Source organism: Bubalus kerabau, chromosome 5 (genome assembly GCF_029407905.1).
Source record: "Bubalus kerabau isolate K-KA32 ecotype Philippines breed swamp buffalo chromosome 5, PCC_UOA_SB_1v2, whole genome shotgun sequence".
NCBI lineage: Eukaryota > Metazoa > Chordata > Mammalia > Artiodactyla > Bovidae > Bubalus > Bubalus kerabau.
In genome coordinates this window covers 25,339,351-25,411,439 of record NC_073628.1, presented here as the reverse complement: position 1 = coordinate 25,411,439, position 72,089 = coordinate 25,339,351, and the positions used below count along the sequence as shown (strand labels likewise).

General features: G+C 39.1%; 3 protein-coding genes and 1 pseudogene across 3 annotated transcripts; all 4 read left to right on the top strand.

Annotated features, from left to right (window-relative positions):
• The first annotated feature begins 19,215 nt into the window (after window positions 1-19,215).
• On the top strand, window positions 19,216-20,178 carry LOC129653784 (olfactory receptor 150-like). The gene has a single exon (XM_055583472.1). It carries the CDS (start codon window positions 19,243-19,245, stop codon window positions 20,176-20,178), a length of 936 nt encoding a protein of 311 aa, XP_055439447.1. The 5' UTR covers window positions 19,216-19,242.
• Window positions 20,179-30,244: 10,066 nt separating this feature from the next.
• LOC129654192 (putative olfactory receptor 8G2) lies at window positions 30,245-33,999 on the top strand (annotated as a pseudogene).
• A 13,605-nt stretch (window positions 34,000-47,604) lies between these two features.
• On the top strand, window positions 47,605-49,351 carry LOC129653783 (putative olfactory receptor 8G2). The gene is made up of 2 exons (XM_055583471.1): window positions 47,605-47,628; window positions 48,262-49,351. Exon 2 carries the CDS (start codon window positions 48,268-48,270, stop codon window positions 49,201-49,203), a length of 936 nt encoding a protein of 311 aa, XP_055439446.1. The 5' UTR covers window positions 47,605-47,628; window positions 48,262-48,267; the 3' UTR covers window positions 49,204-49,351.
• Window positions 49,352-61,637: 12,286 nt separating this feature from the next.
• LOC129653782 (putative olfactory receptor 8G3) lies at window positions 61,638-62,573 on the top strand. The gene has a single exon (XM_055583470.1). The coding sequence runs from the start codon at window positions 61,638-61,640 to the stop codon at window positions 62,571-62,573; it is 936 nt and encodes a 311-aa protein (XP_055439445.1).
• Window positions 62,574-72,089: the final 9,516 nt, after the last annotated feature.

Genomic DNA, 72,089 nt, shown 5'->3' with positions numbered 1-72,089 from the left:
AGAATCTCAGATAAAACAAACAAACAAACAAACAAAAAACCCAGCCTTCCTGGCTAGCCCAATTTACATAGGGCAGAGTCAGGGAGAGGAGAAAAAAACACATGAAAAGAGAAACCAAATTTGGGCCCGGGTCTCTCTTCTCTTTGTGTCTTTTGGGTCGGCCTGCTCTCCTGCTTCAAGGATGTATTTTCGTTTGCTTGCCAAATAAAACTGAGCTGTAACACTCGTCCATCCGTCGCTTCAAATTTTTGCTGTGGCGAGGCAGAAGCGAGGAAATTACAAACTCCCTCGACATCTATGGTGCCATGACTTGGATTTAACCTGGCTCGGATTTAACTTGGAAACAACCTTGGCTCGGCCCCCATGAGGCAGAGGCCAAGTACAGCAGAAGCCCAACTGAGCAAAAACTCCCGTGGTAGAAGCTGAACGTGAAGAAAACCCAGCACATAGGAGGTGACAAGAAGCCCAGTGTGCTGGAAACCAGGACAGCAAAAACAAACTCCACAGAAAGCTCAGGCAGCTCAGTCTCAGATTCCAGAAGACCTCTGGTTGGGGTAGGAAGTCCTCACTCCTATGACTGGAAGGATATATGGCTAACAAAATCTTAAATCTTAATTCCTTTACAATCTCTTGTTTCTTGTTTCCTCAAACCCCCTGTGAACAGGCAAGCAGCCGTGGGTGTCCCTGGGTGTTCTGAAGGCTCTACTATCTGCTGTGCCTTAGTAGGTGTTGCCCAAGCAGGTGGGGGTTCTTCAGTCCTTAATATCCTTTGTGTCAAGGACCAGGCCAATGAAAACTGTGAGCACAGGTCAGGTATTTAGCAGATTTTTCAGCAGGTTATGATGGAGATTCCTTGGCACGTTTTTCCTCCTGTCCTTTAGCTCCTTTCTCCATCTATGCCACTGCTTACAAAGTATTGGGCAGGTCATCATCTTTCCATTTTTGAAAGTTGTTCTTGAAACTGTTTACCTAAGATTAAGACTCAAACCCACACGGCAGGCACTCTGTGCTATGCTTAGTCTCTCAGTCACGTCTGACTGGGACTTGAGCCCGGCCAAAACCCATAATGCCTGGTTTTAGGTCCTAATGAAGGTCAGGCTTTTGATGTCTCATTGCAAAAAAATTCATTGAGAGACACAGCGACAGCGATAGATAAGTTTGTTTGGATTTGTTTGGATTTAGAGATAAGCACACTCCAAGAGTGTGGGCCATCACAGAGGAGAGTGTGGCATCCATGGAATGTGGTGTGGTTAGTTTTTCCTTGCTGGCTGATTTCATATGCTAATGAGTAGGGGGATCATTCCAACAATTTGGAATGATTGGAATTCCAACAATTCCAACCCACTCCTCTGTCTTTTGACAGTGACTTAAAACTGTCCTCTTGCCTGGAAAATTCCATGGACTGAGAGGCTCCTCAGAGCCTGGTAGGCTACAGTCCATGGGGTCGCAAAGAGTCGGACATGACTGAGCAACTTCACTAAAACTGTCCTAGTACCTCTGGGTTGTGTCATTTAGCTTGCAGACTGAGGATCAAAGTTTAGTTGGATTTGACTTGTCATCTTGGACTCATTTGATTTTAATCAATTTATGTTACTCCCTTGGGCTATGTCATTCTTTCAAAAGTTGGGCCTGCCCCCTTCCCTCCTGTTTCATGCTCTTTTCCTGAGCCCCGTCTGGGCCCACAATGTTGCCTCTACATTCTTCTGGAGTGACAACCAGAAATTAGCTGGCCCTTGGGAGGGAAATACTATATAATATCCAATCCCTCTAGATATTAAGTCCTTCATCTTCTATGTTCCCTACTATATGTGTAACAACAGCCTATCTCGGTGAACACACTAGGGTGGGTGACAGGCACACAGTGCCTGCTAGAAGTCCATCTGTTGGCCTCCCTTCAAGGGGAGTTGGGCTTCCAGGGATAACGTTTGACCCTTTGGGAGTTAGCCTTGCAGTCCGCTTGGGCCCAAACCCATACCACCCTTCTCTTAAATTTACAAGCATACCCCTGGATCAAATCTCCACTCCACTATTGTGGAACATCTGGTTTGTTGCCTCTTGTCAATTTGTTATTAAGCCACTTATTAACTCCTACAACCAGGACCCTGGCCCCTTATAGGCAACACTGCTCCACCCCACTTATTATTAAAATACTCTTAATGTTCCTAACAGGACCAGATAACCCACTCTTTTGTCATTACTTCTGCTATTACCTAAAGTGGGTCTATGACACTGAAATGTTTACCACTGGAAACACCCTAAACTGCTCTTATGGAGGACTAGAGGAGGAAATCAGTGACTTACATTTTCTCAGAGCAATAAGAGGATAAGGCTTATGGCTCTTTCACCAGGTTCCCAGTCTCAGGGCATAAGCTAGGATTGCTTTACATCATGATATCTATGATGTAAACTTCTCTTGTGGCTGGAGAATTCCATGGACTGTATAGTCCATGGGGTCGCAAAGAGTCAGACAAGACTGAGTGATTTTCAGTTCACTTCACATCTATTCCCATCTGTGGTAGACAAACCAACAATGAGTTAAGATTACAACCCCTTCATCCTACCCAGCATTTATCACGCTGGAGACCTTGGGGATGCCCAACTCCAGTCTGGGAGTCCCAGGAGGTTGATCTGCCTTGACCTGCCTATGGATCTGGCCCTTGGAAGCTTGTCACGCCTCAACCTGCTAGGGAATCTGCCAGTCCAGGGGTCCCAGGAGGCCAACCTGCCTCAACCTGCCCGGGGATTCAATCTCCAGAAGGCTGTCATGCCTCAGCTTGCCTGGGAATCTGCACCATGACCCTGGTACACCTGGCTCTCAGATTGCAACAGTACTGGGTAGGATAAGCTTCAAAAAAACTCACCCCTAAGGAAGTCCACCCATGGAAATAGAAGGAGGCCTATTAGTTTTTTTCTTTTTTTTCCCTTCCTGTCATGACTGTCTTTCAGATGGGAAATAATCAATCCACTTCCCAACAGATGCCCTTGAGATGCATCCTTGATAACCAGAAGCTGTTCAATCCTCTAACTCTAAGGAGAAGTTACTTAAAATCCTTTTGTGTCACTACATGGCCATGGTATCCTCTGGGGGACAAGGAACGCTAGCCTGAGGATGGGAGTTTAAATTGCAGTACCATCCTGCAGCTAGACTTATTCTGCAAAAGACAAGGGAAATGGACAGAGCTCTCCTATGTCCAAATCTTCTTCCAGCCAAGAGATATGAAGGAACTCTGTTTTAAGTATGGGATTGTCATATGCCCTAAAAGTGAGCCTACTAGGCAAATGGTGTTAGGCACAGACAACATAGAGAAGGAAGCCGCCTGTGAAGGCTCACGTCCCATGGCTCCTGATACCACGTCCCTGGTACTCCTTCCTTGTATCCTAACGTGCCCCCATATCCAGGAGCACCTCTTCCACAAAAGCCAACTCAAGTATGTCCCTTAGCTGAAACTGGAGGAGAATTTGGACCAACCGGGTCCATAAGCCCTTCTCTCTTTTAGAACTAAGACAGATCAAACAAGACCTGGGAAGCTATACAGATGACCCAGGCAAATATATAGGTACATTCCAACACATTACCTTGGCCTTTGACTTGACATGGAAGGACATTATGGTCATATTTAGTCAAACTTTATCTGACCCTGAGCATGCTAGGGTCTTAAAGGAAACTCAAAGGTATGCTACGGGACTTCACATGTCAAGCAATAAATATGCAGTGGGGGAAACTGCGGTCCCCTCCTCAGATCCTAACTGAAATTATAATGACGCTGAGCACATCTGGGAAAGGGATCATTTTCTGATCTCTGTAAAGGCAGGACTAAAAGCAGCCCAGCAAAAAGTAATCAGCTACACCTGGGTCTCAGCAGTAACTCAGAGCCCAATGAGAACCCCATTGCCTTTCTGGAAAGGCTAAAAGAGACCCTCCAAAAGTTTACCAATCTGGACTTAGACTCTTATGAGGGACAGATGATTTTAAAGGACAAATTCCTGTCCCAGTGTGCATCAGACATCAGGATAAAGTTACAACAGCTACAGCACCAGGATGCTGCTGCCTCTTTAGATGAGACGGCCCAGATAGCAGCCCAGTTATACCTTTTATAACAGAGAACAGGAGAGGGAGGCCAAGGCCCAGGAAAGGGAGAAAAGAAAAGACAAGGCATGCTTAGATGATGGCCGCCCTCCTGGGAATCCCTATGGCAAACCCTGAGAGTCCTTAAAGGACAAGGCATGAGGCAAATGACTAATCTGTAGATAGGTGGGACATTGGGCCAAAGAGTGTCCAAACCAAGCCAATTCTCCTAAAACGACTTGCTACAAATGCCATCAACTGGGACATTGGGAGGCACTTTGCCCTGGGGACCCAAGAGCCTCAAGGTCAAGAGCCAAGCCTTCCCTCAGGATGGTTCAACAGGACTGAAGCAGCCTGTTCCAGCCAGCCCGCCTGTCACAGATAACCATCACGGGGCTGGAGGCAAGGGTACAACTGGATATGGCAGGTAGGTCTGAGAATTTCTTGGTTAACCCAGGGGCTATGTACTCTGTCGTGACCTCCTACTCCGGAGCTTTCTCCTTCCAAACCTGTACCATTTTGGGTGTTACAGGAAAAACAGTTACAAAAAGCTTCACCTGAGCACTTTGCTGCTGGGATGGACAAATATTTCCCCACCAGTTTCTGATGGTCCCTGAGGGTCCTACTCCCTTATATTGGGAAAAGATCTTTCCCTGCCTTTGAAATCTTGCAGCTATTGCGGTCCTGATAGAAGATGCTTTAAAACTCTCTTTTTGGGGCAAACTAACTATTTTTACCAGCCACCAAGTGAAACAACTCCTGAATGGGAAAGGTCATTTATGAGTGTCTGATCAAAGAATCCTCAGATATCAAGTACTGCTGATGGAAAGTCCAGGCTTCATTATATCCCCTTGTGAGGTTCTTAACCCAGCTACTCTCTTGCCTAGCCCTGAGGACTCTTTCCCCTTTCACTCTTGTCTAAAAACCTTGGACCGCTGGACAAAACCCTGAGAAAGGTTGTCAGAAGATCCTCTGACCAGTCCTGAGGAAATCTGGTACACTAATGGAAGCAGCTTTGTCATGGATGGAAAAAGAAGAGCCGGATATGTAGTAGTCTCATATTTTGAGACCATAGAGGCTAAACCTTTGCCACCAGGTACTTCAGCTCAATTAGCTGAGCTCATAGCCCTGACTCGAGCTTTAGAGCTGGGAAAAGGAAAAAGAGTAGCCATTTACACTGACTCCAAGTATGTCTTTCTGTTGCTACATGCACATGCTACTATTTGGAAAGAAAGAGGCCACTTGACCACCCAAGGGTCCCCAATCAAATATGATGATCAAATCCTTAGGCTCTTGGATGCAGTCCATCTGCCCACTGAGGTTTCAATCTCCCACTGTAAAGGATACCAAAAAGGGAGCACGGAAGTGGCATGAGGGAACCAAGCAGCCGATCAGGCAGCTAAGAGAGCAGCATTACAGAACAATGACCCAATACGGGTTGCCACCTTAGTTACACAGACTAATTTGCCAAAACTCCTTCATATACTGAAGGTGAGACTCTTAAAGCTAAGAGTAAGGGCTTTCAAGAGGATCATATGGGGTGGTGCCAAAAGGAGGGCCTCCTTTTTCTGCCTGGGAACCTCCGATGGAAGTTGGTTAACTCCTTACATGCCACCACTCATTTAAGGGAGAAGGCCCTCCAAAGATTACTAAAAAGGTCCTTCAGAGGAACAGGCCTCCAAACAACTATAAGGCAAGTGATCTCCTCTTGTCCCACTTGCCAATTAAACAACCCCCGAGAAGCTCAAAGACCCTAGCTGCCTCAGCCCATCCAATGACATGGGACCTACCCAGGAGAGGACTGGCAGATGGACTTCACCCAGATGCCAGTTTCTCAAGGGTATAAATACCTATTAGTCATGATAGATACATTCACAGGATGGATTGAAGGTTTTCCCACCCAGACTGAAAAGGAAGGAGTTGGTAAAAAAAAAAAACTGCTCCATTAAATCATTCCGAGATTTGGTCTGCCCAAGTCATTACAAAGTGACAATGGGACATCATTTACTTCTAAGGTCACTCAAGGGGTATTTAAAACATTGGGTGCTACTTATTATCTCCACTGTGCCCGGAGGCCTCAGTCTTCAGGAAAAGTAGAAAGAGCCAACCAATTCTTAAAATCAGAGATAAAAAGATAATCCAGGAGACCTCCATGTGATGGAAGAAAGCTTTAGTAATAGCTCTCCTCCATACCCATATTGCCCCTAAGGAACAGGTTGGTCTTAGTCCTTTGTTTTTGTCAATGACCTCTTCCTAGATCCAGAGGCTCAGACCCTCTGGTGTTATACCATGGCCATTGGGCAATTCCAACAGCATATACACTGTGGGTATCAACCAGAACCCAGAAGATTCTAAAGAGCCACCACTATATGCTCCAGGGACTCAATTCCTAATTAAAGTCTGGAAAGATGGGTCCCTAAAGGTTCAACTCCAGCCCTCATGGAACGGCCCCTACCCTGTATACTTTCTACCTCCACAGCACTCAAGGTACCAGGACATGACTCCTGGATTCACTACTCATGGGTCAAGTTGTAGAAGAAAACAGAAGAGGACTCTCAATACACCTGTCAGCCCTGGGAGATCTCAGATACATATTCAGGGCTACAAATGAGTGCCATTCTAATGAACACCCCCAAAATTAAGTTTCTGGGGATATGATTTCTCAGGATAGCTCTAAAAAGCAAACACAGCTGGCTAGGGGTAGTACTCCAAAATAGACAGGAGATAGATCTCCTGATCCCTGAACAACGAGGGACTTGAGCCATCTTGAACGAGACTTGTTGTTTCTGGGTAAATACCTCCAGCCAAGTTAAGTCTCACAGTCCTCAAGAAAAACATTCAGATTCTACTGGATCTCAAAGAACAAGCTGGAGAGTTTTCAGGGTGGCTACAATCTCTCTTTGGGGGATCCTTTTCTTGGTGAGGGGGATTTGGGGTTGGCTGTTGTCCCTACTAATCCCTGTTATCGCCATATTGATGCTGCTTATGATTGCTCTATGTATTGCAGTCCATGGGGTCGTGAAGAGTCGGACACGACTGAGCGGCTTTACTTTCACTTTTCACTTTCATGCATTGGAGAAGGAAATGGCAACCCACTCCAGTGTTCTTGCCTGGGGAATCCCAGGGATGGGGGAGCCTGGTGGGCTGCCGTCTATGGGGTTGCACAGAGTCGGACATGACTGAAGTGACCTAGCAGCAGCAGCAGCAGCAGCCAGAAGGGCTATTTGTCTAACCCATTTTGTCTCTGCCCAGGTCAACAAGCTACAACATGCAGTGCCAGTTCAACAAGGATATATAAAGCTACACCTGACCAAGGAAAATATCACTCACCCTTAGATGAACACTGCTATAAGGACTCTGAGGCTTGAGATTAGCAAGAGGAGGAGGTCCAATGCCCCTCGCCATCCCAGTTCAGTAGGAAGTAGCCAGAGAGACCTCAACACCCCTATTCCCAAAGAATTGGGCCTCCCATCTCTTGAGGGGAGAAAGTTAGGTAGTTAGAATAGGAAAAAAGAGTCCATAATGGTGGTGGCTAAAAGACAAAGAAAGGAAAAAGTCCATGAAAATAGAACAAAGGTAGGTCTGAAGACTGGAGTTAGAACCTCAGGTAAAACAAACAGCCCTTCTGGCTGCTGCTGCTGCTAAGTCTCTTCAGTTGTGTCTGACTCTGTGCGACCCCAAAGATGGCAGCCCACCAGGCTAATCCGTCCATAGGATTTTCCAGGCAAGAGTACTGGAGTTGGGTGCCATTGCCTTTAGGGCAGGCTCAGGAGGAGGAGAAAAAAACATATAAAAAGAGAAGACAAATTTGAGCCTGGGGCCTCTTTTCTCTTCGTATCTTTTGGATCGGCCTGCCCTCATGCCTCTAGGATGTATTTTCCCTTCCTTGCCAAATAAAACTGATCTGTAACACTGGTCCATCCGTCAGTTCAAATTTTTGCTGTCGTGAGACATAACCAAGGAAATTACAAACTCCCCTGACAAAACAAACTTTTTAATATATGTATAATAATTTGCATTGCCTGGCTGCATCTAAATATCCAGTCTCTATTTTCCTCTTCAGTCCAAAATTACCAAGCTATTTGCTACTTCTCCAAAAGAAAATGCTATCAAAATTTGATGTCTTTGGAGATGTTGTTCCAAGTCTTTGAAATGCAATTCATTTCTATTTCATCTGCTAACGTTCCTCTGCAAAAAGTCTGACCTGATTCCCACAAGATGACTTGTTTCCTTTGTTCTCTAACTTTAGATTATATATACCCTAATGTTACACAGGTTACATTATATTGTGTCCTCTAAGCTCCTTGGACACTGTGGCTATATTTCTGATTTCTGTGTATAATTCGTATGTGCTGGGTTCACAGAAGGAATTCAACAATTGAGGGAAGAAGAATTGCACCCACATGATCAAATTCTATAGATGTTGACATGAAACAGTGTATTTCAAAATTTTCACATGGTTATATTAAAATTCAGTTCAGTCACTCAGTTGGGTTCAACTATTGTGATGCCATGGACTGCAGCATGCCAGGCTTTCCTGTCCATCACCAACTCCCAGAGTTTACTCAAACTCATGTCCATTGAGCCAGTGATGCCATCCAACAATCTCATCCTCTGTCATCGCCTTCTCCTCTTGCCTTCAATCTTTCCCAGAATTAGGGTCTTTTCAAATGAGTCAGCTCTTCACATCCGGTGGCCAAAGTATTGGAGTTTCAGCTTCAACATCAGTCCTTCCAATGAACACTCAGGACTGATTTCCCTCAGGATAGACTGGTTGGATCTCCTTGCAGTCAAAGGGACTTTCAAGAGTCTTCTCCAACACTACCATTCAAAACCATCAATTTTTCAGCTCTCAGCTTTGTTTATAGTCCAACTCTCACATCCATACATGACTACTAAAAAAACTATAGCCTTGACTAGATGGACCTCTGTTGGCAAAGTAATGTCTCTGCTTTTTAATATGCTGTATAGGTTGGTCATAAATTTCCTTCAAAGGAGTAAGTGTCTTTTAATTTCATGGCTGCAGTAACCATCTGCAGTGATTTTGGAGCCCTAAAAATAAAGTCTGACACTGTTTCCACTGTTTCCCCATCTATTTGCCATGAAGTGATGGGATCAGATGCCATGACTTTAGTTTTCTGAATGTTGAGCTTTAAGCCAACTTTTTCACTCTCCTCTTTGACTTTCATCAAGCGGCTCTTTAGTTCTTCTTCACTTTCTGCCATAAGGGTGGTGTCATCTGCATATCTGAGGTGACTGATATTCCTCCCGCCAATCTTGATTCCAGCTTGTGCTTCATCCAGCCCAGAATTTCTCATGATTTACTCTGCATACAAGTTAAATAAGCACAGTGACAATAAAAATATACAGCTTTGATGCACTCCTTTCCCAATTTGGAACCAGTCTGTTGTTCCATGTCCAGTTCTAACTGTTGCTTCCTGACCTGCATACAAATTTCTCAAGAGGCAGGTCAGGTGGTCTGGTATTCCCATCTCTTTCAGAATTTTCCACAGTTTGTTGTGATCCACAAGTCAAAGGCTTTGGCATGGTCAATAAAGCAGAAATAGATGTTTTTCTGGAACTCTCTTGCTTGTTTGATGATCCAGTGGATGTTGGCAATGTGATCTCTGATTCCTCTGCCTTTTCTAAAACCAGCTTGAACATCTGGAATTTCACAGTTCATGTATTGCTGAAGCCAGTGTAAAACGGAGTAGAATAAGAAGTACCAGAAAATATGATCATTTCAAATATATAATGAAATACCTTAAAGTTCACACAAGATGAAACCAAACTAAGAAGCATAGATGTTTAACATTCACTTTTTATTTTATTTATTTATTTATTTTACTTTACAATATTGTATTGGTTTTGCCATACATCAACATGTTGATGTATGACAAAACATTCACTTTTAAATATAGCAATGTGATATTATGATACTGTTTTACATCTAGTCTGTTTCAGTTCAGTTCAGTTCAGTTGCTCAGTTGTATCTGACTCTTTGCAACCCCATGAACCACAGCACACCAGGTCTCCCTGTCCATCACCAACTCCCAGATTCCACCCAAACCCATGTCCATTGAGTCAGTGATTTAAATAATTAAACTACATATTAACAAGCTCTATATTAACTCTGCTGCTTTTGGTAAGTAATCTTTATCAACTCATCTACAGGTAAACTTTATTGATTCATTCAATAAGTGTTTTTTGAATATCAATTCTATATCCTGCATAGTGATAGGAGTTGGGCTGATGATTCAGATAAGACATTGATTCTGCCCCAAAGTTTATTGCAATGACACATAAATACACAGGATTTTAAGAGAGTACTGAAGAGAGATATTTATTGAAAAATGGGCAAGATGTCAAGAAAAACTTCCAATGTGGAAAGAAACATTAAATGGAATGTTAAGCAGAGAAATAAGAATTAGTCCTGAAATCAAAATAGTTAAGGGATTAAGGGAACAGAATTAACAAAAGCACAGAGCTATAGATAAAATAGCTTAGTTTATTCATGGGATAAACATATTGGCTTAAAACATTTTTCCATCCTCTGAAAAAACAATTTTATAATATAAATCATGATAAATATATTCGTATACAGTTGACTCAAAAAAACACAGGTTTGAACTGCTTATGTTGGCTTATATGCAGTTTTTTTTTTTTTCCTTTCCTTCCAGTAATAACTTACTAAGGTACTATATGACCTGAGGCTGGTTTATGAGAATGGCAGACTGATTGTAAAGTCACACCTGGATTTTTCAACTTCTCGTGAGTCAGTATCCCTAACCTCTGCCATTGTGCAAGGGTCAACTATACTTTTGTCCAGTGAGTCAAATGTTGAATGCATGTGGCAAAGAGTATAGAGCAGGAATGCTGGAAAATTCCCCATGTACAAATGTAACAAAACCACTTAGAAGCACAAAACAGGAACCATCAGTCAGTCCATTGCATCTAGGCAAGAAGACATTTTAGTTTCATATGCTGTATCAGAACTCCCCCACATTTTCCCCACTTCACTGTCAAGACGAATATAACTTGCCCTTGCAACTGACCTTCTGGGTCCAAGACTATCACCTGAGTGGTTACCATTTTCAGGCAAATGCTTAGATACTTGAGGCCATAAATGACACATTCATAGCACAGTGGACATACCTTCCTTATTATTTTTATGGTTTTACATTTGATGACTCATTTCATCAATTTCTCCCTCTTCTACTGAACCAGCACTATCTAATAGAATTTTTGGAAATAAGCCTGATGTTCAATATTTGCCTTCTCCAATACAGTAACCATTGGCTATGTGTGACTATTGAGTAATTAAAATAACATAAAAAAATGAATTTTAAATTTGGTGTACTTTAGTTATATTTTGAATGGCTCACAAGAATAGTGGCTACCATGTTGGGGAGCTCAGAAGAGCAGTAGACAGCAATCCTTTTATATTTAATTTGCTCACCATTATAATCTCAGCCCCAAATTATTTATAATGTCTTCATAAAACTTGCTATTCAGTTTTCCCATAGATAAAGTGAGAATAATTCCAGTATATATAAAACAAAGGAGGATAAAGCAGAAGAGTACTTAAAATGCTATTTGACACAAAGTAAGTGATATGGGCTTCCCGGGTAGCTCAGCTGGTGAAGAATATGCCTGCAATGCAAGAGATCCTAGTTTGATTCCTGGGTCAGGAAGTTCCCCTGTAAAAGGGATAGCTACCTACTCCAGTATTATTGAGCTTCCCTTGTGGCTCAGATGGTAAAGAATCCATCTGCAACGTGGGAGACCTGGGTTTGATCCCTGGGTTGGGAAGATCCTATAGAGGGGGGCATGGCAACCCACTCCAGTATTCTTGCATGGAGAATCCTCATGGACAGTGGAGCCTTGGGGCTACATTCCATGGGGAAGCAAAGAGCTGGACACAACTGAGTGACGAAGCACAGCACAAGTGCTATATAATTGTTTGCTATATATATATATGCATTAATTTCTATTGTTCAGTTCAGTTCAGTTCAGTCACTCAGTCGTGTCCGACTCTTTGTGACCCCATGAATCACAGCACGCCAGGCCTCCCTGTCCATCACTAACTCCCGGAGTTCACTCAAACTCATGTCCATCGAATCAGTGATTCCATCCAGCCATCTCATCCTCTGTCGTCCCCTTCTCCTCCTGCCCCCAAACCCTCCCAGCATCAGAGTCTTTTCCAATGAGTTAACTCTTCGCACCAGGTGGCCAAAGTACTGGAGTTTCAGCTTTAGCATCATTCCTTCCAAAGAAATCCCAGGGCTGATCTCCTTCAGAATGGACTGGTCGGATCTCCTTGCAGTCCAAGGGACTCTCAAGAGTCTTCCACAACACCACAGTTCAAAAGCATCAATTCTTTGGTGCTCAGCTTTCTTCACAGTCCAACTCTCACATCCATACATGACCACAGGAAAAACCATAGCCTTGACTAGATGGACCTTTGTTGGCAAAGTAATGTCTCTGCTTTTGAATATACTCTCTAGGTTGGTCATAACTTTCCTTCCAAGGAGTAAGCGTCTTTTAATTTCATGGCTGCAGTCACCATCTGCAGTGATTTTGGAGCCCCCCAAAATAAAGTCTGACACTGATTCCACTGTTTCCCCATCTATTGTAGACATATTTAAAAACATGCTGTTTGTATCTCTGAGTTTTTGTCCTAACACTTACTATGGTGTGTTGCATGTCTGCTGAATGAATAAATTATTGACTTTTAAAATAAATGTAATATATCAAATACAATTATTTTATGAATGAACTGAACTACAACTTACTATCCTGATAAGCATGGGAAAATTAATTAATATTTCTGTGTCTCAGCTTCTTAGCTTTTTAAGTATTACATTTTTATTAGGTTTAATTATATCAAATTTCTACCTGATTCAACCTAATATTCAGGGTTTCCCTGGTGGCTCAAATGGTAAAGAATCTGTCTACACTGCAGGAGACCTGGGTTCAATCCCTGGGTCAGAAAGATCCCCTGGAGAAGGGAATGGCTATCCACTCCAGTATTCTTGCCTGGAGATTCCATGGACAGAGTCTGTCAGCCTATAGTCCATGGGGTCTCAAAGAATTGGAAATGACTGAACAATTAACACTTCACTTTTCAACCTAATATTATCTGCCACACAGAGCTATAATGAGAATTGAATGAGTTAGCAAATGTAACAAGATTAATATTAAATGTAGTGCACAGTAAGCACTCAGTAAATTCTGGCTATAAATAGTGGACTTCAGTTCGGTTTAGATCAGTCGCTTAGTCATTTCCAAGTCTTTGCAACCCCATGGACTGCAGCATGTCAGGCTTCCCTGTCCATGACCAACTCCTGGAGTTTACTCAAACTCATGTCCATTGAGTCGGTGATGCCATCCAACCATCTCACCTATGTCGTCCCCTCCTCCTCCTGCCTTCAATCTTTTCCAGCGTCAGGGTCTTTTCAAATGAGTCAGTTCTTCGCATCAGGTGGCCAAAGTATTGGAGTTTCAGCTTCAATATCAGTCCTTCTAATGAATATTCAGGACTGATTTACTTTAGGATGGACTGGTTGGATCTTCTTGCAGTCCAAGGGACTCTCAAGAATCTTCTCCAACACCACAGTTCAAAAGTATCAATTCTTCAGCACTCAGCTTTCTTTATAGTTCAAATTTCACATTCCTTCATGACTACTGGAAAAACCATAGCCTTGACTAGATGGACCTCTGTTGGCAAAGTAATGTCTCTGCTTTTTAATATGCTGTCTAGGTTGGTCATAAATTTCCTTCAAAGGAGTAAGCGTCTTTTAATTTCATGGCTACAGTCACCATCTGCAGTGATTTTGGAGCCCCCCCAAATAAACTCTGTCACTGTTTCCACTGTTTCCCCATCTATTTGCCATGAAGTGATGGGACCAGATGCCATGATCTTAGTTTTCTGGATGTTGAGCTTTAAGTCAACTTTTTCACTCTCCTCTTTCACTTTCATCAAGAAGTTCTTTAGTTCTTCTTCACTTTCTGCCATAAGGGTGGTGTCATCTGCGTATCTGAGGTTATTGTTATTTCTCTCGCCAATCTTGATTCTAGCTTGCGCTTCATCCAGCTCAGAGTTTCTCATGATGTATTCTGCATATAAGTTAAATAAGCACAATAACAATAAAAATATACAGCTTTGATGTACTCCTTTCCCAATTTGGAACCAGTCTGTTGTTCCATGTCCAGTTCTAACTGTTACTTCCTGCCCTGCATACAGATTTCTCAAGAGGCAGGTCAGGTGATCTGGTATTCCCATCTTTTTCAGAATTTTCCATAGTTGATTGTGATCCACACAGTCACAGGCTTTTGACATAGTCAATAAATCAGAAATAGATATGTTTCTGGAACTCTCTTGCTTTTACAATCATCCAATGGATGTTGGCATTTTGATCTCTGGTTCCTCTGCTTTTTCTAAAACTTGTTTGTACATCTGGAAGTTCATGGTTCATGTACTGTTGAAGCCTGTCTTGGAGAATTTTGAGCATTACTTTACAAGCGTGTGAGATGAGTGCAATTGTGCAGTAATTTGAGCATTCTTTGGCGTTGCCTTTCTTTGGGATTGAAATGAAAACTGACCTTTTCCAGTCCTGTGGCCACTGTTGAGTTTTCCAAATTTGCTGGCATATTGAGTGCAGCACTTTCACAGCATCATCTTTCAGGATTTGAAATAGCTCCACTGGAATTCCATCACCTCCACTAGCTTTGTTTGTAGTGATGCTTCCTAAGGCCCACTTGACTTCATATTCTAGGATATCTGGCTCTAGGTGAATGATCACACCATCGTGATTATCTGGGTCATGAAGTTCTTTTTTGTATAGTTCTTCTGTGTATTCTTGCCACCTCTTCTTGATATTTCCTGCTTCTGTTAGGTCTATACCATTTCTGTCCTTTATCGAGCCCATCTTTGCATGAAATATTCCCTTGGTATCTCTAATTTTCTTGAAGAGATCTCTAGTGTTTCCCATTCTATTGTTTTTCCTCTATTTCTTTGCACTGTTTACTAGGAAGGCTTTCTTATCTGTCCTTGCTCTTCTTTGGAACTCTGCATTCAAATGGGTATATCTTTCCTTTTCTCCTTTACTTCACTTCTCTTCTTTTCACAGCTATTTGTAAGGACTTCTCAGACAACCATTTTGCTTCTTTGCATAGTGGACTTATGTACATAAAAATAAAGTGTTTGAAAACTACATAGAGCACCTACAACTAATGGCTGACACATTACCTACTACTGTGCTAATGAGGCATTTACTACTAATAATAGATACAATTACGTATTTCCTCAAACCTCAAGTAAACAGAAAAATATTGAATTCATGGCTTCAAATATTTCAGAAATTATATTCATATAGGAAGTTGTTTTCAAAGACTGCCTAAAGCAATGTCTGCAGTCTTTAATTTCTAGCCGTTAAACTAATGACTGTTCACTGTCTCAACACTGAGAATATTATACACAAGGGAGCTAATGATATGATCAACAACGAATGAAAAAGGCAGATTTTAATTGCTGCTATACTCCAATAGCTCATCCCTGATGAAAGAAAATCTTGAGGGAGTTTCCAATAGCTTCCAACATGTTTTTGATATTATTAATACATCTTATATATTGAATCCTTAGTTGAAAGGATGTCACTTTGGATGTCACTTTGTCAAATCTTGAAGGAGTTTCCAATAACTTCCAACATGTTTTTGATATTATTAATACCTTTTATATATTGAAACCTTACATAAAAGGATGTCACTTTGTCAAGTGTCTCTGGTAGAATTATGAGGAAGCTACAATAAGGAGTCATGACTCTTGATTCATAGTATCCCTATGAACAACTCAGGAATCAAGATTTGAATTTGGACACCGAGTACAAGAGAGCATAGGAACTTTTATCTTGAACAGCTCCTATCTTCATCATTGAGATTTCCCTTAGAGAGTACTTGTTCTAAAGCAGACATACATCCCAGTCTAAGGTTTCCAAGAAAAGGGTGAGTATCTGAACTCCATCTGTTCCAGAATTTTTAAATCTGAGAATACTAAAGGAGTCTAACCTCTTCACATCATTACAGAGATTTCCTGAATATGGTTAATATCTAAAAATGGTTGCTCATTTCTTAATGCCTCTGAAGGCAGACACTGTCTTTTTCATAATTCAACCTATATTATATTCAGACCCACTTAATGGTTAGACAGCCTTGCTATTGAAACAGGTATCGTATGGGCTGCAGCTCTGTCCTTTAAGGTAACATACAATAAATCTAATTCCAATTCATGTTATTAGTTGTGTAGTTACTTGGAGTAGATTATTTTTATCCAAATATTGTTGTCTTGGATAATTACAATTTGAAATTCACCATCATAAAGTATAGCCCCCAGAAATAAGCACAATTCATCAGATGTATTTCTTTTTTCTTGTGTGATTATCACTCCCTTAAATTTGGATGTTATGTTCTTTTTAATGAATTTATTGGCAGTTTGAAGCATTTTCTCTTGATCCAGATATTTTGAACACAGATTCGTTAGGCCAGTGCTTCCCAATTTTGAATGTTTTTGAGGACCTGGCTTATTCCCACTTATATCCTTCCAGATTCAGTTTTTTTTTTTTTTTTTTTTTTGAAGCTTTCACTGACCCCTGCCCTGGGTTAGCACCATAGTCACCGTGTTCTGGAGGATCTGTTCAATCATGTATCACATTGTCTAGTCTGCCCCCTCCGCTCTCTCTAGACTGTAAAACTCTGAAGAGTAGGGATTCTATCTTATTTGTCTCTATATCCTAAATGTCCACAGCAAATTGTATTTACAGGCTATTAAATTCTTTCTAATATCAAAGGCTATCAGATCCACAGGCTAATAGTATCTTCTAGAATCATTATCATGAGAAAAGTGTCTGTTATTCTTCTCTATGTTAACATCATCTACAAATTTCATAATGATTTCTTTTATGGTATTATCAGAGTTATTAGTAGAATATTTTTTCAGTATAAGACTAAGTATACAGTACCATGGAATAATTCTCAAAATAATATCTCAAAGTGCAAGTTCCACTTTTTAAAAATATAAATTTGTATTTAAAAAGGTAAACAGTTTTATCTGCTGTTATCACTAAATTCTAGAAAAATAGCTTTAAAAAAAAAAATCACAATTTGCAGTGTCCTGCTAGCTAAAGACTAAGAGGACCTTACTCTGAAATAAAAATTTTCATAATCAGGACTGAAATTTAGGCCTATGAATGAAAAATGTCAATAACAAGAGGGTGGCAGAAAATAAATGTTCATATCATGATTATAGTTTTTTCAGCTCTTATGATCTTTGCATCTAGCATATGATTTATGCATGCTTTGATTTTGAGATAGTATATCCAGAAGATATCAGTATTGGGTCAAACCCTTAATTACCATTACCAGTTTTATTTCTTATGACTATGTCATGTTTTTAATCTGTACTATTAGGAGATCACTATATTGAACATTTTTTTTTCTTTTTTTAAAAATTTTATTTTATTTTTTAACTTTACAATATTGTGTTGGTTTTGCCATATATCAACATGAATCCGCCACAGGTATACACGTGTTCCTCATCCTGAATCCTCCTCCCTCCTCCCTCCCTGTACCATCCCTCTGTGTCGTCCCAGTGCACCAGCCCCAAGCATCCAGTATCGTGCATCAAACCTGGACTGGCAACTTGTTTCATATATGATATTATACATGTTTCAATGCCATTCTCCCAAATCATCCCACCCTCTCCCTCTCCCACAGAGTCCAAAAGACTGTTCTATACATCAGTGTCTCTTTTGCGGTCTCATATACAGGGTTACTGTTACCATCTATTGAAAATTTATATATTGAAAAACCACATTTATATTGAAAAACCACAATCAAGGCTAACAAATTAATTGTCTCTGAATTGTTAATAGCTTCTTCATCTATTTAGTGGGAATAATACACTCATAAGGTTGCTGGGACACCATTTATAAAAGGCCTTGGACAGCATATGGTATGCTCTGAATAAATAGTCATCATTTTTGGTACACCAATAATCTCTGATGATATCTCTTGGGTCTCTTTATTTTGAAGTCATCGCACTCTGCTGGGCATGGAATCATTAGCTTTCTTCCAAACCCATATCCCAGAGATGGAAAAATACAAATATTCTTTCTGCTTTGGTCTATGGGGGAGTGCTGTGGTTTGAAGGTGAGTTTGAAGGTGAGTACAAAGACACCAAAACCACACCCATACTGTTGTTGTAGCCTAAAGATCATGCAAGATCCACATTCTGCAGCCCTGATTTCCCAGAACCTAAGCCCAGGATCATAACAGGTCATACAAAGTACTTAGCACATGGTGAATATTCCGTAAGAGATTTTTAGGATGAATGAATTTAGGCTTTAATATTTCACAGTTCTGAATTCTCCTCATTAAGAAACTCACCTTTCCTGGATGTGGAGTTCATGTTTAATGATAGACTTATTGTTAGCCATCCAGTTGCTTTTTAGAGCTACTCTATCCGTATTTTTGAAAAGGTGACCATAGTGAAGGTATTCACTGCAAAGGATCAGTTATTGATACACTGCTGTCAGTACTTTATATTAATTTTTCCACTTACAGTAGTTACTGTAAATGGTTGCTCTGATATGACAAAGAGATAGAGATAGAAGGGCAGATATGAGTAGCTAAAAGAAGAGATGGAAAGTGAGACAGAAAGGCCTTATTTTGTATCCTTGATCATGTACTTTTTATATGCCTAACTGTGGGAAAATATCTAACCACTATATTAGTTATCCAGCATGTAAAATAGGCATACTAGTATTTTCTCTGTAGAAGAGTTGAGAGGAATGAAAACAAATCATTGAAAGTTCTTATAATAAAGTTAACAGAAAATTTCTTTGGCTGTATAGGGACTGGGCAATACTGAGACCCACTGGGAGAGTGCTTTGATTTGATACCATAGAACAAACAAAGGAACATTCCATCTTATATTTGTTAATATTTACATGTCCTATGTTACTGAGATGCACTTTGACCACTAATGTAGATTAGGAATAGACAGAGAACTGGAGCTATCTGCTTGAGAAGTCTTGGTTTTTATATTACACATTATTGTGTTATAAGACAATAAATATCCACTTCAATTGTTCATTTCTTCCATAAATTCCCAGAGGAAAATGGCAGCAGGAAATCACTCCTCAGTGACTGAGTTCATCCTTGCTGGGTTAACAGAGCATCCAGGACTCCAGCTGCCCCTTTTCCTCCTCTTCCTAGGAATCTATGTGGTCACGGTGGTGGGAAACCTGGTCATGATCATACTGATTGGGCTCAGTTCTCACCTGCACACCCCCATGTACTATTTCCTCTGCAGCTTGTCCTTCATTGACCTCTGTCAGTCCACTGTCATTACCCCCAAAATGCTGGTGAGCTTTGTGACAGAGAAGAATACTATCTCCTACCCAGCATGTATGATTCAACTCTTCTTCTTCCTTGTTTTTGTTATATCAGAAAGTCATATGTTGGCTGTAATGGCATATGATCGCTATGTTGCCATCTGTAACCCCTTGCTTTACAATGTCACCATGTCTTATCAGCTCTGTTCTTGCATGGTAGTTGGGGTTTATATCATGGGCTTGACTGGTGCCACAGCTCACACAGGCTGCATGCTAAGAGTGTTTTTCTGTGAGGCTGATGTGATCAACCATTACTTCTGTGATCTTTTTCCTCTACTGGAGCTCTCCTGTTCCAGTACTTATATCAATGAGGTGGTAGTTTTGTGTTTCAGTGCATTTAATATCCTCATCCCAATCCTGACCATCCTCAGCTCCTACATCTTCATCATCTTCAACATCCTCCAAATTCACTCCAAGGAGAGCAGATCCAAATCCTTCAGCACATGCAGCTCCCACATTGCAGCTGTTGCTATCTTCTATGGATCTGCAGCGTTCATGTACCTGCAGCCTTCATCAGTCAGCAGCATGGATCATGGGAAAGTGTCCTCTGTGTTTTACACCATTATTGTGCCCATGCTGAATCCCCTGATCTACAGCCTGAGGAATAAAGATGTCAAAATTGCCTTCAATAAAATCCTTGAAAAAAGAAATTTCCTGTGAAAATGAATGTTTTGCCTTGGCAAAAATTTATAATTTCCTGAGAAAGTTTGGTAAGAAAACAGTCCAGACACAGGAATGTGTGTCCACAAGTAATTAGATGGTTTCTACTATTAATTCTTGATTTTTGGGGATGAAAGTGGCAGGGAGAGGACTGGAGTCATAGTGTTATCATATGGAGAGCAGCACTGTTTGAGGCTGTGCCAGTGTCCACATGTCCATAAAACTCTGTATTACATCTAAACATTAATACAGTATTCAAAGGCCTTCGTGTGGATTATTACAAGCATGCAATATGGAACTTTTTTTAGCCAAGACTTATTCATTTAAAAAAATTTTTTTTTAATTTTAAATTTTTATTTTTTTGGCCGCCTTGCGTGACTTGCAGTATCTTAGTTCCCCCAACCAAGAAGTAAACTTGGGTCCACAACTTTGAAAATGCTGAGTCCTAACTGCCAGGGAAATTCAAAATTTATTTATCTTAATTCAAGGAATAAATCCATCTAATCAGTATCCTTTGATTTTCTCAATATGTTGTGTCCCTATTGCTGTTTACTAGTAAGACAAATGTCTCTGGAAGTGTGATCTCTATAATAAACAATGTTTAACCATTTGGAATCTATAAAATTCAATCTTTAATTCTTAATTTGTGCACAGAAATGTATTAGGAGGTACAAGGGCATATGATGGGTGATAAGACATAATTCCTATGTCATAGGACGCACATATGCTCAACACTATAGTGGACGAGATTGACAGTAATAAACAGCACTGAAGAATTATGTTTATTTTGACATATCTTTATGCAGCATTCCTTACTCCACAGTTCTGAGATCATTCTTCTACTTCCATTTTCCTGACAGTCCTGTACTCATTTTCTCTTCTCTCTAAAAAACATATCTTTTTGTACCATTCACATTATAGAATCTTAAGATTTAGAAGTTACATTCTTTTATTATTACAACCTTATGGACCATTTATTCACATATAAGTTTACAATTGAAAAAATATTTTCTGATTAAGTACCCGGCTATCATGGAAAAGAAACTGAATTATTTTGAGGAAAGCAATAAATTCCCTCTTTACCCTTTGACTCAGTATGAGCTGTTATACCTGGTAAAAATCCCTGGTGTCTTAGATGGTAAAGAGTCTGCCTGCCAATGAGAGATGCAGGTTCAATCCCTGGGTCTGGAAGATCCCCTGGAGGAGGAAATGGCAACCCACTCCAGTATTCTTGCCTGGAAAAGTCCATGGACAGAGGAGCAAAGTGGGGTACAGTCCATCGGGTGACAAAGAGTCAGACATGACTGAATGACTAACACTTTTTTTCTTTTCAAACTGTATTTTAAACATCATTTGTCTCATCTAAAAATGTTAAAGCAGTGTTTTCTTTGAAATTACCTTGCCTTCAAACATTCAATAGTAACACTCCTGTGAGATATCACCCTTTATCTTATCTTATAAAACCTAAATTCATAATGTGTGAGGCAAGGTTATGACTCTCTTTGAGAATTAGAGGAAAATTTCTTTTTGACTTACTATGTACTAATCATTCTGAAAGTTCATACTCCACTTTTTAATCCATAAAAACTCTGTGTATACATGTATATCTATCCATATGTGTACATATGTGTATATATATGTCTATGTTTATGTGTAATTGATATGAATATTATAATTCTAAACCAATCTGAATTTTTACTGCTAGGATATGCTTTATAAGGCTTATGTGTGTAATAATTATTTTATTACTCTATGGATTAAACAAACAATATTGAATAAATTTTTTCATATGGATGGCTGAAAGATAGGAATGAATATTTCTGAGAATTTTTGTTTGTTTCTGAGCATTCATTTGTGTATTTCTGCTGCTTAATGCTCAGTCATGTCTGACTCTCTGTGACCCCATGGACTGTAGCCTATCTGGCTCGTCTGTCCACGGGATTCTGCAGTCAAGAATACTGGAGTGGATTGCCATTTCCTCTCCAGGGGATCTTTCTGACTCAGGAATCGAAACTGCATCTCATATATCTCCTGCCTTGGCAGACAGATTCTCTAGCATTACCACTACCTGGGAAGCTCCATTTGTGTATTAAAACTATCAAAAAGATTAAAGAAAGATAAAACATGTCTGTATTTACTCTAGTGATATGAGAACTGATAGTAGATATGGATTAAAATATTGGAATAGATAGCAGACAGATTCCAAAGTGTAGATGAAACTTTACTACAAAAATGAGAGGTAAAGGACTTTGAAAAAGAACTACTACAAATGAGACAAAAATTAACAAATATATAGGAATTTTTAGATACCAGTACAGAGGGCACACTGTTTTAATAATGGAAAATAACATGATACAATAAATATATTCTAACACTAGGCACTATGATAACCTTGGATAAAGCTCTCGTACAGAGTGTGTCTTTCATTAATTTTCATACAAGCACATATTAATTTCTAAAAATTACACAGTTCCTTATGTACAATTAGCATTTCAAAATGTCACAGAAGTGAATTTCAGAAAATTACTTTATATCTTCTGCTTTAGTCACGGTTAGGTGTTACTGTGCATTACACACACAGAAGTACATACATACCATGGTACATAATCCTGAAAGTGACACAGGACAGGTTCAGTGGCTCACTGGGGACATAAGCTGCTTTTCAATTGCTGCTCTGCTACAACATCTGGCTTCCATACATTGTTTGGTCTCAGAGAGTAGTTCCAGATTCATCCTTCATTTCTACCTCTCAGCCATCAGAACTAAAGATAGGGAAGGAGAGAGAATGTCCCCTAACTTGAAGACAACCACCTGGAAGTGACAGACCTCACCTCCTCTTATTTCCCTTCGGTGTGACCCAGCCATATGGTCCAAGGTGGCTGTAAGAGGGGCTAAGAAATACCATATCTATGTAGCCACCTGCCCAACTAAGAATTGGGGCATTTATTATTGAGGAAGAGAGGGTAAATTAGGAATAACTAAATCTCTTCCACTCTTTTGAGTATTTGTATTTAGTCCTAGACAGCTGCATGTTCTCTCTAGAGTTAACATTTGAATTTGGCTTTGGATCTAAAAGAATAATAATATGAACTGTGATTAAAATTATATGTATAATATGCAAAATATATTAATATTTCATAACTATTAGGATCTGCCAGAAGGCTGTTTGTCCTGCTGGGTGGGATAGTTTCTGTAATATCTCAACAATGTGGTTTATTCCTATCACTTCATTCTTGCTGCTTTCCTGTCTTGATATAGCTTCTTGACTCCATACTCCTTTTCTAGTTTTACACACATTTCAGTTATAAACACCTTTCAAGAACAAATGCAAGTTTTTAATTCTCCATGCGTTTCTGACCACTCCACACTATTATCAAGCACGTTTTTGGCTCCTCACACATACTGTAATAATGATGTCTTTTATGATACTGCTTATCATTAGAGAATGTTTGTGTGTATTCTATCAAAGTTATCAGAATGTTGAGAACAGTTGTTTTGTGTTACATTGTACCATATTTATTGTTCTAAGTTCTGATAATTATTGATGAGCAACATTTTCCTATGTGTTTATGGAATATTCTACTCTAGGTTTTACCCTTTTTCATAGCAATTTGGAAAAATACCTTGAAAATCAGATTAAAATCTTATACCCAACAATAAATTAAAACCTTTTAAAATTTGATTGGTCAATATTCAGAAACAGTTCAGTCACTCAGTTGTGTTCACACTTTGTGGCCCCAGGACTGCAGCACACCAAGCCTCCCTGTCCATCACCAACTTCCAGAGTTTACTCAAACTCATGTCCATCCAACCATCTCATCCTCTGTCATCCCCTTCTCCTCCCACCTTCAATCTATCCCAGCATCAGGGTCTTATCAAATGAGTCAGTTCTTCACATCAGTTGGCCAAAGTATTGGAGTTTCAGCTTCAACATCAGTCCTTCCAATGGAGACCCAGGACTGATCTCCTTTAGGATGGACTGGTTGGATCTCCTTGCAGTCCAAGGGACTCTCAAGAGTCTTCTCCAACACCACAGTTCAAAAGCATCAATTCTTCAGCACTCAGCTTTCTTTATAGTCCAACTCTCACATCCATACATGACCACAGGAAAAACCATAGCCTTCACTATACAGACCTCTGTTGGCAAAGTAATGTCTCTGCTTTTGAATATGCTGTCTAACAGGCTCATAACTTTCCTTCCAAGGAGTAAGCGTCTTTTAACTTCATGGCTGCAGTCAGCTCTGCAGTGATTTTGGAGCCCCCCAGAATAAAGTCTGTCACTGTTTCCACTGTTTCCCCATCTCTATTTGCCAGGAAATGATGGGACCAGATGCCATGATCTTAGTTTTCTGAATGTTGAGCTTTAAGCCAACTTTTTCACTCTACTCTTTCACTTTCATCGAGAGGCTCTTTAGTTCTTTTTTGCTTTCTGCCATAAGAGTAATGTCATCTGCATATCTGAGGTGATTGGTATTTCTCCCAGCAATCTTGATTCCAGCTTGTTCTTCTTCTAGCCCAGCATTTCTCATGATTTAGTTTGCATGTAAGTTATATAAACAGGGTGACAAATATAGCTTTGACATACTCCTTTCCCTATTAGGGGAGAAGGCAATGGCACCCCACTCTGGCACTCTTGCCTGGAAAATCCCATGGATGGAGGAGCCTGGTGGGTTGCAGTCCATGGGGTCGCTAAGAGTCAGACACGACTGAGCGACTTCACTTTCACTTTTCACTTTCATGCATTGGAGAAGGAAATGGCAACCCACTCCAGTGTTCTTGCCTGGAGAATCCCAGGGACGGTGGAGCCTGGTGGGCTGCCGTCTATGGGGTTGCACGGAGTCAGACACAACTGAAGTGACTTAGCAGCAGCAGTTTCCCTATAGGAACCAGTCTGTTTTTCCATGTCCAGTTCTAACTGTTGCTTCTTGACCTGCATATAGATTTCTCAAGAGGCAGTTCAGGTGGTCTGGTATTCCCACCTCTTTAAGATTTTTCATAGTTTGTTGTGATCTACACAGTCAAAGGGTTTGGCATAGTTAATAAAGCAGAAATAGATGTTTTTCTGGAACTCTCTTGCTTTTTCGATGATCCAATGGATGTTGGCAATTTGATCTCTGGTTCCTCTGATTTTTCTAAAACCAGCTGGAACATCTGGAAATTCACAGTTTATGTGCTGTTGAAGCCTGGCTTGGAGAATTTTAAGCATTACTTTGCAAGTGTGTGAGAAGAGTGCATTTATGCGGTAGTTTGAACATTCTTTGGCATTGCCTTTCTTTGGGATTGGAATGAAAAGTGACATTTTCCAGTCCTGTGGCCACTGCTGAGTTTTCCAAATTTGCTGGCATATTGAGTGCAGCACTTTCACAGTATCATCTTTCAGGATTTGAAATAGCTCAACTGGAATTCCATCACCTCCACTAGCTTTGTTTGTAGTGATGCTTCCTAACGCCCACTTGACTTCCCATTCCAGGATGTCTGGCTCTAGGTGAGTGATAGCATCATGATTATCTGGGTCATGAAGATTTTTTTTGTACAGTTCTTCTGTGTATTTTTGCCACCTCTTCTTAAAATCTTATGCTTCTGTTAGATCCATACCATTTCTGTCCTTTATTGAGCCCATCTTTGCATGAAACATTCCCTTGGTCTCTAATTTTCTTGAAGAGATCTCTAGTCTTTCCTATTCTATTGTTTTCCTCTATTTCTTTGCATTGATCACTGAAGAAGGCTTTCTTATCTCTCCTTGCTATTCTTTGGAGCTCTGCATTCAAATGGGCATATATTTTCTTTTTTCCTTTACTTTTCACTTCTCTTCTTTTCACAACTATTTGTAAGTCCTCCTCAGACAGCCATTTTGCTTTTTTGCATTTCTTTTTCTTGGGGATGTTCTTGCTCCCTGTCTCTGGTACAATGTCATGAACCTCTGTCCATAGTTCATCAAGCACTCTGTTTATCAGATGTAGTCCTTTAAATCTATTTCTCACTTTCACTGTATAATTGTAAGGGATTTGATTTAAGTCATATCTGAATGGTCTAGTGTTTTTCCCTACTTTCTTCAATTTAATCTGAATTTGGCAATAAGGAATTAATGATCTGAGGCATAGTCAGCCCCCAGTCTTGTTTTTGCTGACTGTATAGAGCTTCTCCATCTTTGGCTGCAAAGAATATAATCAATCTGATTTCGGTGTTGACCATCTGGTGATGTCCACGTGTAGAGTTTTCTCTTGTTTTGTTAGAACACCCTCTTCCAGCTGTCCTTGGCTGAATAAAATTATGACCAACACTTATTATTTACTCACTTTGATGGAGGTAGTGTGAGAATTTTGTTCACTTATATGGAGTCTGTATTAATGTATCACCTACTTACCTCTTGAGAAACTTATATGCAGGTCAGGAAGCAACGGTTAGAACTGGACATGGAAAAACAGACTGGTTCCAAATAGGAAAAGGAGTACGTCAAGGCTGTATATTGTCACCATGCTTATTTAACTTACATGCAGAGTACATCATGAGAAACACTGGGCTGGAAGAAGCACAAGCTGGAATCAAGATTGCCGGGAGAAATATCAATAACCTCAGATATGCAGATGACACTACCCTTATGGCAGAAAGTGAAGAGGAACTAAAAAGCCTCTTGATGAAAATGAAAGAGGAGACTGAAAAAGTTGGCTTAAAGCTCAACATTCAGAAAACGAAGATCATGGCATCTGGTCCCATCACTTCATGGGAAATAGACGGGGAAACAGTGGAAACAGTGACAGGCTTTATTTTTTTGGGCTCCAAAATCACTGCAGATGGTGACTGCAGCCATGAACTTAAAAGATGCTTACTCCTTGGAAGGAAAGTTATAACCAACCTAGATAGCATATTGAAAAGCAGAGACATTGCCAACAAAAGTCTGTCTAGTCAAGGCTATGCTTTTTCCAGTAGTCATGTATGGATGTGAAAGTTGGACTGTGAAGAAAGCTGAGCACGGAAGAATTGATGCTTTTGAACTGTGGTGTTGGAGAAGACTCTTGAGAGTCCTTTGGACTGAAAGAAGATGCAACCAGTCCATTCTAAAGGAGATCAGCCCTGGGATTTTTTTGGAAGGAATGATGCTAAAGCTGAAACTGCAATACTTTGGTCACCTTATGTGAAGAGTTGACTCATTGGAAAAGACTCTGATGCTGAGAGGGATTGTGGGCAGAAGGAGAAGGGGACGACAGAAGATTAAATGGCTGGATGGCATCACCGACTCGATGGACATGAGTTTGGGTGAACTCCGGGGGTTGGTGATGGACAGGGAGGCCTGGCGTGCTGCAATTCATGGGGTCGCAGAGTCGGACACGACTGCGCGACTGAACTGAACTGAACTGAAGCATCTTTCAAATGATTTTATTAAAAACTCTTGTTTATTGATACTTGCTGTATGTAATGCACCATATGAAACATTGTATTGAGTAAACACTCTAGTGCAGAAGTAAAATCAGTACATAACCCATAATAATTGATACAGATTTATGTACTAAGTATAACATAAGAAATATATTCATGGGCACATATAAAATCTTATTAACTGGGGCTTCCACTGTTAAAGTCCTTAACTCAAGGGTCTTTAAAGTCAATTACATTTTATAAGATAAAGGGAGTAGAGTGAGAAGAGCTAAAGGACTTTGTTGATTCAAAAATGTGAGCCTATTATGCTGTTTTATGAAATAATTAAATCATGTGAAACCTATTGGGACATTATAAAGAAAACTTTTTTTGTCAGATGTTATGAATCTTGGAATGACAAAGAATTTGGCTTAACTTTATTTGGAGACCATGGAAAATATTCATAATTAAAAAATTTAATATTTAGCAAAATATTTCAAATCTCTGTATTACCATATGTGTTAATGTAGAAAGGAGCAACAAGAAGATATGCTAAGGAAAAGAAAACTTAAAACTCTTGCCATGATTAAAGAATAAAAATGTTGGCCAAATAAAGCATATTATAGAGAGAAGCTGAATAGATTAACAGTAAAATAACATTGACATTTTCTTACTAAAAGCTAGGGACTGGGCTAAACTCTTCATAAGAATCATTTTACTTAATTCTCACATGAAACAGATTTTTTTCTTTTTCAGTGTTGGAGAGCAGACCTGATCATCTGAAGATCATGTGGCAAGTACGGGATTCAGGGAGGTTTCAATGCACTAATGCTAACAGTATCAGGGCTTACATGTGTGTGTTCAGTCGCTAAGTCATGTCCAACTCTTTGTGACCTCATAGACTATAGCCCACCGGACTCTTCTGTCCATGGGATTCTCCAGGCAAGAATACTGGAGTGTTTTGCCATTTCCTACTTCAGGGGATCTTCCCAACACAGGGATCAAACCCGAGTCTCCTGTGTCTCCTGCATTGCAAGCAGATTCTTATAAAAATTCTAAAATCATGAAACAGTGAAACTGAGATGTTAAAGATTATTTAATACAAGCATCAAGTGTTTATTGTTATTAAAAATGCCTGCTAAGTAACTAGTTATTCAGTATGAAATCAACATTTTTACTGTAAGATCTGGGTATTTTGATGGAGTGTTTGTTTTGCTGTGAAACCAAATATTTCTCCAACAGTTTCAAGCAGTAATTTTTCTTCACTCTTCTGATGTTACATAAAATAAACCCAATAACTCTTAAATAAAGCAATATTTTGAACTATAAGATAACTATCAGGTGTCACATAAGTATTTTTCTGGAAAAGCATCCTCAGTTATTTCAGCATTCTAATATGGAAAATATTTGATCATTTTTCTGAAATTTTCCAATTTTTTTCTGTCACATAAAGCATTTCATCTTGAACTGAACACATGAATCCAACCATTGCTTGAGTTTTAAGTAAGATTATGAATTTTCATTTTATAGAATCTGCTCATTATCTGTACAATTGTAAACTAAGAGTGAGTTGATTTTTAAACAAAGAACACCTCCCACAGTTAACAAATGCTGAATTTAAATTAAAATTTCTAATTGTATTTTTGTGTACTCTACTAATCCACATGTCTATCATCTTTGAATTTCATAGTGAACATCTGCAAAATACATGATTGTATTGATAAAAAAAGACCAGAATAAATGAGACCGAATATTTGTCTTCAAAAATGCATCTTGTATTTTGGGAGAATATAAATAGTTTCTCACCCTTTCCATTAACCATGAAGTTCAAATTGCATGGAATAAATTTTATACATTGATTCCCCTGGTCACAGTGGTGGAATACATGACCTATATTGAGGTCATTATATTCTGAACCATAAGATTGACAAAATTAGAATAAAGGAGGAAGGTTCCTGAGTCTGGAAATGCCACTGAGGTATAAGTATGAAGTCTGCCATGAAGTTAAGTTTCTGCCTTCTGGAATCAAAGTCCTGGGAGAAGGAAGTTGGAACATTAAAGCCATAGATCTCAGGTGAAATGATATAGTTTCCCGTTCCTTTAGATATTCTGGGTTATGATTCTAATAAGGAAAATAGTTGAGAATAATACAATTACTTTTCATAGATTTATGAATCATCTGTTAATTTATTAGAGAAAGCACACACTACTCATATATTCCAAGTGAAATAAACCAATACAATATTGTAAAGTTAAAAAATAAAACAAAATTAAAAAAAATCCTAAAAGATGAAAAAAAAATACAATGCCATTTTACATGAATATTATTAAGACATACATAAAGAACATGGGAAGAAAGAAAAAGTCCTCAGAGGTCTCAATAGTACTGTTCACTCTGATTTTAAAAATCTACGGGTTGGTGTTTTCTCTTAAAATGTTATGAAGTATCTTAATTATAAATTTCATGAAGTTTGTATATTTTTCCTCTGATTAAACTAGGATCATTGTTTGTCTCAGAGGAGCGGGAGAGACTCAGGAGAGCCCTGCATCATGAGTCTCTTTTTATGAGGGATCAAACAATGACCCTCCGAGAATTGCTCTCCCCAGTACCCACTCACAGGAGCACACGTGCCCACAGACACTCACACACATGCACACATGTGCATAAAATCTACTCATTTTCTCTTTCAACATAGGACTGATTGAGAAGATAATGGGCCCTGGAAATCACTCCTCAGTGACTGAGTTCATACTTGCTGGGCTCACAGAACATCCACAACTCCAGCTGCCCCTTTTCCTCCTCTTCCTAGGAATCTACATGGTCACGGTGGTGGGGAACCTGGGCATGATCACACTGACTCTGCTCAGTTCTCACCTGCACACCCCCATGTACTTTCTTCACCAACTTGTCCTTTATTGATCTCTGTCAGTCCACTGTCATTACCCCCAAAACGCTGGTGAACTTTATGACAGAGAAGAATATTATCTCTTATCCTGAATGCATGACTCAACTTTATTTCTTCATTATTTTTGCTATTGCAGAGTGTCACATGTTGGCTGTGATGGCCTATGACCGCTATGTTGCCATCTGCAACCCCTTGCTTTACAATGTCACCATGTCTTATTACATCTGCTTCTGCCTCACAGTGGGAGTTTATATTTTGGGCACCACTGGATCCACAATTCATGCAGGATTTATGTTGGGACTCCTTTTCTGCAAGAACAATGTGGTTAACCATTATTTCTATGATCTCTTCCCACTCTTGGAGCTATCCTGTTCCAGCATCTATGTTAATGAATTATTGGTTATATTCTTAAGTGCATTTAGCATTTTGATTCCTGCCTTAGTTATTTTGCTTCCTACATCTTCATCATCTCCAACATCCTCCAAATCCACTCCAAGGAGGGCAGGTCCAAAGCCTTCAGCATCTGCAGCTCTCACATCTCAGCTGTTGCTATTTTCTATGGATCTATTGCATTCCTGTACCTGAAGCCATCATCAGTCAGCTCTACATGCCAAGAGAAAGTGTCCTCTGTGTTTTATATCATTATTTTGCCTATGCTAAACCCCCTTATCTACCCCCTACAAAATAGGGATGTCAAATTTGCACTGAAAAAAATTCTAGACTGTGCAAAACATATGTGAACAGAGCCAATATCATGATGGCATATTAGTCATTTGGACTGCCAAGAAATCCCAATTCATAATTATCTAGAATATATTTAATAGAAAAAACTCTATCCTTAATTGATCCCTTTATAATAGGTGTTAGTAACTTGTTTTCCAACAAATATATATTATTAGGACTCTAAGAGGTGAATTCTTTGGTGATTAGGTCAGAACTAATAAGTAATAGAGAAGATAATTTGAAATTAATAAAAATTCCAAGATGTTGCAGCTAATGTTCCTAGTTCTCAATCCATTAGGAGACCCATTCAAATTTTCATGTCTGTCTGTTGTTGCTCAGTTACTCAGTCGTGTCCAAGGACTCTTTGTGATCCCAAGGACTGCAGCATGCCAGGCTTCTCTGTCGTTCACCATCTCTGGGAGTTTGCTCAAACTCATGTCCATTGAGTTGGCAGTGCCATCCAACTATTGACCATCTTGTCCTCTGTCATCCCCTTCTCCTTACTTCAATCTCTCCCAGCATCATGGTCTTTTCCGATGAGTTGACTCTTTGCCTCAGGTGGCCAAAGTATGTTTCTCTGAGTTTTCTCCAGTTTTATTTTCATATTATATTTCATTATGTTAAGTATTAGACCTCCTTAGTACGAAGTTTCAAATTTCATGAGGTCTATAACTGTGATTTTGTAATACTTTTATTCCAGTTTAAATAGCATTGAGTGGTAAAATTCTTTCTAAACTCAACATCCAAAAAACTAAGATCTTGGCTATGGTGCCATCACTTCATGGCAAATAGATGGAGAACAAGTGGAAACAGTGATAAATTTTATTTTCTTGGGCTCCAATATCCACGTGGATGTTGACTGTGGCCACAAAATTAATAGATACTTGTGCCTTGAAAGAAAAGCTATGATTAATCTAGACAGCATATTAAGAAGCATATATAACACATATATCTCTATATTTTCCCTCACCATTTCCCTTTTAGTAGTAGAGGAAAATAAAGTCATCAGTTTCCTGGTGAGTCTTTTAAAAAACTTTTCATGGGGTGTCAATATCCCGCTGATGAAGACTGCACATTGTAAAGTAAAAAAAAAATTTTTTTTTGAATATTGCTCTTAATATGTGTCAAGTCTTATGAATAGTCTAAATAAAATTAGCAGAGATCAATGAGAATAAAAAGTTTCAAATCTGACACATAAAGGTTTCCCTTCTGATTTTCTACTTACTCCTCGTGGGCAATTACTTTAGAAAATTTCTTTAGTGTATGTCTTTAAAATTTCCTAAAGTTTTGAACTTTAAATTAGCTTGACAGAGAAGTCCCTGGAGCTCAAACAAAATCTATCACATCCTTGTTTACAATACATAATCTGATAAAAGCAAGGTACCATATCTATTAAACACTGGTGAGTCAATGGGGAAAAGAGAAATTCTGATTATTTCTGAAGAGTTGATACTTGTGAGACAAAATTCTAGTGGGAGATCATTATCATTATTTGTTCCCCATCAGACTCTTAACATGAGTACCAGAGAGTATAAAATCATCATTTATATCAACCAACTTTTACAGAAGGCTGCTGACATGTTCAGAGGTCAGGACCAATGATTCACAATAGAGACTATTAGATCCTGACCCTCAACAACAAGGAGTCATGCAAGGTGAGGACTCAGAACTATCCAGCAGAATCATGAGAATAATTTTTTCCTTCAGAAAAATAGGGAAGAAAAATACAAGGTACTGACATCTTGGAAAGCATCTGTGCTGTGTCTGAATCCCAACTCTTAACTATTAAAATTTAGAGTCCTTTAATTTGGCTCCCTCCCACAGCATTTAGAGATGCTCATAGTTATTTATCTATCTCTACCTGTCATTACTCTAATATTCACACTCCCTCATGAACAGAGATTTCCTGATTCATCTACTTGTTCCTTCTACTAAAATGATGGCAAAGACTTCCTTGTTTACTCACTTCAACTCAGGCAGTGTAAGCATTTCATTGACCTGTGTTTAGTCTCTAACCTATCTCTAAATTTCTTTCAATATTTTTATTAAAAGCACGTGTTTACTGGTATTTGTTGTAAGTCAGGAACTGTGCCAAATACTGTATTGAGTTTACAGTCTAATAGAAAAGAAATATCAATTAAAAAATAAACTCATAATAAGTATATATACTATTAAGTGTGTACTTAACCACTTCAGTATTCTTGCCTTGAGAACCCCATGAACAGTATGAAAAGGCAAAAAGATAGAACACTGAATGATGAACTCCCCAGGTAAGTAGGTGCCCAATATGCTACTGGAGATCAGTGGAAAAATAACTCCAGAAAGAATGAAGGGATGGAGCCAAAGCAAAAACAATACCCAGCTGTGGATATGACTGGTAATGAAAGTAAAGTCTGAGCATGGCCCTGCCCGTCAGAACAAGAACATTACTTCTGTGATCTCTTTCCACTCTTGGAGCTATCTTGTCCCAGAATCTATGAATAAATAATGAATTACTGGTTCTAGTCTTGAGTGCATTTAGCATCCTGACTCCTGCCTTAACCATCCTTACATCCTACATCTTCATCCTCTCCAGCATCGTCCAAATCCAGCCCACTGAGGGCAGGTCCAAAGCTTCAGCACCTGCAGCTCTCACATCTCAGCTGTTGCTGTTTTCTTTGGATCTGCAGCATTCATGTACCTGCAGCCATCATTCGTGAGCTCCATGGATCAAGGAAAAGTGTCCTCTGTGTTTTATACCTGCCTTATTCCCCTGCCAAGTCCTCTGATTTACAGTCTGCAGAAAAAGGATGTCAAATTTGTCCTGAAGAAAGTTCTGGAAAGAGGAAAATGTATATGAATAGAATCAATAGCATGATGTCATAGAAGTCCTTTGGTTTGCTTAGATAAGCAGTGTGTTAGATTTACTTTTCAAATTTTTGGAAATTTATTGATACGTCTCTATATAATTCACCTCCAAAATTCTCCTCCTGGCTACTTCTTTGAACATACATTACAATGATTATATAAGGAGATATACAATAATAAAATTTAAAAAGTTATTGAATATTAATGGAGCTTAGTTTTATTTTTAATGATAGTATATCTAGGAAGAACAACAATGCTTATGATGATTATGGTGAAAATCACCATATTATTGTATGGTGCATACATATGCAATAGTAATGTATATTATCAAGATTTATGAAATATAAAGCACTATGCCCAGTATTTTAAATTTATAGCTGGGTATTTACTACATACCTTCAGGACAAATTCTAGTATTGTTTTCCCTTGGAGAGAAGAAATGGAAGGTTATTTCATTTGTTCATAGGCCACAGTCCCCAACATAATAAATGATAGAGCAGACATAATAAGTGGTACTTTTGCACAAGAAGATTGTGAGTAAGTCCAATGCCTCCCTGAGAATTCCCTTCTATATATCAAGCATCATCACTTTCCTAAAAGACAGTGTTTCTTTCCTCTAGATGTCTTCTATGCTATTTTCAGTTTTATTTCCTTTGAGATAATGAAAATAATAAAAATCTTTCAAACTGTACTGGCCAAAGCAAAAAATGCAAATATGGAGATTTATTGCAGCATTTCACAGTAGAGAGTCATTAAAGAGATTCAAATTATAACTGATATGAACGTATTTATAAAAGCAGCCAAACATTGTCTTACCTTTATACTAATAATGCTATAGCTATTTATAAAGCAACTGTTCATGAAAGCCAAATATCCTGCTGAGTTATATCACTTTCATGTTGTTAATGCTCTTTTGTCCCATAACTTATAGAGTTGCCATTTCATGTTCACATCAGTCACTCAGTCGTGTCCGACTCTTTGCAATCCCATGGACTGCAGCACATTAGGCTTCCCTGTCTATCACCATCTCCTGGAAGCCTCTCAAACTCATGTCTATTGAGTTGGTGATGCCATCAAACCATCTCATTCTCTGTCGTCCCCTTTTCCTCCTTCCTTCAATATTCCCCACCATCAGGGTCTTTTCCAAGGAGTCAGTTGTTTGCATCAGGTGGCCAAAGTATTGGAGTTTCAGCTTCAGTATCAGTCCTTCCAATGAATATTTAGGACTGATTCCCTTTAGAATTGACTGGTTTGATCTCCTTTCAGTCCAAGGGACTGTCAAGCGTCTTCTCCAACACCACAGTTCAAAAGCACCAATTCTTCAGTGCTCAGCTTTCTTTATAGTCCAACTTTCACATCCATACATGACTACTGGAAAAACCAAAGTTTTGACTGGATGGACCTTGGCTGACAAAGTAATGTCTCTGCTTTTTAATATGCTGTCTAGGTTGGTCATAACTTTTCTTCCAAGGAGCAAGTGTCTTTTAATTTCATGGCTGTAGTCACCATCTGCAGTGACTCTGGATCCCAAGAAAATAGTTTCCTACTGTTTCCATTGTTTCCCCATCTATTTGCCATGAAATTAGAGATGGGACCAGATGCCATGATCTTAAGTTTTTTGAACTTTGAGATTTAAGCCAGCTTTTTCACTCTCCTCATCAAGAGACTCTTTAGTTCTTTGCTTTCTGCCATAAGGGTGGTGTCATCTGCATACCTGAAATGATAGGTATTTCTCCCAGTAATCTTGATTCCATCTTGCGCTTCATCCAGCCCAGCATTTCACATGATGTACTCCACATATAAGTTAAATAAGCAGGGTGCCAATATATAGTCTTGATGTATGTTAATGCTCTTTTGTCCCATAATTCATAGAGTTGCCATTTCATGCTGTGTTTTCTTTAAAACACTTCTTCTTTTCCCTCATATTATTGCTTTTTGATTGTGGGTCTTTATAATGATAAATTCTTTTGTTATTCTAAATAGTTATCTTCTGTCTTTTCCTAGTTTAAACCATCCTATTCATTATTGCCATATCAATGTCCTTTAGATCGTGTGCTGCCTATTCACCTAATATAACAAGTTGCAGTGTTTACTTATAAAATCCTAATATTGGACAAAATATATAATATAACTTTGTTGGTTTTTACTCACTAAGTTCTGTTCAACTCTTTGTAATCCCATGGACTGTAGCCTGCCAGCCTTCTCTGTCCATGGGGTTTCCCAGGCAGGAGTACTGGAGTGGGTTACTATTTCCTTCTCCAGAGGATCTTTCCAGAGGATCTTCCCAATGTATTTGAAGATGCATGTCTCCTGAATTGGCAGGTGGATTCTTTACTGCTGAGCCACCAGGGAAGCCCATAAATATAACTACCTCCCTGTATTTTATTAAACATTCATTCAATATCATAATCATTTTCAAAGAACACTCACATTTATCATTTGACTTAATTTTCATCAGTCATATGGGCTCATTTGCTTAGTCATATCTGACTTTTTGCAGCCCCATGGACTGTAGCCCACCAGGCTCCTCTGTCCATGGAATTTTCCAGGTGAGAATAGTGGGGTGAGGTGCCATTTTTACTTCTGGGGATCTTCCCAAACCCTCATCTCTATCTCCTGCATTGGCAGGGGGATTCTTTACCCCTAGAGCCACCTGGGAAGCCAGTCATATAAAAGAGGGGAGATGGCTACAATCACAGCTCCTGTCGTAGGCATGATTCCTAGCCCAGTGCTTTTCCCAACAAGCACAAATGGATTAACAGAGGACAAATACCAAGGGTCCTGGTGGATAGATCCTTGAACTACCGAGGCTTAGGCTCTTAAATAAAACATTGACTGAGTGACAGGAAGTGGTCTCACTAGAGAAGAAAAGCCTATGCAGACCCACAAAAAACAGGTCATATTCCACATGATATGATAATTCTACCAGGCTTGAAAAGTAAATAGCAGACCATTCATGAATCGTATGTGGATCACTGTAAAACGTCACCTGTGTGTGTGTGTGTGTGTGTGTGTGTGTGAAGGGAGTTACTAAATGTTTTTTTAAATAGGGAAGTGACAGAGTTTTGAATGTCAATAAAATCACTCTTAGGTTGTGTAGAGGACGGATGGAAAGACAAGGCTGAATTCAAGGAAACAAGTCAGCAGCCACTTTTTTTTTTTTTTTTAGTGGAGATTTTTGAAAAACTGACAGAGTGAAGCGTGTTGAAGGTTCAAGAAACCATGAGGATAAATGCAAGTGCCTAGCTTACAATAGTAAATAAAAGAATGGATAACAGTGGAACTCTTATGATGAAGCTCACTAACTCTAGAATAGAAGCCATGGCAGAAATGGGTCACATAAGTCAGCATAAAACTCAAACTCTATGACTCTTTGTCTTTATCTTTGTGTCTGTGTACTCATATATTTATATATACATGATAAATAAATGAATATGTATATATATATTTTTTCTCCTGTCAATACATATACACTGAAAGAATTGAAACAATAACGTCTATGAGTCTCTAAATAATCTTTATGATCATATAATAATTTATAAAGGCCAGTTTATAGTCTTTCTATTTTTGACCTTACCCAAGCCCCAGCTCTCTTTCTCTCTTCTTTTATTCAGCATAATGGAGTAATTGTCAATCACAGACTCCTTTCCTATAAGATATCACCCCAGAAACCTAGAACCCTTAATATCATCCCAGAATCCTGTGGCCATTGCGATTCCAAACTTAAAAGAAACTTTCTGATGTATGTACATGGAGCCCCTGCTTGAATCTGAAAGAATTATAGTGGGAGGGATTAAAAATAAGAGATCATATACAACCTTGTTTCTCAGAGTGTTCCATGTACTGGCAAGGTAAAAACTGCATAATCTCAAGTGGTATATGAGAGTGGCTAAATCAGAATCTACATTTAAACAAGATCACTAGGCTATTCCTGTGCACACTAAATTTTAATTGTTTTTAAAAATATATCTATTCCCAGACAAAGCTTAAGGTTTTGAATCTAAGGTTTTGAATTAATTGATATAGGGTACAACTTGGCTCAGTTCAGTTAAGTTCAGCCGCTCAGTCATGTCTGACTCTTTGCAACCCCATGGACTGCAGCACGCTAGGCCTCCCTGTCCATCACCAACTCCTGGAGTTTACTCAAACTCATGTCCATTGAGTCAGTGATGCCATCCAACCATCTCATCCTCTATCGTCCCCTTGTTATTGAGGTTTAAAAATATCCCTTGATGATTTAAAATATACAGCCATATTTGAGAAACACTATAAAAGTCAACTGTAAAGTCCTTCGAAAAAGACCAAGCAAATACATTTAACCACATTTCATAAGAACTTCCTGATGTGTGTTTCCAGTTTAACTTTCTTGACTCATGTTGCAATCTAAGATTATTTCCAATTATTCCAGTTTTAGGGAAAAAAATAAAAGTATACAAGAAAAAAGAAGGGACTTGAAACATAGGTCCCTAAAAAGAAAATATTTCATTAAATATACAGTTTAACAAGTAGAATTATTTTAAATGACTACCTGAAAAAAAATCACTGCCAGGAGCCGGCATATTGCATATTGAGTGCAGCACTTTCCACAGCATCATCTTTCAGGATCTGGAACAGCTCAACTGGAATTCTATCACTGCCGGGAGCAGGAGCTCTGCCCATGGCAAAGGTCATGAGGAAGGAGGCTCGGCACACGCAAAGGCGGGATCGAGCCTCAGGAGTCCCCCTGGAAATTCTCGAGCATCTACCCCCAAACCAGAGTCTGCCTACTTTCTGCTTTGTGCTCCTACACCTCTGACTTTACGGGGGCTGTCCCCCACTACCTCTCTCTGAAAAGAGAGTTAGCTTACAGCTCCAGTTAATAATTCCTGGATGTGACAGTGTTTCAACCTACAAACTCCTTTGGAAATCCTCTAGCCTGCCTGAATAGGTTTTTCCGGCCACATGTGATTGTTCAGAGCCTCCCAACTGTGAGAGGCAGGAGATGTTCTAAACTGTCTAAACACAGATTCCTTTGAGTAGTTAAAAGATTGATTAGAAATTGTATTGGTGAAGGGTTTTTCACTTACTGAGCCAATGTTTGCTGCTAAGTCTCCATACTCCTTACCTACTGTGTCCTTGGCAGTGTATTGATTGATATAATGGGTGTATAGAAATGTAAGTAGTAGCCTCAATGTTTGTAACCTTGGACCCTTGAGTTAATTCTTTTCTTGATTGAGCCCACCTCACCTTTGCCCTATAGGAATGCAGCTTTGTCCAGTGCTTTTTTGGAGGCTGGTGCCTGACTTTGGAATAATCACCTTTAGAGAAAAATAAGTTTTCTTAAAATGTTAACAGGCCTCCTGGCCAGAAGATGATGTAATTCACCTGAACTTTTGCATATGATAAGTTTGAAAGCCTGGCTTCGATTAGGACCAGGAACTGCTGTCCTTGCATGACTCCACCCCTTCCCCCATTATCCTCTATGCACAACTTAAGGTATAAAAACTACTTTGAAAAATAAAGTGCGGACCTTGTTCACCGAAACTTGGTCTCCCCATGTTGCTCGCTCTCTCAAATTCTGGCTGAGTCTCCATCTGGAGCGCGGAACCCGCCATGCTTACTAATTATGCCTGGGCTTCTAAGATCCGACCGGGGAGGCCTCAGTGTCTCCTCTCCTTCGGGAGAACGGGAGGACGCCTGCGGCCTACGTAAGTGGTGCAAACTTCTTGTCTTGAAGTTTTATTGGTCTCCTGCGTAAACCAAGCTACTCAGCCTCTTTTCTCCACTGAATTTTCCTACTGAGCTATTCTCATTCTATTACTCTTTACATCTCTAATTAATATCTAATTGAAGCTATTGTATCCTGATCCTCGCCGACGCCGTCCCCGCTTCAAATACCCTGGATCAGCCGGGGCTGGACCCCAGCAAATCACATATTTGATTAGTATTCTGAACTCTTACCCCACTACCTCAAATTCCAGTTTTATATAGATTTGACTTTTGCATCAATTATTTACATTACTTATGTGTACCTGCTAAGTTGCTTCTGACTTTGCAACCCCATAGACTGTAGCCCACCAAACTCCTGTGTCCATGGGATCCTCCAGGCAAGAATGTCTAAGTGGGTTGCGATGCCCTCCTTCATGGGATCTTACCAACCCAGGGATTTAACACATGTCTGTTACATCTCCTGCATTGGCAGGCATGTTCTTTTCATTAGTGCCACCTGGGAAGCCCCATGTTACCTCTACATAAGACAAATTAAATATATATATATTTTTGCAATGAAGAAATATTTAATTTTTTAACATTTTAAGCCTTATTAACAATAAGATGACTTGTCAGGGTATGTCCTGATCCTCTAAAACCTGCTATTCACACTGTTGACACTGAAGGGAAAGCATTGACTAGGAGCTTATAAGAAATAGAATCTCAAATCCCCTTCAGACTTGCTGGATCAGGATCTGCACTAAAAAAAAAAAAAAGTCCTCAGGAGACCCTGTGAACTAATCTTTATCATGAATTGTTCAGAATTAACAAAGATTCCCTCTTGAAAGAAAAATTTTAACAGTTTGGGAAATGCCAACTGCAATTGCTTCTTTTCTCAAGAGCTTGTTCCCTGAGAAATGGAAATCCCTGGAGGGTATTTGACTCTATTTTATTTATTGCCTTGAACATCTAAATCTAGGACAAACCTCCACAGCACAACAGTCATAACTTCTCAGGGGATTGTCCTGAGGATGTTTGCTTCACTGAAGCTGTAGAAACACACACTGAAGACTTAGAATTGGAGATGCTGACCTGCGATGGAGACCAGCTTCAAAAATGGCTCTGACACCAGGGCTGTGCCTGCTCTCCCAGCACTAAGGACAAAAGAATTCTGGGTTCATATTACTCCCAACAAATCATTAATGCTATTTTCCTCTGAAAGCAGAATGCCAAAGTAAAAGAAAAACTGATGTTAATTTTCCAGGAGTAAAAAAGGTAAGTGTTTTGATTTTGGAGCAATCACCTTGGGAATTCAGGGCAATGTCTCATGATATCTTCATTCATCCATATTATACTCATTTCTTCATAAAATATTTTTTAACTTGCTATGATGTGCCAGATGTGTGCTGTTTACTTGGATGCAGAGGACAGTTTAGTTTGATTTGGCCCATCCTCTGGCTTACAGGTAACACTTGTGGTAAAGAATCCACCTGCCAATGCAGGAGACAAAAGAGGCATGGATTCTATCCCTGAGTTGGGAAGATCCCTTGGAGAAAAGCATGACAACCCACTCCAGTTTTCTTGCCTGGAGAATCCCATGGACAGAAAGCCTGGAGGGCTACTGTCCATAGTGCCGCAAAGAGTTGGACACAACTGAGGCGACAGCATGCACACATTGGCTTACAGTGCAGCTCAAATCTTAAAACTGTGGCTCAGAAAGGAGTTTTCTGAGCATGCAGTGAGAAGGTCCAATTATTTAAAAGGAATTGGTGGTTCCTATTATGACAGCAAATATAAATGAAATTGAAAAAGAAAAAAATATTTACCAGAAAACAGAGATAAATGAGGTTGCTGCTACTGCTGCTGCTAAGTCGCTTCAGTCGTGTCTGACTCTGTGCGACCCCATAGACGGCAGCCCACCAGGCTCCCCCGTCCCTGGGATCCTCCAGGCAAGAACACTGGAGTGGGTCGCCATTTCCTTCTCCAATGCATGAAAGTGAAAAGTGAAAGTGAGGTCGCTCAGTCGTGTCCGACTCAGCGACCCCAAGGACTGCAGCCCACCAGGCTCCTCCGTCCACGGGATTTTCCAGGCAAGAGTGCTGGAGTGGGGTGACATTGCCTTCTCCGAAATGTGGTTGGTAAGGCTATTATTTCATGTGAAAACAAGAGCAAATAAAATACAGATAGTTTGAGAAAATGTAACCCATCTCAGAAAATGAAAATTTAAGTGGGAAGTAAGGTTTCTAAACATAAACAGAACAAAATGTGAGCCGAGTCTGGCAAGAAGTAGGGTACATATTCTCACTCTCTTAAATGCGGTGGAGGAAATCTTTTCTCCACTGTCTCTGGAAGTGGATCAAATTCTGAAGTATGGTTGAGTGTATTCAGTCATTAAGAATAAGTGCCTCACTTATTTCTAAGAATTCAAATTGTTATATTTTCCTTTTATTTCACAAAGGGTATATTTTTAGATCTTTCTAATATTGTACATAAGTTCTATTTTCTTCTCTTTAGATTCTTTTGCGATATATGATGATACCTGCTAATTATGCCATTACCTTAAAATATTTTCCAAGTTCAATACATTTTATTTGCTTTCCATTTTGTCAATGCTCCTCCTTAAAAAGAATACCCCCTGATAGTTGATCAGTCATGTCTGACTCTTTTGTGACCCCATGGATTGTAGCCCACCAGGCGCCTCTGTCCATGGGATTCCCAGGCAAGAATGCTGGAGTGGGTTGCCATTCCCTTCTCCAGGGGATCTTTCCACCCAGGGATAGAACCCAGGTCTCCTGCCTTGCAAGCAATTTGTTTACTGTCTGAGCACCATCAGATCAGATCAGATGAGTCCCTCAGTCGTGTCCGACTCTTTGTGACCCCATGAATCGCAGCACGCCAGGCCTCCCTGTCCATCACCAACTCCCGGAGTTCACTCAGACTCACGTCCATCGAGTCAGTGATGCCATCCAGCCATCTCATCCTCTGTCATCCCCTTCTCCTCCTGCCCCCAATCCCTCCCAGCATCAGAGTCTTTTCCACCATGGAAGCCCTCAAATATTTTCCAAATTCAATAGTTCTTATTTGCCTTCCATTTAGTCAATGTTCCTCCTTAAAAAAGAATATCTATAACAAAACCCAGAACTACAGATGTAATTTAAGTGTAGCACAGTGCTTCCTAATCTTACGGCACTCTCAGAATATGGTCATATTTGTATGAGGTAGCAGATTAAGTGGACAAGACAAAGTGGCCAATGGTGACCACCTAGGAGTTTATGGATGTCACAGACTCAACCTGACTCCCTCAATGATGAAGACCAAGACCTCAGCACTGTTATAAGCTATTCATGACATTTTAGTTCCATGGAAGATAAAAAATAAAAATAAAAACGACCTGACAATTTTCAAAATGGTAAATGGCTTGCAATTTCAGTTAAGTAGAACAAAAAGGAAAGAAGAAAATCTGAAAAACTGATAGTTGTTCAACAATTTCAACCTGTTATTAAAAACTTGACTATAAAGGACACCAGGGGCTTCCCTGATAGCTCAGTTGGTAAAGAATCCACTTGCAATGCAGGAGACCCTGGTTCCATTCCTGGCTCGGGAAGATCCACTAGAGAAGGGATAGGCTATCCACTCCAGTATTCTTGCACTTCCCTTGTGACTCAGCTGGTATAGAATCTGTCCACAATTCAGGAGACCTGGGTTTGATCCCTGGGTTGGGAAGATCCCCTGGAGAAGGGAAAAGGCTACCCACAGCAGTATTCTGGCCTAGAGAATGACATGGACTGTATAGTTCATGGGGTCGCAAAGAGTCGGACACAACTGAGAGACTTTCATTTACTTTTCAAAGGACACCATAGGTCTAGATTGTGTCAGTGGGAACACATCCAAACATTTAAGGTACTTTTTTATATTCCAAGAATAGAAAGAGAACAATCATTTTCTAAATCTCTTATGAGGTCAAGAGGTTTTAAAAACAGTTCCAGCAAGAACATTACAAACAAGAAAAATTAGAAATCCATCTTTCTTACAATTATGGAAATTTAATGTTAGAAATTTGAATCTAGCTACACACACACATCCACATACATACACATCATATGGCACACAGAGAAAGTGAATTTATTTTAGACATACACCAATATTTAAATTCAGTGCAAATCAAAACCACAATGAGGTACCATTTTACGCCAGTCAGAATGGCTGCTATCCAAAAGTCTACAAGCAATAAATGCTGGAGAGAGTGTGGAGGAAAGGGAACCCTCTTACACTGTTGGTGGGAATGCAAAATAGTACAGCCACTATGGAGAACAGTGTGGAGATTCCTTAAAAAACTGGAAATAGAACTGCCATACAACCCAGCAATCCCACTTCTGGGCATACACACCAAGGAAACCAGAATTAAAAGAGACACTTGTACCCCAGTGTTCATCGCAGCACTGTTTATAATAGCCAGAACATGGAAGCAACCTAGATGTCCATCAGCAGATGAATGGATAAGAAAGCAGTGGTACATATACACAATGGAGTATTACTCAGCCATTAAAAAGAATACATTTGAATCAGTTCTAATGAGGTGGATGAAACTGGAGCCTATTATACAGAGTGAAGTAAGCCAGAAAGAAAAACACCAATACAGTATACTAACGCATATATATGGAATTTAGAAAGATGGTAAGGATAACCCTCTATGCGAGACAGCAAAAGAGACACAGATGTATAGAACAGTATTTTGGACTCTGTGGGAGGGGGGATGATTTGGGAGAATGGCATTAAAACATGTATAATATCATATAAGAAACGAATTGCCAGTCTAGGTTTGATGTAGGATACAGGAAGATTGGGGCTGGTGCACTGGGATGACCCAGAGGGGTGGTATGGGGAGGGCGGTGTGAGGGGGGTTCAGGATGGGGAACACGTGTACACTGTGGTGGATGCATGTTGATGTATGGCAAAACCAATACAATATTGTAAAGTAAAAAATAATAATAATAAAAAATTTTAAATTCTAAAATTAAATATTTTCTTTATTATTATTATTATTTTTTATTTCTTATAAAAATCTACCTTCAAACATTCAACTTAATGTCTAGAATTTGTATTTAATTTATTAATTTCTAAGACTTATCTCTATCACTTTTTTCTACCTACTCAGTCATATCACTTATACATAAGAGATTTATTTCTTCCTTTCCAATCCTTACTTTATTCTAATTGCCTTATTGAATTTGTTTAGTATGTTCAGTAAAATAATGAATAGGAATGGAGACAGTAATTATCTTTGTCACTCTCACAGTACCAGAGGACATATGTCATGTTCCACTATTAAGTTTGTTGCTTGCTATGCCTGTTCTTTAAACAGATTTTAGAACTCATTATCTATTCTGCATTTTCTACAAGGTTATTATTACTATTGGATATTGTTTCCTTTTCTATATTTTAGAAGGAAATCTGTAAAATTACTGTCATTCGTTTCTTAAATTGAAGACCAGTGAAAACATTTGAAATGGTATTCTAGCTTGAATAATGAACCTGCATACAAATAATTTTGTGAAGTGCATACAAATAATTTTTAAAAAGTTCTATGTCCCCTTAAGAAGAATACATGTCATTTAATTGCTACATGCAATGGAATTATGCATAAATTACACATTTATACACATTTACAAATCTTGTTGAGATCCTCCTTAATCCTTTCCAATTTTTGTTAGATTTTCTATTTAAATTAATATTATTAATTTATTTTAAAATGTATTTTGGTATATTAATATTTTTTTCACACTCATAGCAAGGTACAACTTTATCAAGATTACTTAAAGAATTATGCACCCATTCTAAGAATAAATTTCACCTACAGGAGTTTTGATAGTTGCATACACTGTGCACTGAAAGCAACATCTCAGTAATGACATGAAATGTTTTTAATCATCCTAAAATCTTTTATCACGGCCTTTGCCAGTTATTCTCCCATGCCCTATGCTGTCAGTTATTGGTCTATCTTTATCTCTTTATAGATTAGTCTCCTTTTCTAGAACTTTATATAAATGGAAATATGCATCTTCTCTTCTATGCATATTGGCTCTTTTTACTCAAGATATTTTCAAGATTAATCTGCATGTATCTGTGATTTGTTGCATTTTATTGGTGAGTAGTATTCTACTCTGTGTGCATACGTATCACAATTCATTTTAGTTGGTTGAGTACTTGCCTTATTTTGTGGTTTTTGTTGTTAATAACAAATACTCTATGCCCATTTTTGTACAAGTCATTATGTAGGGATATGTCTATTTTTATCTTGAGTAAAAACACCAAAGATTAGAGTTATTAAATTATGTGTTATATATTTTTTAAATATAAATTTATTTATTTTAATTGGAGGTTAATTACTTTACAATATTGTATTGGTTTTGCCATACATCAACATGAATCCACCACAGGTATACACGTGTTCCCCATCCTGAACCCCCTTACCTCCTCCCTCCTCGTACCATCCCTCTGGGTCCTCACAGTGCACCAGCCCTAAGCAACCAGTATCATGCATCGAACTTGGACTGGCGATTCGTTTCATTTATGATATTATATATGTTTCAATGCCATTCTCCCAAATCATCCCACCCCCTCCCCCAAACCCCCACCGAGTCCAAAAGACTGTTCCATACATCTGTGTCTCTTTTGCTGTCTTGCATACAGGGTTATCATTAACATCTTTTTTTTTTAATTTTATTTTATTTAACTTTACAATATTGTATTGGTTTTGCCATGTATCAAAATGAATCTGCCACAAGTATACATGTGTTCCCCATCCTGAACCCTCCTCCCTCCTCCCTTAAATTCCATATATATGCATTAGTATACTGTATTGGTGTTTTTCTTTCTGGCTTGTTATCTTGACTTTATAAAAATTGTAAGTTTTCCAAATTCATTGGACAGTTTTATACCTTTTTTAGCTATCTGTATGTGAGACCTCTGGTTGCCTCACATTATCTCAAAACTTTGGGTTGTAAGTTTTCATTTCTGTTTCCTTTCTTCTCTCTTCTTTGTAGATGTGTAGTGTTTTTTCATTCATGTTTTAGTTTAGTTTTCATTTCCCTGATGAATAGTAATTTAGTATCTTTTCATATGCTTATTAATTATTCTTTTATTTTCTGTGATAACATCTGTTCAAATAGTTTTCTTATTTTTTACTTTGCTTGTCTTCATATTATTGTCTTTTCAATATTAATTTATATTTTCAGTAACAGTCTGTAGTCAGTGGCTTGCTTTTAATATTCTAATAATACACTTTGAAGAACATTTTTAATTTGGATATAACAGAATTGATCAATATTGTACAGTTAGCATATGTTCTAATACATACTAACTATACAATATTATAGTTTAGTGTTTAAACTATAGTTTAAACGATACTTTAGTGTTTTTTCCAGAAGTTTAATAGCTTAGTTTTTTGCTTAGAATTAAGATTCATTTCAATTATATTTTTATTTAGCTGTGAGGTAGAACATTTTAGAGTTTGTTTCTTCTTTTTAATTTTTATTCAAGTGGAAATTATTTTAATATACTTTGATCCATAAACAGATAATATAATGTTTATTATTTAATAGAATAGGGAACTGCATCTATTATTCTATATCCTCTAATTTTATGACTGTTTTTATACCCTCTTAATGAAAGATAAAAATGTCTTAAACATTGTAACTGATTTTTCTATGTATTTTGAAGTGTATGATTATCTCTTATTTTCAATTGATAACATATTATAACAACAATTATTACCATTTTCAGAGTGTTAAACCTTGTTAATTAAATAATGAAGTTATTTTACTTTTCCAGGTTTATCAACTGTAAATGATAGGTCAGTAGAAGAACACATACACTTGGACTTTAAGGCATATTCACTTAAGCACTATATTTCTTATCTCAAATAAAGACAGAGGCATTTGGACCATAAGCAGGTTAAAGGTGAGACAATTCAGGTATCATATATGCACAATGAAAGTTGTCTGTGTTATTTTAATTCAAGAACAATATTAAAAATCTGATGATTTTATGTAGAAACCCAAGTTTTTGATTTTCAGAAAAATAATTCTGAAATCTAGTAATAATGCGTCTCTTTTCACCTCTGGCAGAAATCAGTTGCTGGTGAATAAAAGATTTTGCACTTATATGGGATTTGCTCTTTCTAGGTTGATGCTCAATCAGCTTCTGTCATTTTTAATAGGTCTTCTAAGTTTTCAAGTCTGCAAACCACACTTTAGAAAAAAACATTTAAAGATAAATGAAATGTTCAAACTAAGGAGTAATCACTCAAAAACCTAAACTGATAATCAGCCAGAGGTCTGACATACTTTTAAATTAGATAATTTAATACCTTTAATATAAAGGTGCAAAAACATTTAATTAAGAAAGTATTACTTAGGTAAACTTATCCAGAGTTAAAATTATTCACAGAAACCAAGAGAAAATTCAAATGATTAATTTTCTATGTAATTTGCCATTAATAGGGGGCATAGAAAAATCATGAATCCAAAAACTGTCTCTTACTCTCTCCCCTTCAGAAACTACCCAGAGAGAAATGGCTGCAGGAAATCACTCCTCAGTGACGGAGTTCATCCTCGCTGGGCTCACAGAACAGTCACAACTCCAGCTGCCCCTTTTCCTCCTCTTCCTAGGAATCTATGTGGTCACGGTGGTGGGGAACCTGGGCATGATCACACTGATAGGGCTCAGTTCTCACCTGCACACCCCCATGTACTATTTCCTTACCAATTTATCCTATATTGATCTCTGTCATTCCACTGTTGTCACCCCCAAAATGCTTGTGAACTTTGTGACAAAGCAGAACATCATCTCCTATCCTGAATGCATGACTCAGTTGTATTTCTTCATTGTTTTTATTATTGCAGAGTGTCACATGTTGGCTGCAATGGCATATGACCGCTATGCTGCCATCTGTAACCCCTTGGTTTACAATGTCACCATGTCTTATCACATCTGCTTCTGCCTCACAGTGGGAGTTTATATTTTGGCCATCATTGGATCCACAGTCCATACAGGATTTATGTTGAGACTCTTTTTCTGCAAGAACAATGTGGTTAACCATTATTTCTGTGATCTCTTCCCACTCTTTGAGCTATCCTGTTCCAGCATCTATATCAATGAATTATTGGTCATATTCTTGAGTGCATTTAACCTCCTGACTCCTGCCTTAACTATCCTTGCCTCCTACATTTTTATCCTCTCCAACATCCTCCAAATCCACTCCAACAAGGGCAGGTCTAAAGCCTTCAGCACCTGCAGTTCCCACCTCTTAGGTGTTGCCATTTTCTATGGATCTGCAGCATTTATGTATCTGCAGCCATCATCTGTGAGCTCCATGGACCAAGGGAAAGTGTCCTCTGTGTTTTATACCATCCTTGTGCCCATGCTGAATCCCTTGATCTATAGTCTGCGGAATAAAGATGTCAAGTTTGCTCTGAGGAAAATTCTGGACAGTAGAAAACATTCATGAATTGAATCTGTATCGTGATGTCATAGTAATAATTTGCTGTGAGTTAGATTTGTTATTTAAATATTTATAGCTTCAGTGACACTTCCTCATATAACTCATCTCTAACATTCTTTTCCTGGACACTTCTTCAAAGGTATATTACAAAGATTATGAATGGAGAAATGGAAGAATAAAATAAAATGTTATTGAGGATTAACAGAGCCTTTGTTTTATTTTTAATGAACTACAATAAAGCAAAACTACAGCAATGATGATGATGAAGAAAATTATAGTAATATATTTTATTATGCTATTATTTGTAGAGATGTGGAAGGACCTAGAATCTGTCCTATAGAGTGAAGTAAAGCAGAAACAGAAAAACAAATATCATTTGTTATAAAGAAAAAACTAACATTGTAAAGAAATTATATTTCAATAAAAATAACAAATAATGAATGATTTATGAAATATAAACACTATGCCCTATCTTTGAACGGGTAACTGTTTACCATATTCTCTCATGGCAAGCTCTAGTATAATTGAAGCTTATTTCATTTGAGAAAATGATTGAGTTTTTTGACAGTTTCATTGTGGAAAAATGATTGAGAAGCACTGTGTCACCCAACTGTAAATCTTTAAAAAATAATTGAACCTAATATATTTAATCATATTTTATAAGTGCTCCCTAATGTGAGTTTCCAATTTATCTTATATCATGCTAAAATCTAAGACTGCCTCCAGTTATTCCAGCTTTGGAAAAAAAGCAAAAGTATATATAAAAAAATATATTTTATGAAATATAATTGCCTAATAAGAAACTATTTCATTAAATATACAATTTAACAAGTAAAATTATTAGTGATATTAATTATTATTATTAGTGAAATTATTATAATAAAAATTATTACTTTTTATTAAAAAACCCCAAATACTACATCAATATTCTGAATCCTTGCCCCATAATTATAAAATTCAATTATATATAGATTTCATTTTTAAATCAATTATCTATATCACCTATTTCTATAAAAATTAAATATATTTACTACATGAAAAATGATATTAATTCATTATTAAAGCTTTCTGGCTTTATTAACAGTAAGATAAATTGTCGGAATATGTCCTGATACTCTAAATCTGCTATTCGCAGTCTGGACCATGAATCCACAGCACTGGTAGGAGCTTGTAAGAAATGCAGAATTTCAGATCCAACTTAGACTGGCTGGATCAGGATCTGCATTTTAACAAAATCCTCAGGAGATCCCGTGAACAAATCTTTATCACTAATTGGTAAGTTCAGGATTGACAAATAATACCTTTTGAAAGAAAATGTTGGGTAACTGGGGACCCGTCACCTGCAATTGCTTTTCTCAAGAGCCAGTCTCTTGAGAAATGAAAATCCTTGGGGAGTATTTGACTCCATGTTATTTATTGTTTGGTATATCTAAATCCAGTACAAACCTCATAGTATGGTGATCACAAGAGCTCAGGGGAGAACTGAGAAAGGTCAGGATGTTTGCTACCCTGAAGAAACAACACTGAAGGATTAGAATTGGAGATGCTGATGTGTGATGCAGAACAGCTTCAAAATTGACTCTTAATACCAAGGCTGTCAGACCTGCTCTCCCCGCAGTAAAGACAGCAGAATGCTGGGTACCTATCACTCCCCACACTAACGCTATTCTTCCCTGAGAACACATTGTGAAATAGATTTGGCATTGATTTCTAGGAACAAAGAAAGGTGAGTGTGTTAATTTTGTACTTGATATTTGAGACTTCAATTATGAAAGTAATAATCATTGGCATTCAGGCAAATATTCCACAACTTCTTCATTCATATAATTATCAATTTATTCATAAACCATGTTTTTAAACTTGCTGTGATGTGCCAGATGTGGGCTATTTTCTTGGATATAGAGGAGACTAAGTCAGATTTGTTCATCATTTGACTTATAGTGCAGCTGGAGTCTGAAAATGTGCTGTTTAGAAATGAAAGATTCTTGAGCATGTAGTAAGAAAATCTAATCAATTAGAAGGAGTCTAAGGATTTTTGCTTTTCTTGTGGCTCAGGTGGTAAAGAATCTGCTGTACAATGCAGAAGACCTGGGATTAATACTTGGGTTGGGAAGATGCCCTGGAGAAGAAAATGGCAACCCACTCCAGTATTCTTGCCTGGAGAATCCCATGGACAGTGAAGCCTGGTGGGCTAGAGTATAAGGGGTCGCAAAGAGTCAGACATGACTGAGCAGCTCTCACTACTACTACTATGAGGACATTAGATGTAAATGAGATTAGTAAAGAAAAACTGTTTAGCAGATAATAGAGATGAATGAGGTGGTGAGACTTATTTCATGTGAAAACATGAGCAAGTAAAAATCTAGACAAGTTGAGAGAATTTGACTTACTCCAGAAAATGAACAATTTCAGAATTTGAATGTAAGTTTCGGAAACTGGAAGGAATCAGATGTGAACTGAGTTTGTTTGAGTGTATTTAGTGATTAAGAATAGACATTTTGCACTGGGATGACCCAGAGGGATGGTATGGGGAGGGAGGTGAGAGGGGGGCTCAGGATGGGGAACACGTATACGCCCATGGTAGATTCATGTTGATGTATGGCAAAACCAATACAATATTGTAAAGTAATTAGCCTCCAGTTAAAATAAATAAATTTATATTAAAAAAAAAGAACTCAAAGGTTTAGAATATTTTCCTTATATTCTTTTTTTTTATGGTTATCCCTTTTTTTTATTTAATTTTATTTTTAAACTTTACATAATTGTATTAGTTTTGCCAAATATCAAAATGAATCCGCCACAGGTATACATGTGTTCCCCATCCTGAACCCTCCTCCCTCCTCCCTCCCCATTCCATCCCTCTGGGTCATCCCAGTGCACCAGCCCCAAGCATCCAGTATCGTGCATCGAACCTGGACTGGCAACTCGTTTCATACATGATATTATACACGTTTCAATGCCATTCTCCCAAATCTTACCACCCTCTCCCTCTCTCACAGAGTCCATAAGACTGTTCTGTACATCAGTGTCTCTTTTGCTGTCTCGTACACAGGGTTATTGTTACCATCTTTCTAAATTCCATATATATGCGTTAGTATACTGTATTGGTGTTTTTCTTTCTGGTTTACTTCACTCTGTATAATAGGCTCCAGTTTCATCCACCTCATTAGAACTGATTCAAATGTATTCTTTTTAATGGCTGAGTAATACTCCATTGTGTATATGTACCACTGCTTTCTTATCCATTCATCTGCTGATGGACATCTAGGTTGCTTCCATGTCCTGGCTATTATAAACAGTGCTGCGATGAACATTGGGGTACACGTGTCTCTTTCCCTTCTGGTTTCCTCAGTGTGTATGCCCAGCAGTGGGATTGCTGGATCATAAGGCAGTTCTATTTCCAGTTTTTTAAAGAATCTGCACACTGTTCTTCATAGTGGCTGTACTAGTTTGCATTCCCACCAACAGTGTAAGAGGGTTCCCTTTTCTCCACACCCTCTCCAGCATTTATTACTTGTAGACTTTTGGATCGCAGCCATTCTGACTGGTGTGAAATGGTACCTCATAGTGGTTTTGATTTGCATTTCTCTGATAATGAGTGATGTTGAGCATCTTTTCATGTGTTTGTTAGCCATCTGTATGTCTTCTTTGGAGAAATGTCTATTTAGTTCTTTGGCCCATTTTTTGATTGGGTCATTTATTTTTCTGGAGTTGAGCTGTAGGACTTGCTTGTATATTCTCGAGATTAGTTGTTTGTCAGTTGCTTCATTTGCTATTATCTTCTCCCATTCTGAAGGCTGTCTTTTCACCTTGCTAATAGTTTCCTTTGATGTGCAGAAGCTTTTAAGGTTAATTAGGTCCCATTTTTTTATTTTTGCTTTTATTTTCAATATTCTGGGAGGTGGGTCATAGAGGATCCTGCTGTGATGTATGTCAGAGAGTGTTTTGCCTATGTTCTCCTCTAGGAGTTTTATAGTTTCTGGTCTTACATTGAGATCTTTAATCCATTTTGAGTTTATTTTTGTGTATGGTGTTAGAAAGTGTTCTAGTTTCATTCTTTTACAAGTGGTTGACCAGATTTCCCAGCACCACTTGTTAAAGAGATTGTCTTTAATCCATTGTATATTCTTGCCTCCTTTGTCAAAGATAAGGTGTCCATATGTGCGTGGATTTATCTCTGGGCTTTCTATTTTGTTCCATTGATCTATATTTCTGTCTTTGTGCCAGTACCATACTGTCTTGATGACTGTGGCTTTGCAGTAGAGCCTGAAGTCAGGTAGGTTGATTCCTCCAGTTCCATTCTTCTTTCTCAAGATCGCTTTGGGTATTCGAGGTTTTTTGTATTTACATACAAATTGTGAAATTATTTGTTCTAGCTCTGTGAAGAATGCTGTTGGTAGCTTGATAGGGACTGCATTGAATCTATAGATTGCTTTGGGTAGATCTTTCAAATGCCATATATAAAATGTCATTTGTCTCTTTAGAGTCCCTTGAGATATATGATGAAATCTGTTAATTATCCCAACACCCTCAAATATATTTCAAATTTTACACAGTCTTTATTTGCTTTTTATCTTGTCAATATCTCTCCTTAAAAAGAATATCCATAACTAAACTCCAAACTCCAGAAATAATTAAAGTGTAGCACAGTGCTTCTTAACCTAATTGCACAGGTAGAAAATGGTAATATTTGTGTGAATTGACAGGTTAAGTGAATTAGGCTGCTTGTGACTATGGTGATCAGTTTAACATATGATGAAGTATTGGTTCATTCACACTTCCTCATATTTGTAGCTTTGTAGTTCCATGGAACTAGTATTAGAAAATAATGTTATTGGATTTGTTACTGATCATACTCTAGACATTGTGTTTCTCCAAGTGCAATCTGAAACTAATATCATTATTAACCAGTCACTTACTTTGTGAGTTTTATTGCGTTAAAAAAGAATTGATCCCTTATTCTTTTCAAGTGAATGGCACCCAAAGCTATGTCCAGTATACAAAGAATTAGGTTTTTTAAAATCTAAATTTTAAACATAAATACACTTTGCTTTGCTAAATTTCAATTTGTTTGTTTCAACTGTTTTCAGTGTTTCTACTCATTTTTCCAGTTGCTGTCACCATCAGGGTCTAGGTTGTACAAACTTGGAAGGTTTTGCTGATCACAGAGTGTGCACTAATCAGGGGGCATTGGCAAAGTTAAAGCCCAAGCTTCACTGAGAAAAGAAAAATTTGAGAGAAAGAGAGTTTGAGTGCCAACTGCTCTTTTCTAATTGTACTCCTTCCTATCCCCATTAAAAGTCAAATAAGCTAAAGGCCAGTAAGAAGTACCTTTGTCATTTTTAATGTTCAGTGGTTTCATCTTATATTCTGATAAATGACTTAAATCCAACATATATGTCATTGTTATATACATCTAGATAGCATATTCAAAAGCAGAGACATTACTTTGCCAACAAAGGTCCATCTAGTCAAGGCTATGGCTTTTCCAGTGGTCATGTATGGATGTGAGAGTTGGACTGTGAAGAATGCTGAGTGCCGAAGAATTGATACTTTTGAACTGTGGTGTTGGAGAAGACTCTTGAGAGTCCCTTGCACTGCAAGGAAATCCAACCAATCCATTCTAAAGGAGATCAGTCCTGGGGTGTTCTTTGGAAGAAATGATGCTAAAGCTGAAATTCCAGTACTTTGGTCACCTCATGCGAAGAGTTACTCATTGGAAAAGACCCTGATGCTGGGAGGGATTGGGGACAGGAGGAGAAGGGAATGACAGAGGATGAGATAGCTGGATGGCATCACCGACTTGATGGACCTGAGTTTGGATGAACTCCGGGAGTTGGTGATAGACAGGGAGGCCTGGCGTGCTGCAATTCATGGGGTCACAAAGAGTCGGACACGACTGAGCAGCTGAACTGAACTGATATACACCTAATTCTTACATTAGGTGTATAAATGGAACTTGGATCAGGACTAATAAATAACAGAAGACGTTTTGAAACAAAAGTTACAAAACATTCAGCTACCTTGCTCTGAATCCATTAGGAGACTGCTCAAATTTGCATGCCCCTCTGAGTCTTCACTCCAATTTTATTTTCATATTATGCTTCTTTATAATGAATATTCAGTTCAGTACAGTTCAGTTCAGTTGCTCAGTCATGTCCGACTCTTTACAACACCATGAATTGCAGCACGCCAGGCCTCCCTGTCTATCACCAACTCCCGGAGTTCATCCAAACTCAAGTCCATCAAGTCGGTGATGCCATCCAGCCATCTCATCCTCTGTCATTCCCTTCTCCTCCTGTCCCCAATCCCTCCTAGCATCAGGGTCTTTTCCAATGAGTCAGCTCTTTGCATGAGGTGGCCAAAGTACTGGAGTTTCAGCTTTAGCATCAGTCCTTCCAATGAACACCCAGGACTGGTCTCCTTTAGGATGGACTGGTTGGATCTCCCTGCAGTCCAAGGGACTCTCAAGAGTCTTCTCCAACACCACAGTTCAAAAGCATCAATTCTTCAGTGCTCAGCTTTCTTCACAGTCCAATTCTCACATTCATATATGACCACTGGAAACACAGTAACGTTGACTAGACGGACCTTTGTTGGCAAAGTAATGTCTCTGCTTTTGAATATGCTATCTAGGTTGGTCATAACTTTCCTTCCAAGGAGTAAGCGTCTTTTAATTTCATGGCTGCAATCACCATCTGCAGTGATCTTGGAGCCCCCCAAAATAAAGTCTGCCACTGTTTCCACTGTTTCCCCATCTATTTCCCATGAAGTGATGGGACCAGATGCCATGATCTTCGTTTTCTGAATGTTGAGCTTTAAGCCAACTTTTTCACTCTCCTCTTTCACTTTCATCAAGAGGCTTTTTAGTTCCTCTTCACTTTCTGCCATAAGGATGGTGTCATCTGCATATCTGAGCTTATTGATATTTCTCTGGGCAATCTTGATTCCAGCTTCTGCTTCTTCCAGCCCAGCATTTCTCATGATGTACTCTGCATATAAGTTAAATAAGCAGGGTGACAATGTACAGCCTTGACGTACTCCTTTTCCTATTTGGAGCCAGTCTGTTGTTTCATTTCCAGTTCTAACTGCTGCTTCCTCACCTGCATATAGGTGTCTCAAGAGGCAGGTCAGGTGGTCTGGTATTCCCATCTCTTTCAGAATTTTCCACAGTTTATTGTTATCTGCATAGTCAAAGGCTTTGGCATAGTCAGTAAAGCAGAAATAGATGTTTTTCTGGAACTCTTGCTTTTTCGATGATCCAGCAGATGTTGGCAATTTGATCTCTGGTTCCTCTGCCTTTCCTAAAAGCAGCTTGAATATCTGGAAATTCACAGTTCACGTATTGCTGAAGCCTAACTTGGAGAATCTTGAGCATTACTTTACTAGCATGTGAGATGAGTGCAATTGTGTGGTAGTTTGAGCATTCTTTGGCATTACCTTTCTTTGGGACTGGAATGAAAACTGACCTTTTCCAGTCCTGTGGCCACTGCTGAGTTTTCCAAATTTGCTAGCATATTGTGGGCAGCAATTTCACAGCATCATCTTTCAGGATTTGAAAGAGCTCAACTGGAATTCCATCACCTCCACTAGCTTTGTTCATAGTGATGCTTTCTAAGGCCCACTTGACTTCACATTCCAGGATGTCTGGCTCTAGGTGAGTAATCATACCATGGTTATTATCTTGGTCGTGAAGATCTTTTTTGTACAGTTCTTCTGTGTATTCTTGCCACCTCTTCTTAATATCTTCTGCTTCTGTTAGGTCCATACCATTTCTGGCCTTTATTGAGCCCATCTTTGCATGAAATGTTCCCTTGGTATCCATAATTTTCTTGAAGAGATCTCAAGTCTTTCCCAGTCTGTTGTTTTCCTCTATTTCTTTGCATTGAGCTCTGAGGAAGGCTGTCTTATCTCTTTGCTGTTCTTTGGAATTCTGCATTCAGATGCTTATATCTTTCCTTTTCTCCTTTGCTTTTCACTTCTCTTTTTTTTTTCACAGCTATTTGTAAGGCCTCCTCAAACAGCCGTTTTTCTTTTTTGCATAGACCTCTTTAATATCAAGTTTTGAATTTCATGAGGTTCATAACTGTGTTTTTTCAATTTTTATACTCTTGACTAAACTTCATTTTGTAGTAAAGTGCTGTTTCAGCACTTTTTGCTAAATTATTGAAGAAAGAATGAAGGAAGGAGGTAGAGAAAGAAGGATGAAAACAAGGAAAGGGAAGAAAGGAGTAAAACAAATAAAAACATAAAAGGAAAAGATAGGAGAAAAAATTTTCTCAAGTTCTCCACCTAAAACATGCTGTTACATGAACTTTGTGTCACTCACTAGTACCCCAAGCTGGCTAATCATCAGAATTACATTGGAGGCTTTGTTGGTTTATTTGTTTTATACTGTTTTGATTATCAGATATTAATATCTTTAAAATATTCCAAGATCCTAAAAACTTTTAAGAACATTTTTAAAGATAAAGATCAACTAAGAAAAACATTTTTTAAAAAATATAAGCATCAACTATTAGACTAAAAAGGAGGCAGTGTTAAAGATTTAACTAAAGTTCAGTTCAGGTGCTCAATCATGTCTGACTCTTTGCGACCCCATGAACTGCAGCATGCCAGGCCTCCCTGTCCATCACCAACTCCTGGAGTTTACTCACACTCATGTCCATTGAGTCAGTAATGCCATCCAGCCATTTCATCCTCTGTTGTCCCCTTGTCTTCCTGCCTTCAATCTTTCCCAGCATCAGGGTCTTTTCCAATGAGACAGTTCTTTGAATCAAGTAGCCAAAGTATTGGAGTTTCAGCTTCAGCATCAGTCTTTCCAATGAATATTCGGGACTGATTTTCTTTAGGATGGACTGGTTGGATCTCCTTGCAGTCCAAGGGACTCTCAAGAGTCTTCTCCAACACCACAGTTCAAAAGCATTCTTCAGCACTCAGCTTTCTTTATAGTCCAAGTCTCACATCCATACATGACTACTGGAAAAACCATAGCTTTGAATGGATGGACCTTTCTTAGCAAAGACATGTCTCTGCTTTTTAATATGCTGTCTAGGTTGGCCATAAATTTTCTTCCATGGAGCAAGTGTCTTTTAATTTCATGGCTGCAGTCACCATCTGCAGTGATTTTGGAGCGCCCCCCCCCCCCCCCGAAATAAAGTCTGTCACTGTTTCCACTGTTTCCCCATGTATTTGCCATGACGTGATGGACCAGATAGCCTGATCTTGGTTTTCTGAATGTTGAGTTTTAAGTCACTTTTTCACTTCCTTTTTCATTTTCATCAAGAAACTCTTTAGTTCTTCTTCTCTTTCTACCATAAGGGTGGTGACATCTGCATATCTGAAAGTGAAAGTGAAGTAGCTCAGTTGTGTCCAACTCTTTGCAAATGCATGGACTGTAGCCTACCAGGCTTTTCCATCCATGGGATTTTCCAGGCAAGAATACTGGAGTGGGTTGCCATTTCCTTCTCCAAGGGATCTTCCCTACCCAGGGATTGAACCAGAGTCTCCTGCATTGCAGGCAGATGCTTTGCCATCTGAGCTACCAGGGAATTAGAGGTTATTAATATTTCTCTGGAAATCTTGATTCCAGCTTGTGCTTCATCCAGCCCAGTTTTTCTCATGATGTACTCTGCATAGAAGTTAAATAAGCAGGGTGACAATATACAGCCTTGACATACTCCTTTCCCAATTTAGAACCATTCTGTTGTTCCATGTCCAGTTCTAACTGTTGTTTCCTGACCTCCATACAGTTTTTTCAAGAGGCAGGTCAGGTGGTCTGCTATTCCCATCTCTTTCAGAATTTTCCACAGCTTATGGTGATCCACACAGTCAAAGGCGTTGACATAGTCAATAAAGCAGAAGTAGATGTTTTTCTCGAACTCTCTTGCTTTTTCAACAATCCAACGGATGTTGGCAGTTTGATTTCTGGTTCCTTTGCCTTTTCTAAATCCAGCTTGAATATCTGGAAGTTCACGATTCATGTACTGTTGAAGCCTGGCCTGGAGAATTTTGAGCATTGCTTTGGTAGCATCTGAGATGAGTTCAATTGTGTTGTAGTTTGAGCAGACTTTGATATTGCCTTTCTTTGGGATTGGAACAAAAACTGACATGGATGTCACCAGATGGTCAATAACAAAATCAGACTGATGGAGCCAAAGATGGAGAGGCTGTATACAGTCAGCAAAAACAAGACTGGGAGCTGACTGTGGCTCAGATCATGAACTCCTTATTGACAAATTCAGACTTAAATTGAAGAAAGTAGGGAAAACCCTAGACCATTCAAGTATGATCTAAATCAAATCCCTTATGATTATACAGTGGAAGTGACAAATAGATTCAAGGGATTAAATTTGTTAGTGTGCCTGAGAACTATGGATGGAGGTTCATGATACTGTACAGGAGGCAGTGATCAAGACCATCTCCCAGAAAAAGAAATGCAAAAAGGCAAAATGGCTGTCTGAGAAGGCCTTAAAAATAGCTGTGAATAGATGAGAAGTGAAAGGCAAAGGAGAAAAGAAAGATATAGCCATTTGAATGTAGAGTTCCAAAGAATAGCAAGGAGAGATAAGAAAGCCTTCCTCAGCGATCAATGCAAAGATATAGAGGAAAACAATAGAATGAGAAAGACTAGAGATCTCTTTAAGAAAATTAGAGATACCAAGGGAACATTTCATGCAAAGATGGGCACAATAAAGGACAGAAATGGTATGGACCTAACAGAAGCAGAAATATTAACAAGAGGTGGCAACAATACACAGAAGAACTATGCAAAAAATATCGTCATGACCCAGATAATCACAATGGTATGATCACTCACCTAGAGCCAGACATCCTGGAATGCGAAGTCAAGTGGGCCTTAGGAAGCATCACTACAAACACAGCTAGTGGAAGTGATGGAGTTCCAGTTGAGCTATTTCAAATCCTGAAAGATGATGCTGTGAAATTGCTGCACTCAATATGCCAGCAAGTTAACTAAAGTAATAACATAGATAATAAAATAGAAATTTGATAAAATGTTCATGGTTGATAATTCTGGAAGTACCAAGATTTATGAATTATTTAAAGCTGCAGAGGCAATCTTTTGAAGAACAGCTGCTACTGCTAAGTCACTTCAGTCATGTCCAACTCTGTGCGACCCCATAGACAGCAGCCCACTAGGCCCCGCTGTCCCTGGGATTCTCCAGGCAAGAACACTGGAGTGGGTTGCCATTTCCTCCTCCAATGCATGAAAGTGAAAGAATAGACAGAAACAAAAATCATTTCAGAGCTTTTCTACAGAGATTAATATATCCCTGAAGTAAAGAATGTTAAGGATGATGATTCAGGACTTGTGGTTTTAATTATAATATATTTACATTTTTACACTCATTATTTTTATAAATATTGTACTCTGTCTATGTGACTGTGATGCTCAACCATATTGGTGAATCCCTGAATCAACAGATATTCTTTGTGTTCAGATATGTTCTTTTACATCTGCATTGGAGAAGGAAACGGCAACCCACTCTAGTGTTCTTGCCTGGAGAATCCCAGGGACGGGGGAGCCTGGTGGGCTGCCATCTATGGGGTCGCACAGAGTCGGACACGACTGAAGTGACTTAGACATAAAGTGACCAGCCCACGGAATTTCATCTTACTGACAAGCATATCATGAGATCCAGTTCCACTTGACTATGCGAAGTGATGATAAGTTGTGTCTATATCATGCTCATGCTCATAAACTTAAAATCTTGACCTCGATGTAAAATTCTGCTGACTTGAAATAGGTTGGAATCCAGAAATTTGGAGTAAAGAAGAGTGCTCAAATGAATAGTAGAAATGTTCAATTTGTTTGACTTTAAAAGTCCAGAAATCAGTGTTTCTCTTAAACTTTATGAAATATCTCAATTATAAAATTCTTGAAGTTTATAAAATCTATTCTGATTCAGGAGAAGGCAATGGCACCCCACTCCAGTACTCTTGCCTGGAAAATCCCATGGACAGAGGAGCCTGTTAGGCTGCAATCCATGGGGTCGCTAAGAGTCAGACACGACTGAGCGACTTCACTTTCACTTTTCACTTTTCACTTTTCATGCATTGGAGAAGGAAATGGCAACCCACTCCAGTGTTCTTGCCTGGAGAATCCCAGGGACGGGGTAGCCTGGTGGGCTGCCATCTATGGGGTCGCACAGAGTCGGACACGACTGAAGTGACTTAGCATAGCATTCTAATTCAACCAGAATCATAGTCATCCTAGAGTGGCAATACAAGCTAAAGAAATCCCCACATTATGTATGTCCTCTGATTACCAATAAACAACGATCTCAGCAGGATTACTCTCTGCAGCACACACATGCACATACATATGTCCAAAAATATCTCTCTCTGTCTCTCACACACCTTAACAGAAAAGTACACTCATTTTCTCATTTTTAAACCTAGAACCTGCTGAGAAGAAAATGGACCCTGGAAATCACTCCTCAGTGACTGAGTTCATCCTCGCTGGGCTCACAGAGAAACCAGAGCTCCAGATTCCCCTTCTGGTCTTCTTCCTAGGAATCTACTCAGTCACAGCGCTGGGGAACCTGGGCATGATCACACTGATAGGGCTCAGTTCTCACCTGCACACCCCCATGTACTATTTCCTCACCAATTTGTCCTTTATTGACTTCTGTCATTCCACTGTCGTTACCCCCAAAATGCTGGTGAACTTTGTGACAGAGAAAAGTATCATCTCCTACCCTGAATGTATGACTCAGCTCTATTTCTTTATTGCTTTTATTATTGCAGAATGTTATATGTTGGCTGTAATGGCATATGACCGCTATGTTGCCATCTGTAACCCTTTGCTTTACAATGTCATCATGTCTTATAATAGGTGCTTCCAGCTCACAGTGACAGTTTATATTTTGTGCATCATTGAATCTGCAATCCATACAGGCTTTATGTTGAGACTCTATTTCTGCAAGGCCAATGTGATTAACCATTATTTCTGCGATGTCTTCCCACTCTTGGAGTTATCCTGTTCTAGCATCTCCATGAATGAATTATTGGCTCTAGTCTTTAGTGCTTTTAATGTCCTGATTCCTGTTTTAACCATCATTGCTTCCTACATTTTCATCCTCTCTACCATCCTTCACATTCACTCCACTAAAGGCAGATCCAAAGCCTTCAGTACATGCAGCTCCCATATCTCAGCTGTTGCTATTTTCTATGGATCTGCAGCATTCATGTACCTGAAGCCTTCATCTGTGAGCTCCATGGACCAAGGGAAAGTGTCCTCTGTGTTTTATACCTGCATTGTAACCATGCTAAACCCTCTGATCTACAGTCTGCGGAATAAGGATGTCAAATTTGCTCTGAAGAAAATTCTAGAGAGTGGAAAATGTAGATGAATAGACACAATGTCATAGTGTCATATCAGAAATATGCCTTTGGTTTGCTGAGATAGGCAATGTTTTAGTTTTATTGTTAAAAGTTTTGGAAATTCAGAATAATTTTCTCATATAATACCTTTCCCAAATTCTCTCTGGGCCACTTCCATTGAAACTGTTTTACAGTGACTATGTATGGAGAAATAACAAGAATAAAGTCACAGATTCCTAAGAATTAAAGAAGCTCCAGTTTGATTAAAAAAATACAAACAACCACAACTATGATGATCATCATAAAATAATAGCATACATGATTAAAATAGTATAAAATATCAAGCAGAAAGCCCAGCACTTTAAAGTAGATGACTTCATTTAGCATTTACAGTTTTCTCTCAGGAAAGCCCTAGTGCTATTTTATTCTGAAAGCTGAATAAACTGACACTTATTTAGTTTCAGTAAATGTCCATGTTCCCAAACATAATTAATGACAAGAATCTAGAATGTCTGGCTCCAGGACCCGTGATTTTACTCAAAATATAAATACTTGGCCCCAAGTAAAGGTGGGTAAGTCTAAGGCCTTACCAGTAATTTTCTTCTACACTTTAATATACAGTTCCTTATAAGACTGTGCTGCTTTCTTCTCTCCCTCCAATTCTAGTATCACTTTTGTTTCATTTGATATAATGAAGTAATTGAAATATTTCAAACCTGTCCTGATCAAAGGGAAAAAAAAATCAGTTGGAGAGTTACTGCAGAATCTTATGATAGAGTCTTACTAAAGAGATTCAAATTTCTATGCTCAACACCAACAATTTTTATAAAAGTGGCCCAAAACATTTTTTATCTTTATACTAGTAATGCTGTATTATTTATGGAACAGTTACTTATAGTAGCCAAAAAACCATAATTTACAAACAATTACCATTTCATGTCAGTTTCATCTTAGAATCATTTCTTCTTTCCTTTGCTTCTATCACCAGTCCCATCCACAACTGGGTGTTGTTTTTGCTTTGGCTCCATCCCTTCATTCTTTCTGGAGTTATTTCTCCACTGATCTCCAGTACCATATCGGGCACCTACTGACCTGGGGAGCTCATCTTTCAGTGTCCTGTCTTTTTTGCCTTTTCATACTATTCATGGGGTTCTCAAGGCAAGAATACTGAAGTGGTTTGCCATCCCCTTCTCCAGTGGACCACATTCTGTCAGACCTCTCCACCATGACCTGCCCATCTTGGGCAGCTCCACATGGCATGGCTTAGTTTTATTGACTTAGACAAGGCTGTGGTCCATGTGATCAGATTGGCTAGTTGTCTGTGATTTGGTTTCAGTCTGTCTGCCCCCTGACACCTTCTCTCAGTGCCTACCATCTTCCTTGGGTTTCTCTTACCTTGCATATCTCTTCACGGCTGCTCCAGCAAAACTGCTTATTTAACTTCTATACAGAGTACATCATGAGAAACGCTGGGCTGGAAGAAGCACAAGCTGGAGTCAAGATTGCTAGGAGAAATATCAGTAATCTCAGATATGCAGAGGAGAAGGCAATGGCAACCCACTCCAGTACTCTTGCCTGGAAAATCCCGTGGGAGGAGCTTCTTAGGCTGCAGTCCATGGGGTCGTTAAGAGTCGGACATGACTGAGTGGCTTCACTTTCACTTTTCACTTTCATGCATTGGAGAAGGAAATGGCAACCCACTCCAGTGTTTCTGCCGGGAGAATCCCAGAGATGGGGGAGCCTGGTGGGCTGCCGTCTGTGGGGTCGCACAGAGTTGGACACGACTGAAGTGACTTAGCAGCAGCAGATATGCAGATGACACCATCCTTATGGCAGAAAGTGAAGAACTAAAAAGCCTCTTGATGTAAGTGAAAGAGGATAGTGAAAAAATTGGCTTAAAGCTCAACATTCAGAAAACTAAGATCATGGCATCTGGTCCCATCACTTCATGGCAAATAGATGGGGAAACAATGGAAACAGTGAGAGACTTTTTTTTTTTTTTGGGGGGGGGTGGGGGGCGGTCTACAAAATCACTGGAGATGGTGACTGCAGCTGTGAAATTAAAAGAAGTTTGCTCCTTGGAAGAAAAGCTATTACCAGCCTAGAAAGCATATTAAAAAGCAGAGACATTACTTTGCCAACAAATGTCTGTCTAGTTGGAGAAGGCAATGGCACCCCACTCCTGTAAAATCCCATGGACAGAGGAGCCTGTGGGCTGCAGTCCATGAAGTCACAAAGAGTCAGACATGACTGAGCGACTTCACTTTCACTTTTCACTTTCATACATTGGAAAAGGAAATGGCAACCCACTCCAGTGTCCTTGCCTGGAGAATCCCAGGGACGGGGGAGCCTTGTGGGCTGCCGTCTATGGGGTCGCACAGAGTTGGACATGACTGAAATGACTTAGCAGCAGCAGTCAAAGGTATGGTTTTTCTAGTAGTCATTTATGGATGTGAGAGTTGGACTATAAAGAAAGCTGAGAGCTGAAGAACTGATGCTTTTGAACAATGGTATTGGAGAACACACTTGAGAGTCCCTTGAACTGCAAGGTGATCCAGTCAGTCAATACTAAAGCAAACCAGTCCTGAATATTCACTGGAAGGACTGATGCTGAAGCTGAAACTCCAATACTTTGGTCACCTGATCTGAAGAACAAACTCATTGCAAAAGTCCCTGAAGGTGGGAAAGATTGAAGGCAGGATGAGAATGGGACCACAGAGGATGAGATGGCTGGACGGCATCACCAACTAGATGGACATGAGTTTGAGTAAGCTCCAGGAGTTGGTCATGGACAGGGAAGACTGGCGTTCTGCCGTCCAGGGTGTCACAAAGAGTTGTACACGAGTCAATGACTGAATGGAACTGAACTGCACTGAACCATTATTTCTGTGATCTTCTGCCCCTCCTCAAGCTCTCCTGCTCTAGCACCTATCTCAGTGAATTACTGGTTTTATGTTTTGGTGCACCTAACATCTCTGTCCCCATCCTGACCATCCTCAGCTCCAACATCTTCATCATTTCCAGCATCATCCACATTTGGTCCACAGAGGGCAGGTCCAAAGCTTTCAACACATGCAGCTCCCACATCTCAGCTGTTGCTATTTTCTATGGATCTCTAACATTCATGTACCTGCATGCATCATCTGTGAGCTCCATGGACTAAGGGAAAGTGTCCTCTGTGTTTTATACCTGCATTGTAACCATGCTTTTTTTTATCCTATTGCTGTGCCCATGCTGAATCCCCTGTTCTCCAGCCTCAGGAATAAAGATGTCAATGTTGTCATGATGAAAATGATTGAGAGAATGTTTTTGTGACCAGACATAACATAAGCATGCTATTTTAGATATAGTCTTTGCTTATTACATTGTTGGATGTTTGGTTCTCTTACTTCAAAATCCTTACCAGAGCTTAAAATCTGAGTTAAGAACCCCTTCATGCTTTGTTCAGTTCAGTTCAGTTCAGTTGCTCAGTCGTGTCCGACTATGCAACCCCATGAATTGCAGCACGCCAGGCCTCCCTGTCCATTACCAACTCCCAGAGTTCACACAAACTCATGTCTATCGAGTCTGTGATGCCATCCAGCCATCTCATCCTCTGTCGTCCCCTTCTCCTCCTGCCCCCAATCCCTCCCAGCATCAGAGTCTTTTCCAATGAGTCAACTCTTTGCATGAAGTGGCCAAAGTATTGGAGTTTCAGCTTTAGCATCATTCCTTCCAAAGAACACCCAGGACTGATCTCCTTTAGAATGGACTGGTTGGATCTCCCTGTAGTCCAAGGGACTCTCAAGAGTCTTCTCCAACACCACAGTTCAAAAGCATCAATTCTTCAGTGCTCAGCTTTTCTTCACAGTCCTACCCTCACATCCATACATGACCACTGGAAAAACCATAGCCTTAACTAGATGGACCTTTGTTGGCAAAGTAATGTCTCTGCTTTTGAATATGCTATCTAGGTTGGTCATAACTTTCCTTCCAAGGAGGAAGCGTCTTTTAATTTCATGGCTGCAATCACCATCTGCAGTGATTTTGGAGCCCCCCCACCTCAAAAAAATAAAGTCTGTCACTGTTTCCATTGTTTCCCCATCTGTTTCCCATGAAGTGATGGGACCAGATGCCATGATCTTCGTTTTCTGAATGTTGAGCTTTAAGCCAACTTTTTCACTCTCCTCTTTCACTTTAATCAAGAGGCTTTTTAGTTCCTCTTCACTTTCTGCCATAAGGGTGGTGTTATCTGCATATCTGAGGTTATTGATCTTTCTCCCAGCAATCTTGATTTGTACCATTGCTCAAAACTGTGTGCTCCTACTATGTCATTTATTGTTTTGGGTGTGTACTTGCCTGCTTATTGTCCAAAATGCACTGTTATGTAATGTTCATGAAGGTTATCCTCGTGCATGTATTTCACTGCCATATCTGCAGGACCTAAGATAGTTCCTGGCACTAGAAAGACCTTGATAATTTTCTTATTTCCTTTTTAAAAATATTTACGGGAAGCTATAAACATCTCATACTATCTTTATCCATTACTTTCTCCAGTTAGCTACATATGACTTTTAAAAGTTAAAATCAATTGAACTTATGTTTGAAGAGTTCTTCAAAGATCTGCAATAAAATTGATGACATCCTAAATTATTTCTATAAAAAATTTAGAAGAATGAAATTGAGTAATTTCTGTATCAAACCCCAGTACAGGTAAGATAACTCATGAACACATGATTTTTTAAGCCATTAAATGAAGTCAACTACCCCAAGTCCTTGAAACAAAACTCTTGGTTGTCAAGCATGTAGCATATATGTGTTAAAAAAATAATATGTATATTTGTTATCTGATGGGGTAACATAGCAAATCTGGAGATACAGTGGTATCTGAAACTCGAATACTCCAGTCTAGATTACCATGGTTTCCCATAAGCAGACCAGAAAAGAACATCACCTATATTGACACTGAGAAAATTCTTAGTATGTAGAATTTTACCATATGTAAATTTAATTTCTAGATAAAGAGAAAAGATGATGACCTATATTGTTGCAGAGTTGTGGATCTTCCTAGATTGTCACCTTGAACCAGAACATGATTTTTTATTACTCTATATCTTAAGCAAAAAATATCTAGTAAATTTTTTTTCACATTATTTGACAGATCTGTATATTATTCCTCAATATTTCTTTTGTTTATATACTTGGAAAAGTCATTAACTTATTCTACTTGTTATGAGTTTTCATGGGGTTATGACAGTAACCAATTGAAACCTTCCTGCAGCACACATGTTAAAATATTTAAAGTACTACTGTTTTATAAATACATCATGACATCTAAATACAGTTATTATAGGTCTATGAGAAAAAAATGTTCAAATATTGCACGCAAAATTTTTTTCTGATTTTTTATTTATCTCTTGTGTGAAATCTCTTTAGAGTGTTCCTTTAATGCAGGTCATAAAAATTTCCTAAAATTTTGAATTCTTAGCTTGACGTGAAATTCACCAGAGCTCTAATAAGATTTATCACAATATTTCTTCCAACCTATAATCTAACAAAAACAATAAATTACAATGATATTACACTATTAAATACTTTAGAGTCAATGGGAGAAAAGGGAAGAGCTAATTGTAACTTTTCCTGACAGTTGATACTTGACAGTTGATTCTAATTGGAGATCATTAACATTACTTGTTCCTCATCTGACTCTTAGCATCAATACTCAGAGTATAAATCACAATTCATATCAATCTACCTTTGCAGAGGGCTATTGATTTCAACAAGTCAGGACCAGTGACTCAAAATTATTACAACAGAGTCTTCTAGGTTATGACTCTACAACAACAAGGAGTCCTGCAAGGTTAGTACTCAGAACTATCCATCAGCATCACCAGAACCATTTTTCCCTTCAGAGAAATAGAGTAGACGAATACACAGCACTGATGTTTTGGGGAGCAAGAGGGTTGTATCTGAATCCCAGTCCTGGACTTTAAAAAGTTAGATCTTCTGTTCTAGCTCCCTCTCAGTGCACTAATAGATGCAAGTAGCTATTTTTCTGTCTCTATCTGTCCTTACTCTAATATCAACACTCCCTGAGGCGCAAAGGTTCCCTTACCATCTTTCTGTGCCCACTGGATAAATGTATGGCCAGTATTTCTTTGTTTACTCACTTCAGCTCAGGCAGTGTGAGAGCTTCCTTCACTTGAGTTGGAGTCTATGTTAATTTATCACTACAAATCCTTTCAATAATTTTATTAAAAATCATATTTATTGATAGCTGTATGCAAGGCATTGTGCCAAGCATTGCATTGAGTTTACAGTCTAGTACAGAAGAAAAGCCAAGAAGTAACTCATAATAATTGATAAAGAATTAAGCATGTTCTAAGGGTAAACATAAGAAGGGTATTCCTCAGCACATAGAAAATGGTCTTATTAACTGGGGTTTCCATTATTAAAACCCTTAACTGAAGGACCCTAACTATTGAATAGATTTCATCAGATACACGGTGGGAATGTGTGAGAGAAGACAAAGAATACGATGAGTCATAAAAGAAATTCTATCAAATGCTGTTTTGTGTCATTGTTAAATCATGTGATACCTGGTGGGATATAAAAATAAAAGATTTTGTTGGGTGAAATAAATCATTGAATGACAGACATTTATTCAAACTTTATTTGGCAACCTTGGAAAATATTGTATTTAAGAGATTAAGATTTAATAATAATTTCAAATTTCTGTATCATGATATGTATTTAGGTAGAAAGGAGAAACAAAAAAATGTCTTAAGGAAAAAAAATTTTAAAATCCCAGCCATCATAGAAGGAATGATAATGCCACTGAGACAAAAGGGGCTGGTGCACTGGGACCACCCAGAGGGATGGCATGGGAAGGGAGGAGGGAGGAGGGTTCAGGATGGGGAACATATGTATGCCTGTGGCAGATTCATTTCGATGTATGGCAGAACCAATACAATATTGTAAAGTTAAAAAAAAATATATAATTGAAAGCAACTCAATAGATTGAAACTAAAATAACATTGACAGAATCCAGTTCTTACCAACTGTATGGGACTGTGCTAAGCACCTCATAGGGATAATTTATCTGAATTTACACAGAAGGTGGATTTTAGTATATCTGTTTTTTTTTCAGAGAGTTGGAGAGTAGACATATTATCTCAAGACTCCATAGCAAGAATGGGGTTGAGCTAAGGATTTGATCCTCTATTGTCTAACATAATCAGGATCCATTAGAATGAAGATATTAGAAGTACATTGAATCCAACTACCCATTAGGTGCAGCTGTGACAGTGCACACGCCTGGGTGGTTGCGACCGCGCACAAGCACGCAGCTGAGAGGAGCTACCTTAAGTGTGAGGTCACGTGTGAGGGCAGAAGCCGAGAGGACCCCATGCCCAAGGGGCAGCGGCCAAGAGGAGATACCCCACGTCCAAGGCCAGGGGCAGTGGCCGAGAGTGCCAGGCTGCGATGGCGCAGGAATGGCAGAGAGGAGCTACCCAACATCCAAGGTCGGGGCGGCAGCGGAGAGGAGCTACCCTGTGTCCGAGGTCAGTGGCGTTGGCCAGAGCAGTTACCCCGTGCCTGACTGAGTTCAGGAGTGGCGGCCAAGAGTGCCAGGCCGCAACAGCACAGGAGCAGCCGAGAGTAGCTACCCCACGTCCAGGGTCAGGGGCAGTGGCTGAGAGCAGCTACCCCACATCCAGCAGCCAAGAGGAGCTACCCCATGCCCAAGGAACGGTGGCTGCTCAGGTGCAGGAGGGCCTAGAGGAGTCACTACACGTTCAAGGTCAGGAGGGGCGGCTGTGAGGAGATACCACTCGCCCAAGGTAAGGAGCAGCGGCTGCACTTTGCTGGATCAGCCATGAAGAGATACCCCACGTCCAAGGTAAGAGATACCCCACGTCCAAGGTAAGAGAAACCCAAGTAAGATGGTAGGTGTTGCAAGAGGGCATCAGAGGGCAGACACACTGAAACCATAATCACAGAAAACTAGTCAATCTAATCACACTAGGACCACAGCCTTGTCTAACTCAACGAAACTAAGCCACGCCATGTGGGGACACCCAGGACGGGCGGGTCATGGTGGAGAGGTCTGATAGAATGTGGTCCACTGGAGAAGGGAATGGCAAACCACTTCAGTATTGCCTTGAGAACTCCATGAACAGTATGAAAAGGCAAAATGATAGGATACTGAAAGAGGAACTCCCCAGGTCAGTAAGCTGCCCAATATGCTACTGGAGATCAGTGGAGAAATAACTCCAGAAAGAATGAAGGGATGGAGCCAAAGCAAAAACAATACCCAGATGTGCAAGTGACTGGTGATAGAAGCAAGATCCGATACTGTAAAGAGCAATATTGCATAGGGACCTGGAATATTAGGTCCATGAATCAAGGCAAATTGGAAGTGGTCAAACAGGAGATGGCAAGAGGTAACGTTGAGAATCTAGGAATCAGCGAACTAAAATGGACTGGAATGGGTGAATTTAACTCAAATGACCATTATATCTACTACTGTGGGCAGGAATCCCTTAGAAGAAATGGAGTAGCCATCATGGTCTACAAAAGAGTCTGAAATGCAGTACTTGGATGCAATCTCAAAAACGACTGAATAATCTCTGTTCATTTGAAGGCAAACCATTCAATGTTACAGTATCCAAGTCGATGCCCCAACCAGTAATGCTGAAGAAGCTGAAATGGAATGGTTATGAAGACCTACAAGACCTTTTAGAACTAACACCCAAAAAAGATGTCCTTTTCATTATAGGGGACTGGAATGCAAAAGTAGGATGTCAAGAAATACCTGGAGTAACAGGCAAATTTGGCCTTGGAACACAGAATGAAGCAGGGCAAAGGCTAATCTAGAGTTTTGCCAAGAGAATGCACTGGTCATAGCAAACACCCTCTTCCAACAACACAAGAGAAGACTCTACACATGGACGTCACCAGATGGTCAACACCGAAATCAGATTGATTATATTCTTTGCAGCCAAAGATGAAGAAGCTCTATACAGTCAGCAAAAACAAGACCAGGAGCTGACTGTGCCTCAGATCATGAACTCCTTATTGCAAATTCAAACTGAAATTGAAGAAAGTAGGGTAAACCACTAGACCATTCAGATATGATCTAAATCAAATCCCTTATGATTATACAGTGAAAGTGAGAAATAGACTTAAGGGACTAGATCTGATAGTCAGAGTGCCTGATGAACTATGGACAGAGGTTTGTAACATTGTACAGGAGACAAGGATCAAGACTATCCCCAAGGAAAAGAAATGAAAAAAAGCAAAATGGCTGTCTGAGGAGGCCTTACAAATAGCTGTGAAAAGAAGAGAAGCAAGAAGCAAAGGAGAAAAGGATAGATATAAACATCTGAATGCAGAGTTCCAAAGAATAGCAAGGAGAGATAAGAAAACCTTGCTCATGCCAGTCCAGGTTCAATGCACGATACTGGATGCTTGGGGATGGTGTTCTGGGACGACCCAGAGGGATGGTATGGAGAGGGAGGATGGAGGAGGGTTCAGGATGGGGAACACGTGTATACCTGTGG

Bases quoted from the DNA above. Each gene is read 5' to 3' on its own strand.
- LOC129653784 (XM_055583472.1), top strand. From the start codon at position 19,243: ATGGCAGCAGGAAATCACTCCTCAGTGACTGAGTTCATCCTTGCTGGG.
- LOC129653782 (XM_055583470.1), top strand. From the start codon at position 61,638: ATGGACCCTGGAAATCACTCCTCAGTGACTGAGTTCATCCTCGCTGGG.
- LOC129653783 (XM_055583471.1), top strand. From the start codon at position 48,268: ATGGCTGCAGGAAATCACTCCTCAGTGACGGAGTTCATCCTCGCTGGG.